This window comes from Chrysemys picta, chromosome 4 (assembly GCF_011386835.1).
Source record: "Chrysemys picta bellii isolate R12L10 chromosome 4, ASM1138683v2, whole genome shotgun sequence".
In the NCBI taxonomy this organism is placed as follows: domain Eukaryota; kingdom Metazoa; phylum Chordata; order Testudines; family Emydidae; genus Chrysemys; species Chrysemys picta.
The window spans coordinates 58,625,676-58,696,716 of NC_088794.1; the positions used below are offsets into that span (position 1 = coordinate 58,625,676).

The 71,041-nt window shown below is 46.3% G+C and overlaps 3 protein-coding genes across 7 annotated transcripts in view; 2 read left to right on the plus strand and 1 right to left on the minus strand.

The window, feature by feature from the left end:
• Positions 1 to 19,587: 19,587 nt before the first annotated feature.
• LOC101943135 (basic proline-rich protein-like) lies at positions 19,588 to 48,503 on the plus strand. 5 transcript variants are annotated; one of them, XM_065592374.1, is made up of 5 exons: positions 19,588 to 24,799; positions 28,124 to 28,438; positions 44,676 to 44,822; positions 46,081 to 46,231; positions 46,955 to 48,503. In XM_065592374.1, exon 1 carries the CDS (start codon positions 20,821 to 20,823, stop codon positions 21,838 to 21,840), a length of 1,020 nt encoding a protein of 339 aa, XP_065448446.1. In that variant the 5' UTR covers positions 19,588 to 20,820; the 3' UTR covers positions 21,841 to 24,799; positions 28,124 to 28,438; positions 44,676 to 44,822; positions 46,081 to 46,231; positions 46,955 to 48,503. The 5 variants fall into 5 exon arrangements, with proteins under 5 accessions (XP_065448446.1, XP_065448447.1, XP_065448448.1 ...); XM_065592375.1 differs by having other exon boundaries at positions 28,124 to 28,192; XM_065592376.1 differs by having other exon boundaries at positions 28,230 to 28,438.
• A 158-nt stretch (positions 48,504 to 48,661) lies between these two features.
• On the plus strand, positions 48,662 to 56,987 carry LOC101942851 (large ribosomal subunit protein P2-like). The gene is made up of 5 exons (XM_005280510.5): positions 48,662 to 48,813; positions 52,208 to 52,331; positions 54,548 to 54,596; positions 56,149 to 56,238; positions 56,868 to 56,987. Exons 2-5 carry the CDS (start codon positions 52,209 to 52,211, stop codon positions 56,942 to 56,944), a joined length of 339 nt encoding a protein of 112 aa, XP_005280567.1. The 5' UTR covers positions 48,662 to 48,813; position 52,208; the 3' UTR covers positions 56,945 to 56,987.
• An 11,637-nt stretch (positions 56,988 to 68,624) lies between these two features.
• LOC101931995 (omega-hydroxyceramide transacylase-like) overlaps positions 68,625 to 71,041 on the minus strand; it is an 11,484-nt gene continuing 9,067 nt past the window's right edge. The window contains exons 7-8 of the mRNA XM_024114785.3: positions 70,390 to 70,516; positions 68,625 to 68,710 (exon numbers count right to left, since the gene is read on the minus strand). Coding sequence (XP_023970553.2) covers positions 68,707 to 68,710; positions 70,390 to 70,516 — 131 coding nt within the window. The 3' untranslated portion in view covers positions 68,625 to 68,706. The remainder of the gene's footprint in view (positions 68,711 to 70,389; positions 70,517 to 71,041) is intronic.

Here is a 71,041-nt window from a genome sequence, read left to right on the forward strand (position 1 = left end):
ATTCACCACCCAGATACACACTACATGTGGAAATGTCCCAGCTTGGAATTGAAACTAAATCTGCATAATAGTAAGAAGGGTTCTTTCCAGATGTAAATAAATCCAACTATCTATTGAGCAAGTGAAAAAAAGACACGGCCGCTCGCCTACAGTCTTTTCTTGGTGTGTCTCAGGCTGTTGTCTCTGCAGCTCATGCCTGCCATATGGAGATGAGCTCATAGCCTAACCAGCCTAATTTACTATGCTTAGGAATTGCTACGGGAACTTGCGCCCCATGCAAAGTGACTTTAATGAGCATTGGGCTTTGGTGCCGCAGCGCAGCAGGACACAGATTAATGTGGAGCCAAGATGAACGGTTTCCATTTGACAAACTGGAATGAAACATTTTGATTCCGGAATGTCCAAATGTTTTAACGTTTCAAACTCAAAAAGTACTTCACCACCACAACACTGGGTGTTTTGAATGTCCTCCCAATGTGACATGAAACCACATTTCAAAATATCAGAATTTCCCGCCCACAACCAGGTCTGCTTTGCACAGCTGGTGTGAAAGGATAGGACTATGGCACTTGGGTGGGAGGAACAGCTCAGTGGTTTGAGCATTGGCCTGCTAAACCCAGGGTTGTGAGTTCAATCCTTGAGGGAGCCACTTAGGGATCTGGTGCAAAATCAGTACTTAGTCCTGCTAGTGAAGGTGGGGGGCTGGACTCAACTCAATAACTTTTCAAGGTCCCTTCCAGTTCTAGGAGATAGGATATCTCCATAAACTTAATTATTGGCTCAGATGGACACTTGGTGCTCCTGTGTTTTAGGACCACGCTGTGTACCTGGTGCACAGAGTTACTATAGCATCCCTCATGGTAGAGGAGGTACAGTTCTCAGCTGTAATGGAAGTCTTTAGGGAAGCTGCTGGACACAGAGAGATACTGTGGTTCTATCTGGTTCTTTGGCTCCCAAACTGGGGCATGTCTCCACTTACCGTGGCTCTCCCGTTGACTCCGGTACTCCACCGGAACGAGAAGCATAAGGTAAGTCAATGGGAGAGTTTCTCCCGTCGACCCAGCATGGTGTAGACACCGCAATAAGACAACGTAAGGTCCGTCGACTCCAGCTACATTATTCACGTAGCTGGAGTGGCGTAACTTAGGTCGACTTAACCCCGGAGTGTAGACCATAGTGTAAACCCAACCTAGAGTCTTCCTAAACCCTGTGCTGGCCTAAGCAGTCGCATATTGGACTGCGGACTATTTTACATTCTCGTCCACAAGGACCTGAGAATCTAAAATCATATATGTTGTACGCAGGATCTAGGACAACAGTTCAGATAGACAGCATCCCTTAGGAGAGCAGCAGTAAAAGGTGAGTACAGACAGGTTATTGTCAAGTGATCCATTCCCTGTCACCCAATCCCAGCTTCCGGCAAACAGTGAGACAGTTGAGGCAGTGTGGCTCTGTGGACAGGGCACTGTTCTGTGCGTCAGGAGACCTGGGAGCTAATCCTGGCTCTGCTACTGACCTGCGGGCAAACTGCTTTTCTTGTGCCTCAGTTTTCCCATCTGTTAAAATGGGGATAATGATACCTACCCAAAGTGCTTTGAGATTGTTGTGTGGAAGATGCCGTCTAGGAGTGAAGTAATAACACTGTCATAAGGACTAATGGTGACGATCTTCCTAGAAGAACTCAATAGAACCGGATGGGATGAAATATATTCAGTACCTGGAAGTCTTCAACTCATCCTGTGTATGAGTCACAGCCAAAGAATAGCAACATCATATCTGAGTATTGGATTTCATGGCCCCCACTGAGAGGATTGACATTTCTTGTCGTCTTGTCAATCTTGCTTTGGATGTCAAGGAGACAGGAGCAGCTGTAGCCACTGCCCCCCAGGTGTCTGATGTGATTTCTGTTCATTCCCTCTGGGGCACCTGCCATTGGCCACTGTCAGAGGATAGGATACTGGGCTAGATGGACCTTTGGTCTGACCCAGTATGGCCATTCTTATGTCCCTGACCACAGAAACTTACAGGCTAAGGGCACAATATGCAACAATGGCAAGGCTCCCATTGGTTCCAATGGGTGTAGCTCAGGCCCTTAGACAGCAAACATGAGTCAGCTTCCTGACCCGACAGGGGAGGCGTGGGAGGAGAAATAGAGGGGCCAGGGAGGGAGAATTAGGGAAGAACATTCTTTCCCCTTTTCATTAGGAGCTGCTTTCATTTGAATCCTCGATCCAGCGCGGGATTGGCACTGAGGAGTGTCCATGAGGAGATCAGTGGTGTAAATGGAGCCAAAAGAAAGGCAGCTGGTGGGTGATTTAAAGCACCTGGCATATTGGAGGAGGGAGGCTGGTCCACGCAGGACCAAATTAAGGCAATATGGGGCCCCGAGCACAGCCTGCATGTGGCCCCACTTCTATACCATAACCCTGCGGCCAGGCCATTGCAGCATCTCTCCCTACTAATGCCTCCCTTGCCCTTTCTTGAGTGTCTCAAAAACCGCACCCAGACTTTTGTGCAAGTAAAACAACACTCCTTCTTGGGGTCTGGGTTATTAAAACAGCACAGTTCAAGTGTCAGCTTAAACCAGAACAAATACGGCCCTGATTAGTTTCTTCAGCCCTTTGCTAAACTCAAAAATTCATTCCGAAACTCAGGTCTTGCAGCCTGGCATTTCCCTCTTGAGGCTGTTTCTGTTCTTGAGGGTTCTGATCCTGCATCCTGATGGAGTAGCGCCAGGCAGGCCTTTTCATCCGGCATGGACAGCCCCTTCCCCAGACCCCTTTTCTCACCCTGGGTCCCCTCTAGAACCTACCCCTGCAGGTCTCCCCCACTTGTGTAAGGGCTTCAGGCCTAGGGTTACCACCTGGCATTTGGCCAGCCTGGCCATTTATTTTTATTTTTTTTATGGATTTGCCAGTTGCCAGAAAAATCATAGAATCATAGAATATCAGGATTGGAAGGGACCTCGGGAGGTCATCTAGTCCAACCCCCTGCTCAAAGCAGGACCAATCCCCAAAATAATTTAATCTGCCTGTTTTTTTTTTTAATGTGGATCTAAAGATTTGCATGATTATCACAATGCACTGGGATATCTAATGTTAAAAGTTTCTGTGTCCAGCTAAAGGCAGTGTTGCAGTGTTCCCACTTCCGCAGTTTAAGCGAGAACAGGTCAAAACTGTCGAAAATACTGCAGCCGTCAAGCGTTTGTGAGAGAGGTTTTGAGTCAAGCAAGAGTGAGAAGACATGCGATGTTATCAATCTTATCTATATGTGTTATCTCTCTAGATACCATAATTGGCTGTTGAAGGGGAGGTTGCAGGGGTCGGGGTGGGGGTTGCAGTGGACTTGCCTTGGGGGGGGGGGGCCAGTTTTTTTTACATTTCAAAGGTGGCAACCCCATTCAGGCCCCAGCTGTCCCTCAGCTCCCAGCCAGAGCCCTCTGATCAGGGGAGCATTACCAGGCCCACTCCAGGCTTGTCAAGAGAGATCTCCCCTAGGTCTCTCCTGGTCCCCGCTCTTCCTCTCTCTGATGGAGCAGGCTCCCTCCTATAGGAGCCTTGCCCTTGAACATGATGTCTGGTCACCACCCTAAACCCAAACCCTTCACCTAGAACCAGGTGACAAGGCACAGGTGGGGCTGACCCCAAATCCCTTAAAGAGCCAATCCACCCTGTGATATGCCCTGGGCACACGCCAAGAGTGCCTAGGCCTTAATCCAGGCCTGGATTAAAGGTGAGGAGAAAAGCACTGAGTGGCGGGGGAGAGATTACGGGGCATTATGTCACAGCCAGCAGGAGGGGGTGCTGAGATGGCACTCTGCCCCTGCCAGAGCAGCACACTGCTTCAGGTAGCCCAGTGCCGCCCGGAGCCCCAGGGGAAACTAATCCATACACCCATCCGTTCCTTCTACACAGCTCCACTGGCTATTGCAGGAAGCATGGCCCTGCCCAGCCCCGCTATGGAGGCTAGCACCAGCAGCGGCATTAAAGGAGAGCAGCCAGAGGAGCACAAGGACGGCCATTTTGTAGGCTCCTGCGTGGGTGTGGGAAGTCCCTGGTAGTCTCTCCCCTTTCTTTTGTACCCACAACTAGGACCAAGGTAGCCTGTCCAAGGCTGCACAGCGAGATAGGAGCAATACCCTGTGATAACTTCTCAAGAGAGCTAGCCTTAACCAGAGCCCCTTGAGTGAATGGGATGAGTCCCATTGACTTCAGTGGGCTTTGGATCAGACCCCTCATGTCCAGCTTCAAGTGTGAGTCTGAAGGATTAGAGCTCATCTGAGTATAAATGAGCTCAGCTGAGCACAACCTGTGTCCTGATGCCATCTGAAGTCACAAGAGTTAGTTCCCCACAAGTAAAGTCAGGCTGTTCTCAGAGAACCTGGGACGACATCTGGATAGCATGAGGTGCTGTCTAGACTTAAGATGTGTATATCATCTATCTAGCTATCTATCTACACACATAGATCAGTTTCTTCTTTCTTTCCAAGTGCCATTGACTGTGTGTGTGTGTGTGAGAGAGAGAGAGAGAGAGAGGTCTGGAGATGATTTGTATGCCCAACATGCTCCAGACTGCAGCAAGCATATTAAACGTAGCAAATTTCTGTGATTATTTCTCCAGAAACGGCCAGCTCCAAATGTGAAAGAAACCATTGCAGAGCTGCATGCATTCAATTCAGGTGAAGCTCTCCCTGCCGCAGAAATAGTGGACTGATAAAAGCTCTCATTCCTTCCCAAGTGAAATGTAGGTTTGAAAACAGCTCTTTTTTAAGAGAGATGGTTATTTAACCTCCTTGCTAATGTTCAGGTGGCTAGAGCAACTGTGTCCATCTGCAGCAGCTGATAATAGGGCATTCAAAGGAGCTGATAAGATATTTCATTTTTCATCAATAACCCCGTGGTTACCCTAGCTGTCAGACAGCTTATTTTCCATTGTGCTAGATACCAGCTGCATCCTTCTGGGTCCTAATAACCTACTTTTAAAAAACAGATCCACTCCGGGGCTGACATTTATATCAAGATGGTTTGCCAGGAGGTACGGGATAAATATTTGGCATCTTGGCCTTTTCATTCAACAACCAGGGGCAAGGAGAGAGAGAGAGCATTCTTTTACCACTGTTTAAAATATTATTGTAAAATGACAATCATTTGCTCCTCTTCTTAGCTGCTCAGATAATAAGAGTATTCGAATTCAGGTGCTGGAGATCTTTGAGACAGCTGGCTATTAACAAGGTTGATTACTAACTCCATTAATGATTAGAGATGAGACTCAGTTGACCTGTCTCATCCCCCTCCCCCCTCCTGCCAGCACTGAACACCCCTGAAACTCTGAGAAAATTCTGATCCCAATCCAGATGCTGTGACTAGCCCTGCTATCAATAATGTGTCAACGTAAAATCCCAGATCTGCACATCCCTGAAACTCTGAGGAAACTTTATGATTAGCCTCCTGTGGCTATGATAGATCAAATAAACCGCTCTAGATCTGGGCATCTCTAAGCTTTGAGAGAGTTTACATTGAAAATATTTTTGTATTCAGTGAATGAATCCTCTCTTTCTCCTCACAGATTATCCTCAGGTTTATTTATTGCCTCCTTCCTGCCCCTCCGGGAGATGTCTTGTGGCCCAAGGAGTATGTACAGGGGGAAATCTGTATGCCTCTTGGATCATAGGGGCTGCTACGTAGTAGAAATGCAGTAGATCCAATCTACCTGGATTTCAGTAACGCATTTGATACAGTTCCACATGGGAAATTATCAGTTAAACTGGAGAAGGCAGGGATTAATATGAGCATCCAAAGGTGGGTAAGGAACTGGTTAAAGGGGAGACTATGCTGGGTCATGTTGAAAGGTGAACTGTCAGGCTGGAGGGAGGTTACTAGTGGAGTTCCTCAAGGATAAGTCTTCAATATTTTTATTAATGACTCTGGCACAAAAAGTGGGAGTGCGCTAATAAAATTTGCAGCTAACACGAAGGTGGGAGGTATTGCCAACAGGGAGGAGGACCAGAATATCATTTGAGAAGATTTGAACAACCTTGAAAACTGGAGTAATGGAAATGGGATGAAATTTAATAGTGCAAAGTCATGCACTTAAGAACTAACAACAAGAATTTTTACTATAAACTAGGGATGTATCAGTAGGAAGTGACAGAAGTGGAGAAAGACCTGGGTTGATCACAGGATAATTATGAACCATCAATGTGATGCAGCTGTGAAAAAGGCTAATGCAGTCCTAGGATGCATCAGGCGAGGTATTTCCAGTAGAGATAGGAAAGTGTTAGTGCCATTATACAAGGCACTGGTGAGACCTCATCTGGAATACTGTGTGCAATTCTGGTCTCCTATGTTTAGGAAAGATGAATTCAAACTGGAACAGGTGCAGAGAAGGGCTACTAGGATGATCAGAAGAATGGAGGACCTACTTTACAAGAGGACATTTAAGGAGCTTGGCTTGTTTAGCCTAACAAAATGAAGGATGAGGGGAGATATGATTGTTCTTTATAAATACATCAGAGGGATACTCACCAGGAATGGAGAGAAGTTATTTAAGTTAAGGGCCTATGTTGGCACAAGAACAAATGGATATAATTAGCCATCAAGAAGTTTAGTCTTGAAATTAGATGAAGGTTTCTAACCATGAGAGGAGTGAAGTTCTGGAACAGCCTTCCAAGAAGAATAGCGGGGGCAAAAAAACTAACTTGTTTTAAGACTGAGTTTGATAAGTTTATGGAGGGGATAGTCTGATGAGATTCCTTACAATGGCATATGGCTGATCCGCAACTGCTATTAGCAAATAACTCCAATGGCTGGTGATGGGACATTAAATGGGGAGGGCTCTGAGTTACTCCAGAGAATTCTTTCCCAGGTGTCTGGCTGGTGGGTCTCACGCACATGCTCAGGATCTAACTGATCATCATAGTTGGGATTGGGAAGGAATTTTCCCCTCGGTCAGAATGGCAGAGACCCTGGAGTGTTTTGCCTTCCCTTGCAGCATGGGGCACGGGTCACTTGCTGGTTTGAACTAGAGTCAGTGGTGGATTCTCTGTAACTTGAAGTCTTTAAATCAAGATTTGAGGACATCAGTAATGCAGCCAGAGGTTATGGGCCTATTACAGGAGTGGGTGGGTGAGGTTCTGTGGCCTGCAGTGCACAGGACAGACTAGATTATCACAATTGTTCTTTCTGGCCATAGAGTCTATGAGTCTATGAGCTGTGCCCATCTGCACCACCAGGTGAGTGGGGGTCTTTGTACCCTTGCACACACAAAGAAGAGCCATGAGCAATCTGCTATACTATTTGTCACCGCGAAGCTAAGGCTGTGATGAGGGGAATGAAATCTCATACTCCTGAGTGTAAAATGCTTACCCATGACTAGAAAGGAATTTTCCCCACTCATCCAACATACAGCTGAGCAGGATGGATTACGTGGGAAAAGGGAGGTTGCCATCCTCTAAGGGTAAGTCAATGCTGCAATCAGAAGATTGCAGCACATGTAGACATACCGAGCTTGCTGTGATCTAGCTTGCTAGATCAGGAGGCTGCACAAGCTAGCCACGCCTGTCCGGGACCCTAGGTACAGACTTGAACAGCGGGAGCCCATGCTGCTGGGGCTAGGGTGACCACATAGCAAGTGTTAAAAATTGGGACAGGGGTGGCTGGTGGTAAGAGGTTGCCTATATAAACCAAAGCCCCTAATACTGGGACATCTAGTCACATTAGCTGGGGCTTCCCTGCTACTATAGTTACTAAAGCGAGTCATGATCTAGATCACAGCTGGGTTGGGACTGTCTACCCGGCTGCAGTCATACCTCTGATTGCGGTGCAGACACACCCTGAGGCTAGGTTTTGACTACAGCCAGTGGGCGGGACACTGGGTTTGATGAATGAAGGCCACAATTCTCAGAAGAGATCAGCACCGCGCATGCATGTTGGGTGCTGTGCTCTTTGGGAAATCCTGCCATCAGGATCAAACTGGGAGGGAGCAGCAGGGTGCTGAGTTGCTTTTAAAAATCTGGTTGCTGTTTGGATGCCTCAATGGGAGCTGAGCCCTGTTGAAAATCTGGTCCCGGCTGTGAGTGAGGGACACTTGGCAGATCTGACCCTTAGCGCCTCTAAAAATGGACATTGGGAGCTGCTAGCTGTTAAGTTCTTGTGGAAAATGTTTAGATGCTGAAAGGAGCTTTTTTTTTAAAAAATGAGCCCTGCTAGACCCATTTGAATGACAACTCCTAAAGCAAAGGGCCACACTGTGTTCTAAAAGCACATCCCAGCTGTGGTTGAAAATTCTGATCACTTCCCCGAGCCTGCCTGTCTCTTCTGCAGCCTTATCTGAAATAGAACTGTATTCTCGCATCACCTGGAGTGAAAAATAGCCTAATCGTTGCACGCGTATAAATTCCCTCGTTGTTAGATCTCCTGTTGTAAAGTATCCAATTTTGCATCCAGCTCCCCTTTCAGCAGAGATAAATGAGGCCATTTTGGTCTTGCAAAGGATGCTTCCCAGGGAATGACTGGCAGAGAAATCTTCGATGACATTTGTGTTTTTTTTTCTCAAAAATATTAATTTAAATAAATGTGAATACGGTGCCAGCTGTACTTCTTCTCAGGATGAGCCCTTCTGAAGTAATTATTTAATTGTTGTGAAAAATCAGATGAAGGGCCCTCATGGCCAGAGTCTTCTATCATCAGGACAAGTGCAGAATAGGCCCTGGCATTCCAGCTTCCAACACTTTCCCCCGGGACAATGCCTCACCCTAGAATTTAAAGGCCGACGACTAGAGATAGTGGTAACATAACAAGGCCTGCATTAATCTTCTGAAACAAATAGTAGTTGTGCTGATATTACTGCTCCTACAGTCACAGACAGAAAGATGCCTTCCTCTCAGTAAGTCCTGGATGATGGCTGCTATCTTGGACAATATGTGGAGGGATTGAACCAGCAACCTCCAGAGCTAAGAGAAGAAGTTGCTTGAGGTGAAGAACCAAGCCTGGGCATGTCTACACAGCAAACAGTAGCCCATGCTAGCAAGTCTCAGAGCCCAGGATGACAGATTCAGCCTCCTGGGGTTCCTGCCATTGCACTGAAAATACCTGTCTAGATGTTCAGACTTGGGCTGGAGTTCAGGCTTTGAAGCCTGGGGAGAGGGGTGGGCTTCGGAGCCCGAAGGTCTACACAGCTATTTTTAGCACCATAGTGTGAACCCTGTAAGCCCTTGTCTGCCGACCCATGCTCTGAGACTTGCTGCTGTGGGCTGTGTAGATGTACCCTAACAGACTCTTGGGATCAGGCCCAGAGGGGGGCCCTATGACACACACTCACCAATGGGTTACACTCCCCAGATCCCTAGCCCCATTTCAGACCAAATTGATTCCAGAGAAGTATCTGAACCTTTGGGAGGAAGTGGGTTAATGGTTAGACTGGTGGGCATGGGTTCTGGGTTCTGCCCTCAGCTCTGGGAGGACTTTGGGGGTCTATGGAGAGAGAGACAAGGGGAAAGTGATTCAGGACTTCTGGTTTCTATTCCAGGTTCTGCCACTGACTCATGTGACTTCAGGCAAATGAAAATCAGACATTTTACAGAGAGTGAAACTGAGGTACAGAAAAGTTAAGTCCCAAGCTTTACATAGCAGCTTCTGATTTTGAGTGCCTTGGTTTGGTTACTACTCTGCTACTGAACCTCCAAATATTTCAAGATTCAACAAGTACTACATGAAAGACATATTAGCACAAAACCAGTTGCACCCACAACCCCTGTGGGCTTTAATGCTCAGCCTCCCTCCAGGGCAAGATATTTCTAAAATTTATGTTTCAATCCAGCTTCTGGGAGAAATTTCATGGCCTGGTATGAGGGGGGCAGTGAGGGGAAATGGGCTGGATGGTTGTGGTGAACCTTATGGCCTTGTGTAATGGGTATATTGTCCCTTTAAGGCCAATGGGGGAAGTCTGGCAGGCCAAGCTACCCTGTTCCAGGAATTCTGGAGCAGACAAGATCATAGGAAATGGCAGAGGCAGTTTCTTGGAGAGAGGGAGTGGTCCCGGGGTGATCATTAGTGCCAGGGAAAACATAGCTTACTGTTCCTTTAAGGATCTGGGGTCAGGAGCCTTGTAGTATAAGGGGGGGTAAGACTCCCCTCTCTCCCAGCCAATCAGGATAAGGGCTGGGAAAGAGGCCAGTATATAACCTGCCCGTATAAGATAAGAGAGAGTTGGAGGCTAAGGAGTGGTGTCTGTTTTTATTTCTTAGCCTAGTGGTAGGAGCACTAGGGTGGTGTGACCTTCCCTCCAAGAGACAGAGTGTCTGGAAGAGTGCACCCCAGTAGAGATGTGTGGGAGGAAAGGATTTTTGTGATGAAGGTTTGTTTTTGTATTCTGTCCCTTTTTGAAAGGCTTTGCTAGCCTGGGTGAAGTTGTATGAGTGAAGTTTAAAGGGGTTGGCTGGGAGAAGCTGCCTGAAGCAGCTGGCTACATCTGTGAATCCCTGAATCCCCTTTTTCACCCCCCAACCTCCTTCCTTCCTGGGCCTTGGGGAGAATAGGATTGCCCTTGGTGTGCTTGTTTAACTTGTAGCTTTCTGTTAAAACAATGACTAACTAAACTTCCTGCTTCATCTGGTTGCCTGCTGGGGTGAAAGGAAGGAAATTTTCCCAGATGCATAATTGGCTAGATGTATTTTGGGTCATTTGCCTTTCTTTGAAACATCTGATTCTCCCCACCTGGAGATGGGACACTGGATAGGGTGTAACGGTGCTCTGAGGTGGTGCAGTGAAGCCTGTCTCTCTAGGTGCTTGCTCAGTGTCTTGCTCATGTGTACAGGGTCTTACTGAGTGTCAGATTTGGAGATGGGAAGGAATTTTCCCTCAGGTCAGTTTGGTGGAGACCTTGGTGGTTTTACCTTCCTATGGAGCGTGTCTTGCTTTGGGGATTATCTGTGTGTGTCTCACCTAATCAGTTCTCTGTGTTGCAGGGTTCTCAGGCGTGGAGTGTGCCTGGGTCTCTGCCTGTGGCACACAGTTTAGTCTCCTAAGGACTGAAATGCTTCAATCTGCCTGAAGTCACTTGGCTTACTAGAGCCATGTGGATAAAATGTAATGGTCTGTGACATACAGGAGGTCAGACTAGATGATCTAATAGTCCCTTTTGGCTTTAAACTCAATGAAACTCTATAAAAGGATCAGGGCTTATGTTACTATAAGATCACAATCAACTCAGTTGTACCTGCTGTTTAAAGACAACCTGTAAATGAAACTCTTCACCCTAGGGAGCTTGTCTCACCACAGATCAATGCCTTGGCGTGGTTAGAACTATAACCCTTAGGAGGACTGGAGCGTCAGTTGCTCATTCAGAACAAAATTCAAATCCCTCCATGCCAATCAGCTGCTCTATTATTCAGAGGTTTGTTCCCCTGCTTTCAGTGCTTGAATTCAAGTGAGAATGATTGGGCTCATCGTCCTCTTAAACCTTACAGGGGGCTGGAGCTTGTGCCTGGTATGTGATATTTTAGAAGGGCATGCTATTTTTCTGCCTCTTGAAAGCACCAGCTGGCAGGTGTTACCAGAACACTTTCCTGGGGCACAGTAGCCAGACTGACTTATAAAGGCACTGTCCCATCCTGTCTGCTTTAGGAGCTTCTATAGCACCTATCACTACAAATCCAAGCACTTCCCAGGTAGGTTACATCTGCATAGGGAGATCCCTGTGGACTCAAAGGCTTTCTACTCTTCTTTCCTTGAATAAGGTGCCATTATTGGTTGGCAGACTGACTTGTAGGGCTCTCGGGGGCTGGGGAGTGAGGTCTCAGGTGGTCTCAACCCCGTGCAAATCTACTTTTCCCTCTGCGTACTTCAATCACATACAAACCAACAACTATTGATTATTTGTATTGCAATAGCACCTAGGAGCCCCATCATAGACAAGGACCCAACTGTGGTAGGTGCTGTACAAACACAGAATGAAGACAGGCCCTACCCTAAGGATCACACTGTCTAGAAGACAAAAGACTGGGTGACTATAGACAGACAAGGGGAACAAGAGAACAGTGACCATACTGAACAACATGAGAGGCAGTGGCATCAGCATACAAGCTGCCATTGTCCACTCTTTTTCATCACTGTCGAGCTTTTTTGTAGACATCATGGCAAAGGAGGGTTTTAAATTAGCCTTTTGCACTCCAGTTACCTAATGTCCATGCACAACCGGGGTGCTGTTATGTGCAGATCTATTATGAGTCTCTGCCTTTGGGAAGTGAGGGGGGATTTGATAGCAGCCTTCAACTACCTGAAGGGGGGTTCCAAAGAGGATGGAGCTTGGCTGTTCTCAGTGGTGGCAGTTGACAGAACAAGGAGCAATGGTCTCAAGTTGCAGTGGGGGAGGTCTAGGTTGGATATTAGGAAACACTGTTTCACTAGGAGGGGGGTGAAGCACTGGAATGGGTTACCTAGGGAGGTGGTGGAATCTCTATCCTTGGAGGTTTTTAAGGCCTGGCTTGACAAAGCCTTGGCTGGGATGATTTAGTTGGTGTTGGTCCTGCTTTGAGCAGGGGATTGGAGTAGATGACCTCCTGAGGTCTCTTCCAACCCTAATATGCTATGAAATTTGGCCTGTTGAGTCAGTTCTTGTCACAATCCTGCATAAATCTGTTAGCTCTTAACTTGTTTCTCTGAGCTGCATGAAATTTCATATAAGAACATGACTGATAAGTTTATGGAGGGGATGGTATGATGGGATAGCCTTATTTTGGCAATTAATTCATCTTTGACTACTAGCGGTAAATATGCCCAGTGGCCTGTGATGGGATGTTAAATGGGGGGGGATCTGAGTTACTACAGATAATTCTTTCCTGGGTGCTGGCTGGTGCCATATTTGGGGTTGGGAATTTTCCTCCAGGGAAGATTGGCAGAGGCCCTGCGGGGGTTTCGCCTTCCTCTGCAGCGTGGGGTATGGGTCACTGCTGGAAGATTCTCTGTGCCTTGAAGTCTTTAAACCATGATTTGAGGACTTCAATGGCTCAGACACAGATTTGATACAGGAGTGGGTGGGTGAGATTCTGTGGCTTGCATTGTGCAGGAGGTCAGACTAGATCATAATTGTCCCTTCTGACCTTAAAATGGGAGTCTGACTGTGGGTGAAGGGAGCAAAAAGCCTTCCTTGGCCTTGCAACACAACCCCACACACCCAAGAGCCTGATGCTTTTGAAGCCCCTAGACCTGATTCCACTCTCCTGATCCTCACTGGTGTGAGTGAGGGACTCTAGTGACTCCAACAGACTTGCATCAGTGTAAAACCAGCATGACACAAGAACTGTATGAGCACAGAAGCCACAACAAAGAGAAGCCATTACACTGACCCACTCCCTCTGCACCGTTCTGCTAGAGAGAGGTGGGCTCCAATCTGGCCAATAGGACAGCAGCTCCATAGGCATCCCTTTACTCATTGATGTGGCAGGAGTGGAGCAGTTTTAGGGTATGCCTACACTGCAGTCAGGGGTATGGCTGCAGTTTGTGTAGACAAACGACACCGCTCGCTAGATTTATACATGAGCTGCAGCTACACCTTGTGACTGCAGTGTAGACATACCCTTAGTCACTTCCAGACTTGTTAAAAGCCAGAGCTCTTATTATAGATACAAGGTGGGGGAGGTAATCTTTTATTGGACCAATTTCTGGTGGTGAGAGAGACAAGCTTGTACGGAGTTCTTATTGCTTATTCTCCACTGTTGCTGGTGGTGGCTGGATAACTTTATACAAAGGTTAAATAGACTGAATTCTTCTTAGGAGCTAAGGACTGGTTAGAATAAGAGGGCTGCTCAAAATGTGTCTGAGTTACTGCTGGCAACTCAAGTGACTCCCTTCTTATCTTTATTGACTAGATTAATATCAGGCTGTTTGTCTGAAACAGAGCCTCCATTCAAGCCCGTTTATCCTCTTCCATATTAGCAAAATGTTTTGTGACCTGTTTATCGAGGGCTGACAGTTTGGTCTTGTCAAAGGCAGTGCCCTCCATCACAGCTGCTCAGGCAATCAGATGTTTGCCAACAGATTGTCGATTCAGCCCAGCAGGAACACTTGGATTTTTTTTATTACTGGAAATGCTACCTTGTATCCCTTCCAAGTACCCTATTAAAACTGTGCAGCCAAATTGTCAGAGGAGGCTGCTGATTTGGGGGGGTCAATTTCTGAGGCCCCAGTGAAGGTCTGATTTTTTTTTTTGAGAGGCTGAGCACCCACAATTACGGCTGATTTCAATTGGAGCTGCAGGTGCTCAGAACCTCTGGACATCAGGGGACCAGGGTCTTCATGATGACTCATTTAGATTCTGTAGACTTCAACAGAGTAACACTTACCTAAGCCAGCTGAGAATCTGGCACTAGGTCTCAAACTAAGCAATCAAAAACTGAAGCACTCAAAATCAGTGGCCCCTTTTAGCTGCAGTGGGAGAGATGGGAAGAGGACCCAGGAGACTGCGCTCCCCCATGTCCTGCCCACTTAAATCATTAAAGTTCCCATGGAACTCTTCACAATAATATAGACACTGGCCCTGCTGTCCTAACCAATCTCCCTACCTAAAATCCCCCTTGTAGTTTCAAATGGAGAAGCTAGTCTTCGCTGTACTTTCCTAAAAAAGAATTGTATAGTGGTGGTAAAAGGCAATCTGGTAACTATCCATATAGCATTTAAATGGAGAGACAGACCATAGGAACCGCTTAAGTCTTTAAAGGCCCTGGCTCCTTCGGGAGTAAAAGCACTACATGAATGCAATGTATCACTGATTTTTAACAAGACTTGTGAAATACAAAGTGTTTGAGGAGCCTCCCCTTCCTTGGTGGATTTCTCACTTCTATCAACAGCTGAGTCACTCTGACTGTCAGACATTTATTAGTCCCAAGTACAAAGTCACAACCTCTCAATCCACCAGCTGATGCTCTGGGCTAAATCTAGCCCTAGTCTAAGTGAATACTGTTCTTGCAGTAACACCTGGAGTTCCTAACTGAGATCAGGGCTCCATTGTGTATGTACGGCACTTGGCACCTATTAAGAGACAGTGTCTGCTCCAAAGAGATTCTAATCTAAATAGACCAGATAATGTATCCACCCTGTTTATAGATAAGGATCTGAGGCACAGAGCTTTGCCCCAGGCCACACAGCCTGTATCAGTCAAGGATCAAACCCAGTTTTCTTGATTCCAATATCAGTCTCTTTACCACAAAACTATCCTGACACTAATAATGCCAACCCCTAAAATGCTCTGAATTACAGCAGCAAGAGGCGCTAAACTCCATCCCTAGCTGAAATCAGTGGCAGCCACTGCCTCGTGTCTCTTCTGCACAAGCAAGGCCAAGTTCTTCCCCAGCTGTCTGACTTTCTCTAGACAATGAGTTTGAGAGGCTCAGAACACGAGAGATGGCCTTGAGGCATCTATCCAGCTCTCCCGTCATTACTTTCCATCCAGTATATACACATTGTTCATTCCTATCAGCGTTCACGTGAAAGGCCCTGTGTTACCCATCACTCGGGGTAGCTCTTTCTAGGGGGAAGGACAGCTCTGAAGGGATCAAACGTTCGCTCGTGTATCATACTCTGATGCATGAGTTTACTTGTGTACGTGTGTCTGTCTGTGCTGGTGAAAGGTGCCAGGCTGGCAACCATGGAAACTAACATTCTTCCTCTTATCCCCAAAAGGCCAGCACTAAAAATATAAACCTCTCCACTTTATACCAGCCCTCACCTGAACAGGTCCACTCAGCTAGTACAAGGATTCAGAGCTAGCTTCATCCTGCACTGGTGACTGCCAGCTCAGGGTCAGAAATGACATCCCTTATTCTGTGGCTACAGGGGCCACTGTACGCCCTGTCACAGGTTAGGGCAGTCATAAAGGCTGCCCCAGTTCATGTCCTTACGGGGCTTTGCTAGGATGCAGAATCACAGGGATATGAGTCCAACCACCTCCCTTGCCAACCCTGGCCCACCTCCTTCCTCTTCAAACCAACCCCAAGCACTGAGTTGGCTCTGAGTCTACACATAGGAGCCCTCTGCACTGGGGCTATTCCCCAGGGGACCTTTACACCTGTTCTATGCCCTGTCTTGTCCCAGCCCTCTGTCCCTTAGATACCATGTTCAGCACTATGGTGTCTGAGTTTGAGACTACCAGTTTGGTGTTTGCTCTCTGACATATCTGTCCATTTGGAATTCATCTGTGAACACCAGCTCACTTAACATGCCTTCTGCTGGGTGTTTGGTGCTGTCACAACTTTTAGCCACTCTTACCCCGGCATGGCTGTGGATATACTAGCCACCTTGATGCAAGTTGCAGGGGAGGGATAGCTCAGTGGTTTGAGCATTGGCCTGCTAAACCCAGGGTTGTGAGCTCAATCCTTGAGGGGGTCATTTAGGGTTCTGGGGCAAAAATCTGTCGGGAACAGTATTTAGTTAGGGATTGGTCCTGCTCTGAGCAGGGGGTTGGACTAGATGACCTCCTGAGGTCTCTTCCAACCCTGATATTCTAAGTTCATTACCAGCCATGTGAGCCCAGGAAGGAGATTTACTTTTGTGTTCTTGAAGATGTCAAAGTAAAAGCACAGAGTCTTAAAGGCCTGATTCACCATTGCCCTGCAGCTTGTGTGGTTGATTACACCCCTGCAGTGTAGGTATTAAAATGTACCAATATACAACGGCAACACTTTATTCTCTGCACTGGTACAAAGGTGTAGGAAAAATAGTTAATTAGACCCTGTATCACTTATACCAGTGCAAGATGTGAGCATTTCATACATGGTGTGCAGTCTTCCTGAGCTGGCATTGCCTTACCCCTGCTTTGCAGCAGTTACAAGGTGAAGAAAAATAGGACCTGAATATTTTCTGTGCAACACTCTCCCTTTCAGATTGCTTGCAATTTGAGTGCTTTTTGGTTCAGAACCAGAGAGGGGCCATGGGGAGGGGAGGGAAAGTCTTGCTAGATACCATGGAAAAATCGCTAGAATATTACAGAAAGGGGAAATAAATGCAACTGACCAAAATGTTCCTTGGGGGAGAGGAAATGGTGTAAATGCCAGAATTGTTCACTTTGGCCAAATGTAATTCTCAAAACAAAAAGCAGATGGCTTTTCCGAGCTTTGCTTTTAAATATTCATTTGGGGAAGGTGGATTGCACAGAGATGTATAGGCTCATATGTTGGGTGCCACATGGTACAGCTACACAGCAAGCTGGATTCTGTGGCAGTGAGTCATGAGGCTTGCAATACAGCACTAAAAACAGCTGTGTGGACGCTTGGGCTCTGAAGCCCAAGGAGGGGGTGGGTTTCAGAGCCCAGACTCCAGCCCAAGCTTCAATGTCGACACTGCTATCAGGCTGAGTGTGTAGACCCAGGGCCGGCGCAACCCATTAAGTGACCTAGGCAGTCGCCTAGGGCACTACAATTTTGGGGGGAGGCGACTGTGGCGGTATTTTGGCGGCGGGATCTTCCACCGCCTAGGGTGGCAGAAAAGCTGGCGGCGCTCCTGTGTAGACCCAGGCTGTGAGATTTGCTGCTGCAAGTTTTAAAATGCAATGTAGACCCATCTGCTGGGGACTGAGCTCTTTGGAGAAAATCTGGCCCTGATTCTGGGTGCTGAGCACTTGAAAATCTGGCCCTTAATTTGTTTTGAACATTGCAGTGATAGAGAGAAAAGAGGAATGCAAAATCAGATCTCGGAAGGGAAAGCTTTAAACATGCTGGGGGAGGAGGGGTTCTCCCATGCGGTAGCAAATGTATTCCAACAGGCGTCAAGTCTGAATCCCATCAGCAGGTGAGAAGGTGCTAGGAAGAAGTGAGATCTATCCAGAATTGCATCTATTTTTAAGATGCTGCTGTTGCCCATCTGTTAGTGATGGGCACTTTTTATTTAAAAGTGTGTACATGTAATGCTGGTTACCATCTCTAGGAATGGCTGTCAACCTGGAACTGAAGTCCTCTGTTTAATCATGCACCAGCGCACCTCCACCTTCTGCTCTACTCAGTGCTGGTTAGGTCTCAGCTGGAGGACAGTGTCCATTTTTGGTCACCAATGTCTAGAAAGGATGTGGAGAAACTAAAGGATCCAGAGGAGAGTGACAAAGATGATCAGAGGGATGGAACACAAGCCATATTAGCAAAAGCTGAAGGAACTGGTTATGTTTAGTTTGGAAAAGTGGAGATTAAGGTGGGACATAACAGTCTTCAGATATTTGAAAGGCTGACATAAAAATGATGGAGAAAGTTGTTCTCTGGCCACAGAGAACAAGACAGGAGGCGATGGGTCAAACTACAGCACAGCAGATTTAGATTAAATCTCAGGAAAAACTTCCTATCTGTCATAACAGCAGGACAATGGAACAGATGCCTAGGAAGGTTGTGGAAGCTCCTTCACTAGAGGTTTCCAAAAGGAGGCTGGAACCATCTGTCTTAAGTGATTTAGACACAAGTCCTGCATCTTGGCAGGGGGTTACATTACATGATCCTTGAGGTCCCTTCTAACCCTATGGGTCTATGATTCATCTCTTATCTTGGATATGCATGAGTGGGCAGTCAGGTCTTCATGGCCCATACAGTCCTTTGGATGCTTACCAAGTGGGAAACTTGTGATGCTATTTTGTGTGAGAGATGGACTACTGCCTGCTAGGATTAGGAACATTTCATATATCCTAGGCCAGTGGACAGCCATCGGATAGCAAACATTTTCAGTCACTTCCATACTGGGCTGAATTTCTAACTGGCAACTTGGAAATGAAAGGACCTAGATCACTGAAGCACCATCGGAGGTCAGCACCCTATTGTGCAGTACAGATAACTAGGAAGCAACTGGTTCCTACATTAAAAGCTAGACAAGAGATCATTATCCCCATTTTACAGATCGGGCATTGAGGTGCAGAAAGTGGGTGACTTGCGAGAGGTCACACAAGAAATCTGTAGCAGAGCTTGGAATTGAATCTGGCTCATCTGAGTCCCATGCCTGGCCTTTCACCTCAGGACCATCCTTCCACCACAGAGTCTAGCTTACTGAACCATCTGTCCCCCCAGTACATGGCTGCTATAAAAGTTGCAGAGGTATCTAGGAGCTGAACTCAAAGCACTGCATGAGAAGAGCTAATTGAAGGGTCTGAATACATTACTGATGGGGAACCAACATGTTTCACAGACTATAAAAGCCGAGATGTGTGAAAAGAGTCTAAGTGGTCAGCTGCTGTCATGGTTATTGACTGGGGTGGGATTAAAAAGCCACTGCTTTTAAGAAGACAGGAATCCAAGCTAGCCACTTCCTTCCTTGCTATGCTGTATGCTAGGTGGTGGTTTACCCTCCCCACAGGGGAGAGGAGGTGTGTAGAATTCATCCTGGTCACAAGCAACAGAGTCCTGTGGCACCTTTATAGAGTAACAAATGTATTGGAGCATAAGCTTTTGTGGGTGAATACCCACTTCGTCAGACGCATGTAATGGAAATTTCCAGAGGCAGCTAGAAATATGCAGGCAAGAATCAGTCTAGAGATAATGAGGTTAGTTCAGTCAGGGAGGATGAGGCCCTCTTCTAGCAGTTGAGGTGTGAACACCAAGGGAGAAGAAACTGCTAGAAGAGGGCCTCATCCTCCCTGATTGAACTAACCTCATTATCTCTAGACTGATTCTTGCCTGCATATTTCTAGCTGCCTCTGGAAATTTCCATTACATGCGTCTGACGAAGTGGGTATTCACCCACAAAAGCTTATGCTCCAATACATTTGTTACTCTATAAGGTGCCACAGGACTCTTAGTCTGGATCTGTAAAAAGCAACAAACACGGCTACCCCTCTGATCCTAGTCACAGACAATCTATTTCAACCATGAGTTGGCGCCAGAGGGCTTTGTGACAGGCCATCCGTTACTTGACCTGTCAGACCATGTAGGCTTCTCTGCAGCTTGTTCTGTATCTCCCTGAAGAAAATACTTTCTTCCTCCAGTGGGAGAAGCTCGATTTGCCTCGCTGTCCCACTTTAATTTTTATTAGACCAGAGGCCTAATCCTCAGAGATGATCAACACCCTCGACCACTGCTGGGTGACAGAGTTTGGCACTCTGCCGAATTGGGCCCCTGCTTCTCTCTGAAGAGGGTGGTGGGGAATGAGCTGTTTAAAACTAGTTGCTTCAGAGACCTCTGCAGAGATTTGTCTCCAAACCCTAAGCAGCCTGCCCCTTGTAATACTTCTGGTAACCATGCACCCATCAGTATACACATTCACTGGGCCTGATTCTCTTGTCAATGAGTGTTTGTGTCTAGGGATGTATACTACTGGGTGGATTGTTACCAAAAGTGTTACAAGATGCAAATAAGGGTGATTTACAAGAGGGTGAGTGAGAGGGGAATCAGGCCTGCTCGTGAGTCACTTCTGATTTACACTGGACCTCACTTCCCCCTCCACCCCCCTTTTTCACACCAGTGTAAATCAGGAGCAACTCCATTGAACCCAACTCCCCTCTTACCCATTCCAATGGAATAAGTTGCACCTGATTTATACCACCGAGAGAAGAGAATGAGGCTAGCTTTCTACCATTCGTTCTCCAATTGAAGAGGTCATCTACAGCCCCAGGAAGTTATCTGAATGTCAGCTATATCCTCCAAATCAAGGCCATGTTACCTCATGTGAACATTTGCCTCCATTATCTAAATTTCTTTAATGTTGAAAGAATAATTCAGGTGCAGTAGAAGGAGGGGAGGGGAACCTCTATCAAACTGCCCCTCCTCCTCTGAAGCAAAACATCTCAGCTGTCAAAGCAACCAAATTGAGACTACAGCCGCCTTAAGGAAAAGAATCACTTAGCATTTCATTAGTGTGAAGTACCATGTTAATTCATGCCGTGGTAGCAGAAGTTGTAAAGCTAGGGTTACCATATTTTGTGCCTCCAAATGGAGGACACTCCACGGGGCCCCGGCCCCGGCCCCCGCCCCAACTCCGCCCCCTCCCCAAAGTCTCCGCCCCCTCCCCTGCTTCCCGCGAACATTTAATTCGCGGGAAGCCTGAAGCAGGTAAGGGGGAGTGTGGGGGGAGGAGGCGCGGCCCAGACTGGCCCCCCGGCGGCTCCAGCCTGGGTCGGCTCGGGGCCCTGGGGTGCCGGCCCCGGCCGACCACCCCCGGCCCGCCCAGCACTGCCGGCCCCTGGTGGCCCAGCGCACCCCCCGGCGGCCCGGCCCAGCGCACCCCCCCGCTACCCCGGACCGGCTCCCGGCCCCGCGGCCCGGCGCACCCCCCCGCTACCCCGGACCGGCTCCCGGCCCCGCGGCCCGGCGCACCCCCCCGCTACCCCGGACCGGCTCCCGGCCCCGCGGCCCAGCGCACCCCCCGGCGGCCCCGGACCGGCTCCCGGCCCCGCGGCCCAGCGCACCCCCCGGCGGCCCCGGACCGGCTCCCGGCCCCGCGGCCCAGCGCACCCCCCGGCGGCCCCGGACCGGCTCCCGGCCCCGCGGCCCAGCGCACCCCCCGGCGGCCCGGACCGGCTCCCGGCCCCGCGGCCCAGCGCACCCCCCGGCGGCCCGGACCGGCTCCCGGCCCCGCGGCCCAGCGCACCCCCCGGCGGCCCGGACCAGCCCCGCGGCCCAGCGCACCCCCCGGCGGCCCGGACCGGCTCGCGGCCCCGCAGCCCAGCGCACACCCCCGCTACCCCGGAACGGCCCCCCGGCTCCGCGCACCCCCCGCGACCCCGGACCGGACCGGCACCGCGCCCCCGGCTCCCCGCCCGGCACCATGCCCCCGGCTCGGCCCCGCACCGGCCCCGGCCAAAGAGGCCCCGGCCGAGCCCTCCCTCCCTCCCGATTTTCCTGGACATGCCCGGCTTTTGGGGATTTCCCCCCGGACGGGGATTTGAGCCCCCAAAAGCCGGACATGTCTGGGAAAATCCGGACGTATGGTAACCCTAGCTTTGAATCCAGATTTTGCCATCTGTCTAGGGAAATGGCTGATTCAGGGACTGGTAATGGCAGATGACTATTGTATTGCATTTGCAACCAGAGGCCCCAACCAAGATGGTGGCTGAGTGCTGTGAAAACACCTAGTGAGAGCGATTCCGTGGCTGGAAGGGTTTACAAAACACAAGGTGGGGCAGAAACAGGCACAGAAGGTGAAGTGACTTGCTCAAGATCTCAGGCTTACTTCTAAGTCAGCAGTTCAAATCTGGCCTGGGTCAGTATGTCATCACTTAAAGAATCCTCATAGATATTTGTTAACGGTGAAGGGCCAAATTCTGCTCTCGGTTGCAGGGGCCCAGTTCCCACTGAAACTGTCAGCAGTAGTACTCCATGGAACTGAAAGCAGAATTGGGTCCTGCTTGGCAAAATGCAGTTCTCCCCATCAGCTGATGCTGAAATGAGCCTACCCTCCCTGGGCACACAGTCTTGTGCTGGAGTGATAGGGATCGAGGTGCTGGAGGGAAGTGTGTCTCCAGAGCAGAGAGCATAATAGTGAGAGATGCCAAGGCTCTGGCGAATGGACAATGCATAGGCATAGTCACCATTGCCAAATCTGGATTGACCTCTGGTAAGAATCAGGATTATTCCAAGATCTTGACCTGGATCTGGAATGCCCAAGGTAGGTGGGTATTCAGCTCTTAAAGTTTTTGGTGCTTTCAAAATGTGGATGTGGAAATGGGTTGGGTTTTCTAGCATCCCCATAGTTCAAGAGTGGTTGGATCAAGTGTTTGGGTTTAGGGCAATGCGTTGTTTATCCTGTCCCTGGGGTTCTAAGTGCTGTGTTTACTTGAAGTATACTGAGATGGCTCAGAGCTTCAGAGGGGTAACCTTAGAAAACCAGGTAATGAGCCTGCAATGCCAAGGAAAACCTAAAAGTTCATAGGTAAGGCTCTTAAACTGTTAACTAGCATTAAAGGGTCAAAGAGTGAAAGTGGAGGCAGCAGCTGTGCAAAGGAGACTGAAGATGTGCTGCACACAGCATGAGCTAGGGGGTCAGTATTCAGAGTCTGCAATGCACAGTGTAAAATTCAGACCAGGAGAAAGGGATAACCATTAAGTGTGTGTGGGGGAGGGGGGGGGGTTTAAACAGCCTGGGAAAGGAATTAGTATTCAATTAGGGCTGGTCTACACGGGGGGCGGGAGAGAATTGATCCAAGATACGCAACTTCAGCTAAGCTATTCGCATAGCTGAAGTTGCTTAAGTCTAAGTATCTTGGATCGAATTACCTGGGGTCCAGAAGGCGTGGGATCGATGGCCACGGCTCCCCCGTCGACTGCACTACCGCTGCTCGCTCTGGTGGAGTTCCAGAGTCGACGGTGAGCGTGTTCGGGGATCAATATATTGCGTCTTAATGAGACGCAATATATCAATCCCAGATAAATCGATTGCTACCCGCTGATACAGCAGGTAGTGAAGACGTACCCTTAGTGTGTAATAAGACAGCAAATCAGCCAGTGTTTAATTTGTAATGAAAGACATGCTGGGGCTTAGGCAATTGTCTTATTTTCATAATTGATGTGGCAAGCCTAGAGCCCTGAAACCAGTTCCCACCTCCAGGGCAATGGAATCAGTGTGGCTCTGAACAGAAGGGAGGATATGCCCTTGCCATAAATATAAAGGGAAGGGTAACCACCTTTATCTATGCAGTAACATAAAATCCCTCCAGGCCAGAGGTACAGAATCACTTTACCTGTAAGGGGTTAAAAAGCTCAGATAACCTGGTTGGCACCTGACCAAAAGGACCAATAAGGAAAGAAGATACTTCCAAATCTGGAGGTGGGGGGGAGAGGTTTTGTTTGTGCTCTTTGTTTGTTCCCTCTCTGGATGGAGAGAGACCAAGCAGGTAAAACATCTCCTGAAAACATACCTGAAATGATACATCTAAAATTACGGAAATTGTAAGTAAAGGCAAGGAAATGCATTAGATTATCTCTTGTTTTAGCTTGAGTTTTCCCTATGCTAAGAGGGAGTCTTATTTCTGTTTTTGTAACTTTGAAGCTGAGCCTAGAGGGGAATCCTCTGTATTTAAATCTGTAAAGTTACCTTCCATCCTGACTTTTGCAGGGGTGATTCTTTTTACTTTAAAGAAAAAGTTCTTCCTTTAAGAACCTGTTTGATTTTCAGTGTCCTAGGGACAAAGGGTCTGGTTGGTACTTGCATTATTCTCAAGCCTCCCCAGGAAACAGGGTGAAAGGGCTTGGGGGAATATTTTGGGGAACAAGGAACTCCAAGTGATCCTCTTCCTGAATTTTTGTCTAAATCTCTTGGTGGTGGCAGCAATACCGTCCAAGGACAAGGAAAGGATTTGTCCCTTGGAAGTTCTAACCTAATCTGGTAAAAATAAGCTTAGGGGGTCTTTCATGCAGGTCCTCATGTCTGTACTCCAGAGTGGGGAGGGAACCCTGACAGTCCTCCCCACGCACAGCCCAATTTCACAGGGCTCCATGCCTGGCAGTGTACAGGGGCAGATGGGAACTGGGTATGGGTGGGCTGAGATCAGAACACTTGCTGTTGCAGGGATCCTCTCACCCTCCCCACCATGACCAGGGCATGCAGGGCTGCTTCAACCATGGCAAGGAAAATGCTTTGCCTTTCCCTTGTGCATCCTTTGCCACAGCAACACAGTTTTCCCTTAACTGGGCTGCCTATTTGATGGAATGTGTCTTGTATCGTGTTTTCCATCAGTAGATCTCAAAGCACTTTACAAAATTCCCCCCTGTTTTACAGATGGGGAAACCTGAGGCCCGGAGGGGCAGGAACCTGCCCATGGTCGCCCAGCAGTAGAGCTGGGATCAGAACCCAAGTCTCCTGAGTCCCAGGCTAGTGCTCTATCCCCTAGAAGACCAAACTTCCAAGTGGTAAGAGACTAGGGGGTGAATCTTTCCTTCACTTGGTCCTGTGCAAACATCATGAGTTTAACAGAGCAATATGGAGACTGGGTTATTGGGGAGCTCGTTATGTCAGGGTCCTGAGACCTGGTACAGAGGAACATAACTCAGAGCTTTATTGATCACATCTGTGCTGCACGGGCATCCACCCAGCCCAGGGAGAAGTCCCGAAACCCCATCCCAGGACGCACTGGGATCAGTGTCACTCTGGCCCTATAAGATAGGGACACGGCTCTGAATTTCCAGAATTATCCTGGGATTGATTGGGTTGGCAGCCTTGAAGCAGAGGCAATCAGGTCCCATCATGCCATAGGGCAATATGCCACATTTGGTAACTTAACTTGTTGCCCATCAGGCATTATTTTTTAGCAATCTAGGTCCTCAGTCTTGTCTGTTTATCCATCTTTTCTCTGATAATTGGGGGTTATTTTCATCACTAGCTTGTATTTAACATTCTCTCTCATAGCTGTCACTATGTTGAGATAATGACCTTGTTTCTGGGCTATGGTCAAGCTGAACTTGGCACAGCTGCAGGAAAGGGGACACAGGTGGCTGCACTCTTACTTTTATTCCTCTTGGACTCAATTCTCCATATAAACAGAGCAACCTCTGGGGCTGCTCTGATTTACACCCTGGTTGCAGCTGTCTCTAAGGGACCACCCACAATAGACAGTGCAGCATGCCCTGGGCACACCCCTGCATTGGCAGCACAGGGCCATTCTCTGTCCTACACTGTTTTGTGTACAGCATGCTGGGTAATAACATGAGAACTCCATGTTTCTAAAATTAAAGTGGCTTTTTAAGAGCACTGTTTCCACAAGGGGCTGCAACTGCAGGTAGCATTCAAGCCATGTGCAAACAGTCTTACTGGTGTTACTGCCAATCTCTTCTCTCCTGCAACCTATTCTCCTGCCTCCAACTTGCTACATACACCTCTATGGATTCCCCTTTCCCCTAGGGGAATTCTTCCAAGGGGAGATCCAGCAGGCTTCAAGCCCCTTTACACTGCTCACTGGCCTCAAAACACCAGAATGCAACTAGACCAGAGGTGGGCAAACTGTGGGCTGTATCTGGCCCATGGGACCGCCCTGCGTCCCCCCCCCCCCGCTGTTTTCCCCCCTCCCCCGCAGCCTCGGCTCACTGCACCACCAGCGCAATGCTCTAGGCAGCGGGGCAGCGAGCTCTTGCCGGGCAGCGCAGCTGGAGAGCCGTGGCCTGACACAGTGCTCTGTGCTGCATGTTAACATGGCTGGCTCCAGCCAGGCAGCACAGCTGTCTGTCCTGCTGCTCTGGGAGGCATGGCTGTAGCGCCTCCAGCCACTGGTGCTCCAGGCAGCGTGGTAAGGGGACAGGGAGCAGGGGGTTGGATAGAGGGCAGGGGAGTTCAGGGGGCAGGGGTGTGTGGACAGGGGTTGGGGTGGTCAGAGGGCAGGGAACGGGGGTTGAATGGGGGCAGGGGTCCCAGAGGGCAGTCAGGAAGGGGAGGAGTTGGATGGGGGCAGTCAGGGGCAGGGGTTCTGTGGGAAGTCAGGGGACAGGGATGGGTGGATGGAACAGGGAATGGGGGGGTTGGATGGGGCAGAAGTCCCGGGGGAGGGGAGGCAAGAAGCAGCAGGACTCAGGGGGCGGGGCCCAGTCCACGCCTGGCTGTTTGGGGAGGCCTCCATACAATTTCGGAAACCCAATATGGCCCTCAGGCCAAAAAGCTGATTTATGAACCTGAAGGGAAGCAAATGCTTTTCCTCTACCTCAAACAGTGCTGAAAAGGGACTGGCACATCATGCTTCTGGCCAAGGCCAGATTTAAACCAATGCTCCAGAAATACACATCTCCATAGACCTTTACCGTCATACCAGACCTGTTTAGATAATCCAGCCATAAATTCAGCTTGCATGTCTACCCGTCCAACCAGAAAAATATCTGAAGTTACTGGAGGAACTCCAGGGAAAAGTGTTTGCACAACTTGCTTTCGAAAGTGCATTGCAAAGAACTCCATCAACCATTTGTGAATTAAGCTATGTGTCTCTAGGCAATTGAGAATTATGAATGCAGAAACAAAGACGTGTGGCATCTATACCTGGAGCAGTAGTACATGCTGCTCCAGAAACTGCTAAAATCCTGCCAGTAGCAATCTGAACCCAGCTGCTGCTCTACCCAGTTCTGATCTCAGCAGGGCCATGGATCTGTTCGATTCTGTTTTTTTATCTAGAGTCAAAATAATCAGGGACTGAAGATAATGATCTTGAAACCCAGACATAAAAGAATCCAGGTGAAGGCATTCTCTGTTTCCCTTGTCTTTTTGGTAAAACAATCCCAAAGAACCAGAGAGTGCATTTCATGGGCAGACGTTCCTTTGGTGCCCAGCTGAATTTGAACCCAGACAGACTGAAGTCAAGGAAGTGGAAAACCTTGCACGTTGACCTGTCTCAAACTAAATACATGTATGGGATGAATTGAGCTAATCTGTTGGAAATGCAGTCTTATGCACTGTTTGCAAAACATAAAACTGGACAAAAATAACGCCTGAGATGCAGCTGTTTGCCTACAGTCATCAAGGCGACTGGAAAATGCAAGGGCCCGAGGCTGTTAAATGCTGCCAGAAATCATTACAGCTGGATTTTTTGTTTTCCGCAAGTGCTTAGCAACCCCAAATGAACCCCCCACTTTCAGAAGAGCTCAGTCCTAGGGCCTAACGTTTGGTTGGACATCGGAGAAGCTCAATGGAAAGATTTTTGGTTTTGGATTGGGCCTTTTAGCAGGCACTGAGAACCCACAGTGCCCTTCGATTTCACTTAATATCTATGAATCGCTACAAGCTTCCTGTAATTACTCTGAAATATATGTAGGATAATAACTCTTTATGGATAAATCTCCTGTAAGACAAGTTTAGTGTGGTGAGTTTGTCAGGTCTGAGGTGAGATGTCTGCAAAGAACAGAGGACCCTTTGTCGTGTGTGTGCAAATGATTATACTTCCGTCTGAAAATCTCAAGCATTTTACAGATGTAACAAGTCTTCTCCCTCTTTCTCTCCCCCCCCCCCCCCCCCGGTTTACTGCAGCTAAATAACTTGCTCAAGAAGTCAGTAGCTGAGCCAGCCACAGGACCCAGGAGTCCTGACTCCCTTGTCCTGTGCTCTAAACCAATGTCCAAGGACTGACACTAGTCCCTGAGATCCCCCCTGACACAGTTTAGGAAGGTAGTAAGCTGGTCTCTGGTATCAAAAAGGTTGAGAAACACTGCTCTGAATAATGAATCCCGTGATCAGGGAGTGGTTTTTTTTTTTTTTCCCCAAAGGATCCTGGTAATGAGTGACTTCAATGGGGGTATCTGTGAAGATCTTCTGTAGCTTTTATCATCAAGACGGTAAGTGAAAATTCTCTCTCTCTCTCTCTGCACTCAGATATACTGGTGAACTTCCAACTGAAGTCAATGGAGAATTGATGAAGCCAAGAAGTTGTCTCTTGGCTTGGCAAAGTGGATGTGAACATAGCAAGCAAACTGGGGATGGTACTGCCAGAGTCCTGGCTCCTGGTCCTCTCCCCAAACTCTAATCCTTGCTCCTTTTGCTACGTTAGGCTACAGGGACTTCCTACAAAGGGGTCCCCTCAAGTAAGTGTAGTGTACTGACCTGACCTGAGAGTCCAGTAGAGCCACAGCTAAACCTAAAGGGGGGGGGGTGACTTTGAGGGTGGCTCTAGAATGGCTAAGATCCAGAGCTTATGAACTGTTCACCTTAGGGTTTTTTGGACAAGAGACAGTGGATATTTGTTGTGATGGTGGTTTAAATGAAATTCTCCACATGACACATCAATTTTTCAAGTTCTGTTTTTTTATTAAAAGCCCCAAAAATGTCAGATTTTGGCAAACCAAAGATTAGAAATACCAGGTGGTTGAAGAGGTAATTTTTTTTTTTTAATTGGACAGATTTCTGTTGGTGAGAGACTAGCTAGTGTCTGTCTGTCTCTCTCTCTCTCACACACACACACACACACACACACACACACACACACACTTGGTCCAATAAAACATACTACCTCACCCACCTGGTCTCTCTCGTATCCTGGGACTGACACAGCTACGACAACACTGCATAAAACAAGTTCAGGTTTTTGGTCAAGGAGATGCAGGGGGGAGCATTTAATGGCCAACTGCAGTCTTGACGATTCAGATGTAACAAAGACGTGGATAGAACAAGGGTAAAAGCGTTTGAAGAGATCCACATTAGTGAGTCTGGATGGTGTATATCCTATTGTGACCACTGTTCATGCTGATCAAAGTTTCTTTGTGCTTCCCCTTGTCAGTTGAATCCCCTGTTGCCCACATATTGTAAGCTCCTCAGGGAAGGGACTGCATGTTAGTACAGTGTCTTGCACAGTGGCCATTATGATGATACCTGAGATCATCTTCATCCTCCCTGGGGAATACTTTCTGTGCCAACAGGGCAAGAGAGGCTGACCTCATGGTTAAGGCTCATGGAGACTTCAATTTCCAGTTCTGCTGCAGACGCCTGTGTGACCTTGGGTACATGACATAGGGCTAGACATGAAATGTACACAACAACCACTGCTGAGGCTAGATTCTCAAAAGATGCCAGCACCAATAGATGTGGAAGCCCTGGGTTTCCTAGCTCTGCAGTTGGTGGAAGCAGCATTTCCTGTGGAATCTGTTCTTTCGCCATCTAATTAATACCAAATTGAATTATGGGAAGGATGTTGTACAGCAGACAGCTGTGTGTAGCAGATGTTTGAAAGCATGTCAGGGGAAGAGGGTACCTCTACTCATGTTGCATCAGGAGCTGTGAAATAAGCCTGTAACAAAGCAGTTACTTGTCCCACTGAAACACACACACACTGTATAGAGTGCTACAATGTGAACCTGCCTGAGGATTTTGATGCTTGTCTGCTTAAGAACAGCATTAGTCCAAAAGCTGAAACCATTTCAAAAAGCACCTGCTATTTAGTGGCTTGCAAAAGGAAGGTGTGTGTAATATCCCCACAAATTGCACCAATTTGACTAAATTGATTGCCCTAATCTAGCTAAATTGGTTTCTCAATCTACCAGGTTGGCACTGAATTAAGATCAATCAGTGTCAGATACTTTAAAATTGATTTGAATGGTCACACAATGGGATTGCCCTGAGTTAACTAAATTGATTTAGAAACAGATTTAATTTTGTGCAACTTCTATGTATAGACCAGGCCTTACTACTCACAATGTGCTGTTCTGCTGCTAGTAGCCTCCAAGAAAATATATTGGGCAGACTGAGGAAAATCTACTGGTTTGGGAACAGGCCAAATTCACCTAGTGCAAAGTCGAAGGGATGGATTGGGCCAATTTTTCACTATCGCTTGGAAGTTCTGTTGGCTAACAGTAGTTCCTGATAGTGGTTTACTAGGAACACTTGCTTGGCACAAGTGCAGTGAGGCAGGGCTGAAGTTCAGTGTGCCTCAACCCTGACCACACCTAGGGGATGAGGAGGGAGTTGAGATTCTGTGGTCTATTCAAGTGAAATAATGGCTACCCCTGCCAGTGTCAAGATCCTGGAAAAGGAAGTTCTCAAGGTCTGTTCCTCAGAGGCCTCTTCGGAATGCATTTGCTGGGTCTCAATCCAGCGGCCAGTAGAAAGGGTGTTCACACCACACACCCACCAGTGGCGCTGACACTATTGCATACGCTTGTTGATCCTCACAGCAAAGAGGCCACAGCGAATGAGCTGGTATCTTTACCCCAGCGGCAATATCCCCAAATCCAGGGGTGAGGCCTATGAGCAGGGCCCTGTCTTGGAAACTGGCCCCTGCTGTACCTGTCCTGTGGATAAATAGGAAACCTCTCTTAAACTAAACCAGAGCTAGAGACTTGTTCGGCTTAAGGGAGGAAAGAATACATGTGGCTTTATGCCGGCTTTTTGCCTCAGGGATTCTGGGCTGCTCCTGGGGTTGACGTGGCCTCCTGAATATATTTGAGCATTGCTGGGGGGTGCTCTAATTTTATGGCAGGTTCCTGAGGGTTTCTTATGGGCTAGTCTAGAGCAGCCTAGAATCCTTGGAGTGGATTGTACTCTGGTCCTACACCCTCCCTTGACATATTCCCTGTGCTGGGGCTTGAGGGACCAGCCTAGGGCCAACACAATGCTGGCAAAGGTGGAATTGTCCCCTCTGCTCCCTGAGAACTGTTTATGCCCCCTGTATGCCGCCACCACCACAGTAGGGCATGGGGGGGCAGAATCCCTCTCCATTATTGTTTTTGGTTCGTTGTTGTTTTTTGTTTGGGGGGTGCAGGTGGTAAAAGACCATGGAAACAGAAGCAAAAAGAAGAACAGGAGTACTTGTGGCACCTTAGAGACTAACAAATTTATTAGAGCATAAGCTTTCGTGGACTACAGCCTACTTCTTCGGATGCATATCCGAAGAAGTGGGCTGTAGTCCACGAAAGCTTATGCTCTAATAAATTTGTTAGTCTCTAAGGTGCCACAAGTACTCCTGTTCTTCTTTTTGCGGATACAAACTAACACGGCTGTTACTCTGGAAACAGAAGTGCAGATGCTAATATAATCCCCAGTGGGGTGAATCTTGCATTCCTTGCACATCCAAGGTTCCCATTTAAATGGGAGTAGGGACTGCACCTGGTTCCTTGCAGGTGTGTAGTTACCTCTGCTTCCTAAAAACTAGGCCCTGGAGGCCTTCCCTAGCAACAATGCAATAAAACAACTAGCCCTACAAGCCCACTAATCTAGTTCCAAGAAACTAAAGATTGGCAGCGAATTATTTTAGATCTCATTATGCATAACAGCCTCTGGTTCATTTTTTGACTCAAATGAAGAGAGACAGAGGCGGGAGTTAGTTACCCACTTGGCAGCAGGCCAGTTGGACTTGATTAGATCACCACAACCGAGTCTAACACACTGGAAGAGCTAGGGAATTGAGCCACATGCGCATATGTGTGTGCGCTGTCAGCTCTCTCTTCCACCCCTCCTCCCCATATGTCCGAGCACCTCCCTGACATGAACAGCGCTCAGATGGAGTGCGCACAGGCGTAGCTGAATGTGATGGGGTGGCGCTGAGAGGGCCAAAATGACAGGGGGAATGAAGAGACTGACAGGTATTGCCTCAGTGGTCTGCATGCAATACGCACGTCACTGCAGAACAGTGTCTCGGACCATGTGTAGCAGGACTGTGTCACTGGAAAATTAGAAGAGGGGCTCAGGATTGATCCCCCAAAGGATATTTAGGTGGTGGTTCTGGCCCAGGGGACAGAGTCTGGTCTAATTTACATCACTGTTTATCTGGTGTAACTCTTCTGAGCTTAGAAACTGACCCCCCCCCCCTCATTTTAATGTCCGTCCATTGATTGGCCTATCGGGTCCTAGTGACCACTTTGGGAGACAGCAGGCCTGATACTGCTCACGCTGATGTAAATCAGAAGTACCCGTATTTTCCGGCGTATAAGACGACTGGGCGTATAAGACAACCCCCAACTTTTCCAGTTAAAATATAGAGTTTGGGATATACTCGCCGTATAAGACTACCCCTCTTCCAACGCACACCAAAAAAAAATTAAAAAAACATCAGATTTGATTTCAATATGGTAATTTTAATTCAAATGCTTATGACATGCAGGTACTTAGCAGGAAAACTGTCACTTATAAACGTAAGGCTGTTTGTCATCAAACATGTAAACATAAAACAGTGCAAGTGGATTAAACTTTTCCTAATTCACTCTAAAGCTGAAAGGAAGGATAAGACAATAAACCCATGGGAGCTGCCATGCTGTTTGTTTTCTAAGCTGTCAACCAAACTGGAACTGATGATGATAGGAGGAAGATAACAAACAAGAGAGAGAGAGCAAGTGCCGGGCAAGTCCCTGGCGAGTTAGCAACGCCCATCATAACTGCAAGCTACGGTATTTTTACAGGTTTTGCTGGCGTGACAGTTTCCCTTTAAAAGCCTTCAAAATCCTCCTGTTCATCATCTGATATCATAAGTACATCAATGACATCTTGTGATACATTTGTAAGGCAGTCATCGTATGGATCGAATTCCGTATCAGATGGTGTGGTCTCAGCTTCGGCTTCCTCTTCATCTTGCCACAAGTAGTCGTCCTCCATACCATCTAATGAATTTGATATGCCACACTTCTTGAAAGACTTGATTACTGTTTCTGCATCAATATCATTCCAGGCTTTTATGACAAACTTGCACAAAACATCCAACTGTGGAGCACGCATGTTTCCTCCTTTTGTGAATGACTTTTCGCCGCTAACCATCCATTCATTCCACTGTTCTTGAATGCGATCTTTAAATGGCTTGTTTAGGCACACATCCAGTGGCTGTACCAACGATGTCAATCCTGCAGGAATAACTGCCGCATCTGTGTTTAGTCTTGCAAGCATTTGCTTGGTGCTGGGAGTTAAATGAGCCCTGAATATATCCCACACCAGTAGACTACATTTTTGAATAAGTCCACCTGGTCGCCTGCTCCATACATTATCAAGGCATAGCTTTACCCCTTCTTCATCCATCCAGCCTTTTTCATTCACATGTACAAAACAACCAACAGGGAACTTGAATTTCGGCATTGTTTTTCTTTTAAAAATAATCATTGGTCTCAGTTTGGCGCCATCAGCTGTGCATCCTAGTACCACTGTAAAACTGGACTTCTCATGTCCTGTTGTTTTAATTAAAATTGTTTTTTCACCTTTTTGATGGACAGTTTTATTTCCAACCATATCAAAATTCATTGGAGTTTCATCCATATTTCCAATACTACTTAACGCATAGCCATGTTTAGTGCGCTGTTGTATTACGTATCGATGGAAACTATTTACTTTGCTATCAAGATCTGCAGGTAATTTTGGGGCAATTTTCATCTTTTGCCTCAGTACCATATTATGCCTTCCCATGAATCTAGTACACCAGGATACAGTGGCCTTAAATCTGTTGCTGTGATCTGGGTTAGATTTGGCCCACTGAAGTGCAAACAAATGTATTTTATTTCGTGTCACTACATAACCGTTTTGGCGATGCTCATTCACCATGTCTGCTACATGTTTTTCGAGTTCTGGCCAATGTGGAGTGCCTCTTCTTAATGCACACTTACCCCTTGGCATACTCTTTAATGCTTTTTCATTTGCTTTCCAGTCCCGAACCATCTTTTCTGTTACTCCATATTGTCTTGCAGCAGCGCAGTTATTATGTTCCATGGCAAAGTTTACAACTTTAAGTTTGAAACTGGCTTCATATTTCTTTCTTCTTGCTGGTGGAGCCATGATGGGGTTTTGACTGTTGGACATTTGTATACTGTACTGTATGTACTGGTGCTATACTGTATGAACAGGTACAGATACTGGTGCTGTACTGTATGTGGTACCCAGTATACAACAACCAGCCAATCACGGCAAGCGATGTACCTTACCGGCGATTGGCTGGTTGTTGTATACAAAGCCTGCTTGGATTGGTCAGCTCTCCCTGCCTGCCCAGCCCTCCCTGTCTCCAAGACTATCAGAGTGGTAGCGCAAACACGCCTCTTTCACCCGTCTGGCCCGCCCTTGTATCCTATTACCTCCTTCTCTGCCTCTCAGATCTCGCACATGCGCGCCTGCGCCGCTTCGCTGCAGTCCTCAGGAGCGAGATCTGAGAGGCAGAGAAGGAGGTACGGTAATAGGATACAAGGGCGGGCCAGACGGGTGAAAGAGAGCAGCGCTGTGCCCAGAAAAACACGCCTCTTTCACCCGTCTGGCCCGCCCTTGTATCCTATTACCGTACCTCCTTCTCTGCCTCTCAGATCTCGCTCCTGAGGACTGCAGCGAAGCGGCGCAGGCGCGCATGTGCGAGATCTGAGAGGCAGAGAAGGAGGTAATAGGATACAAGGGCGGGCCAGACGGGTGAAAGAGGGGTGTTTTTCTGGGCACAGCGCCGCTCTATCTCTTTTTTCCATACCCCGGGCATCCCGGACGCCTGCAGCTTGCTCCACCCTTCACTTACACCTTCCCGGTGAGGCGCCCCCTCACCTCGTCATCGGGCGGGGATGCGGCTGCGGCCGTTTTTGAGCTCCCCCCACCATATGCGGCGACCGCAGATTCTCCAGTCCGGCTCGGAAGTTTCAGCACCTGCCCTATAAGACGACACCCGGCGTATAAGACGACCCCCGACTTTTGAGAAGATTTTCCTGGGTTAAAAAGTAGTCTTATACGCCAGAAAATACAGTAACTCCTTTCGAGTCAAAGGGCCAGATCCTGATCTCCCTTACCCTAGTGTACACTTGAAGCATGTCCATTGCATTCATTAGAATTACTCTGGATATACAGAGGGCAAACTGAGATCAGGATTTGATCTGGGGCATTACACCCATGGATGATCAAACAGGATCAGGCCAACATTATCTGTCTCATCTAGCCAGGGCCATGGACAGAAACAAGCTGGAATGGACTGAAAGGGAGAGAATAAGACTAAATTGGAAAAATATTTGATTACGTTTTCATATCCCTAATAATTCTTGGAGACCTACTTCCTTCTAGATTAATATATATCCCTAGAACCCCCTCTAACGAACACTAGCTACATCCCAGGAGCTAAACTTAATACTTTCTGTCAGCATCATGTAAAGGAATGAGCAAAACAGCACTCTGAGCACTATGACTGCTAAACCCTGCTTCTCTTCCTGAGGACCTTGCTCTGTTAGCTAGAGTGTGTGGCACAGTCTAGAGGAATTAGAATAAAGGTCAAAGGCAGAATAGGGAGGAGAGAGAAGGATACAACGAATAGAGGAGGGGGGAATACACTTGGCTGTACAGGTTCATGCTGAAGCTATGGCACTATGTGCTGCATACGAGATGCCTGCTGTGCACCTTTTGAAATAGACAAACCCTAGCAATCCCTGTACCTAGACTCCATTGAGATTCTTATGGTGTATAAGGGAGTTAGACACCTGAATCTTAGTTCCAATAGGAGTTGGGCACCTCCTCCTTTAGTCTCTTTTGAAAATTCCAACCCTAATCCTGTCTACTTATGGCATCTCTAATGTGCCCACCACTGTACTGTCCAGATGCCAGGTACAAAATTAGGCTTATGGATGAAAATTGCCCCAGGAAAACTCTTTACCATCCCATGTTTTTGTTACTGTTTTGCCCACTGAACAAAACATGCTCTGAGGCATGTATCCCCTGGAGCAGGTGGGAGACCTTCCACTATAGGGCTGTGTGAGCTGCAATGCCTTGGCGCAGCAGAGCTGACCAGTGGGTGCTGAGACCATCAATGGTTATAGCCCTTAAGTGCACTCTCAATGGTGCATCCAACTTCCCCTCGGCATCCATGGAAGTTTGATGACTGGAAATGTCAACCTAAAATGTATTTGGACCCTTCAGTGGATGGGCACGTCCATATATGTCTGTGGTGGGGTTCTTGTGTGATGTAGGGGCACCCATCACCAGGCCTTCAAGTAAACTAAGGTCCTGCAACTTATTTCACACAGGCCACCAACTGATAATGGCTTTTGAGGGCAGAGCCTCAGCTGAGCATCTGCCCCTTGATCACAAGTGATCTGAATTGCCTGGTGGAGGTGAAAGGCTCTTCTTTCATTGCCGGATTCCTGAAACGTTCAGTCCCCTTTCCTCCTGCCTCTGAAGTTCCCATCATTTGTCAGGGACAAGGTAAACCCATTCAAAACAAAAAGTCTGGTGCATCAGCAGTTTCCCCATCATTCAGATATATAAAAATCTCCCTCCATTGTCTCAGCAGGTTATAGGAGGTGTCTGTCAACTTACGCAGCCACTCACTCCACCCCCAAAAAGAATGCCAAGGCTGCAGTTGTTAGTGTCTTAGCAGCTGCTGACGTGTGCGTAACTACAGCCAAGAGGCATCAGGAGAACAAATGTCAGCCAGTGACAAGCCTTTCTGAGATTAACCTTGAATCTTTCTAACCAAAGAACAAGGGGAAACAGGGATTGTATTGAATTAATCAGGGCTGAGAGTTATGTAGGATGGCAGTGTGGCCAAACAAACATCAACTAGTTTTAGAGTCAGACTATTCTCTTTTTTTTTTTTACTCCATGGTTCATTTCTTATTTTTAAGGTTATAGTCATACAATTCTGAAAGGAAACCCACTACAGGCACCACCTGCTTAGATTCATTGTTAAGTGTTTTGATTTAAGGACAGCGGTACTATTAGGTCTCTGTGAAGAAGTCTCAAAAGCAAAAATAATCAGGTGGGAGGGGGTAGCAGAATTAGTCTTTGCAAACAGGACCACAAAAGTGAAATCAGACCCATTCTTCTTATATAGACTCTTATTGATCTGTGAGAGGCAGTGTGGTAGAATGGGGAAGACATTTGGCCTGGGAATTAGGAAATCTGTGTCCTCTTCCCACTTGATCCCTGAATGGCTTGTAACATTGAGCAAGTCACATTGCTGCTCCCTACCTCAGTTTTCCCACCCACACTCTTTTTGATGTAGGCGCTGTCTCTCACTACGCATGTACAAAGCGCCTAGAGAAATGTGACTCTGATCTCAGCTGGAGCCATTAGATGCTACTACTATACTCCTTATAATACAAGATTTTAAGCCCAGAAAACACTCCCGTTGTCAACCTGCTTGATCTGATGTAAAGCCCTGGCCATAGACCTTCACCCAGTGATTCCTGCATTGAGCCCAATATCTTGTAGCTGAACAAGAGCATATCCTTTAGAAGGAGATCCAGTCCAATCACAGCTGGGAACAAGCAAGGGTCAGTGGTTGAGTGAAGGGGCTGGGGGGGCGCTTTATTCCTTGGGTAGCAGCTCAAAGCCACCCAGGGTGGCAGCCTGACAGTTGCTGCTATCACGTGCATCCATCACACAAACTCAAGTCTCTTACCGTACTGGATGTCTGAATAATTATCTCAGACCTAGGTAAGGACAAGATACGTTGGGAGGGCACGTTGGCTGCTGGATAGTACAGAGAAGCAGTTGCACATTTATGGACAATAGGGCCTGATCTAAATCCCATTAAAGTCAATGCAAAGGTTCCCATTGACTTAAATGGGATCTGGATGGGGCTCATACTGTAGAGAGGACTTCACTCCCTGTTTTTTTAAATCTGGTACCTTTCAGCATCACTAAAACCCCCACTTCACTGGTGCATTTAGCTATAGGGTGCTGTGTACTGTGCCTTTAAATCTCTAAAAGGACTCTTGTTAGCAGATGAGACTGGCAGCTATTTGGTGTTCAGTGCAGACTGTTAAACAGACACATGCTGTACAGAGAAACATATGTACATCAAGATCAAAGGAGTGAGGAGGCAAGAAAAGATACTTTACTTAAAGGGGAAAAAAGAGGCCTGTCTTGGGTGATAATTATCCAGTTTCGTTTTCTCTTGCCACATGCTTATTTTAGTCAGAATGAAATTCACACCGTGCAGAGACCCAGCAGTTAAATCCCACTTGAGCCCTCAAAATAAGGTTTAAGTGGGACTAAAGCAGCCTGTAGCCCTAAGTATTATTATTGGTATTGCTGTAATATTTAAGCATCGTATGGACCAGGACATCGATGTGCTAGGAGCTGTACAAATACAGAACAAAAAGATGGTTCCTGTCCCAAAGAGCTTCCCCTAGGCCCTGTGCTGGCTCTGTGCACAGGAGGTCCCTGTCCTAGGAGAATGGTCAGCACCTCTGTAGCTGATTTATAAAGAGATGTGTTTTGCACAGCAGTGCTATTTCTAGTCCTGCATTAACATATGACTCACATATTTATTTTCACTGGTATGTTTGTGGCTATTTTAAGTAGTGTCTAAAGAATCCCAGTAACTATATAATAACTGGAATGAAAGATGCCAGTCTTTTTATTTTGTTTTACATCAAAGCTAAAAGATTCATTTTTAATTCCTTAAAAAAAAATCTACCTAAATAAATAAATGGAGATATCCTATCTCCTAGAACTGGAAGGGACCTTGAAAGATCATCAAGTCCAGTTCCCTGCCTTCACTAGCAGGACCAAGTACTGATTTTGCCCCAGATCCCTAAGTGGCCCCCTCAAGGATTGAACTCATAACTCTGGGTTTAGCAGGCCAATGCTCAAACCACTGAGCTATTGCTCCCCCCAGTATGCCCCCTCCTCCCCACACACACCCAAAAAAAACCCCTGCAAATTATTTTAAACATTTTGGCCCCAATCCTATAAACTGATCCACTTGGGCAAACCCCTACCTCAGCTGGGCCAGATATATGTCTTGTGTAAATTCTTGGCTCAATTTACACTAACCATGGATCTAGCCCATTAACTTCAGTGAGGTTCGGCACGGGTGTTGGAGCCTGCCATGAAGATCATGTTGCAGCATAGGGCCCGTGTCAGCACCAACACAATTCTAACATATCTGCATCTACTATTAAAGCTACATGAACAGTCAGCACAAACCTGAGCCAGGATTTTACAAACATATATTGGGAAAGAAAGAACAAAAAAGAAATTATTTGTAGATTTCAAAACCTGCTTTTATCTTTTCAGTGGATCAATAATCATAAAAAGACCCAGCATCCCCCAAGGGTGTGTAAGGGTTGGGTGAACGTGAGCCTAACAGTTTGTCAGTGGCTTTGCTGGAGGGGCTGACAATGTAATATGTATACTGTCTATGGAACTACCGATGTGCATTCCAAGAGAGTCAATTCTATTCTCCTTCTCTCCAAGTGAGAGCCAGGGCCTGTGGTTCCTCCTCAAGCTTTACTCAGACAAAACTCCAAGTGGATTTTCTACTTTGGCCATTTGAAACAATAGTTTTATGCAGCCTGAGTGAAATTGACCCTGTGCAGAGGGCCAGCACAAGGCAGAGGTATAAGCAATTCACAGCTGATATCTGAGTCTGCAACAGCTTCCTGTTCCTAGGTGCATCCTTTAGTTCAAGTGGTAGGTGCTCATGGGTCTTGTTGAGGGTTCCGAGTTTGGAACCAACTAATCGTCCGAGTAGCATTGGCTGCATATGTAGCACTTAACCCTTAAAACAAGCCTTAAATTAAACGTGCTTTATACTAATCCTCTGCACAGCAGTAAATTTTCCTCTCTGAGAGGGTTTTGGTATGTGTATGTGCACCTCTGTCCTCTACTGGAGAGAATAGATCAAACCCACTCATATATGTTAATTTTTTATCCATTTCACCTACTTTGTCTGTGTGCAACAAGCAGGTAGAGTGGACTCGGTGCATCCTGCAGCCCATTGAAATCAAGGGAAAGACTCCCACTGCCTTTGATGGGCTTCAGATCAGGTTGGGAGGGTGCTCGGCACTTTGCAGGATCAGACCCATACAAGGCAGTTTTTCCTACCTTTGTGAGTGTTAGGCTAGTGTGTTTACCTTGGGGCAATGCCAGTGCTGGTTATGGAAGGGTTAAAAATACATTTGCTCTCAAGCCCTATTTATCCTTTTAAAAACAAAACACAGAAGCTTGAATTGTTTCAAGGAGACAGATTACTGTGGACCCCTGCTATTTCAGCTTGACCATCTGCACTGATCCAGGGATGACTGGCACAGTCTCTCATCTGCCCTGTTGCAGCTGTTTGCTTTGTGCTGTTGTCCGTGGACCCGACTGACGCTCCCTGAGCAGGGCTTATTCCCTTGCTTCGTTTAAGAAGTTTAAGATTAATACGCAGAGCTTCGGGATTCCTCTTTGCCTAGCTCCCAGTCGCGCCAGCTTGCGAGAATTCTTTAGCTCACGGTCTGCCCTTTGCTGCCATACGGGGTTAAGATGTAAGCTTGTTTCAGTCGGCCATCTGCTCCTGTGGAATGTAGAAGGGTGTGGTGTGTAGTGGTCAGAGCGGGGTGGGAATGACTGAGATTAGGACTCCTGGGTTCTATTCCTAGATCTGGGGGAAAATATTGTCTAGTGGTTGGTGGAGAGGGGTGAGAGTCAGAACTCCCCTAGCTCTTAAGAATGGGGTTGCGGGGGAGAGAGCTAGGATCCCTGCATTCTGTTCCCAGTTTTGGGAGAGAGTGTTGACTAGTGGTTAGAGTGGCAGTTGAGGAATGGAGGCAGGGAGACTGAGAGTCAGGACTCCTGGGTTCTACCTGTAGCTCTAATGCTGCACTCATTGCATAGCCTTGGGCAAGTCACCGCATCACTGTGCCTCAGTTTCCCTATGTGTAAAATGAGGATAGTACCTCCTCATTGAAGGGTCCCAAGGTTTAATAAATGCTTTGGAAGTGCTTTGAGATCCCCATAAGCAAGGAGCTACATAAATGCAATGTGTTGGTGGTGTAATGACATTTCATTATAGTACAAGTTAAGGGAATTATGTATTCCATTTATGGCTGAGTTTGTAAAAATGCACTTATAATATCCAGAATGGGAAATTCCATTTCCTTTTCCAGAGGCTTCCCAAAAGTGGATAAAATGTTAAAATCCACCCAGAAGACATTACTTTTTCAATCCTGAATTTAACCCATTGATGTGGCGTAAATACAGAAGCTGTGGCAAAGTTTCAAACATGTCTGGTTGAAACTAAAGTCGCTGCAAGATGACTGGCAACACAGTTGTATGTGCATTAGTCAGTAAGAGTCTTCAAACATGTAATTAACAAACATGTAATTAACATCCTAAACCACTAAATTTCCCCATCCCTTTCCTTCATCGGTTTGCTGCAAGGGTGGGCATTGATCCAGAGCGGAGGATGGAGAAATGTTCAGCAAGAGCTCTTCCCTGCTCTTCACCAGTTAAGCAGAAAGTAAAAGCACGCTAGCTCAAGACATTCCTTTGCAGGGCTAGCAGAAAGTCCCTAAACACAGGATCCTTCGTCTTCCCTAATGATTCAGATCTAGAAGATTTGTTAAGCTCATATTTCATACAAGACACTGTTCGGATCATCTCTCACTTCATAGCTGCTTGCTTTCTGCATGCCTCTATCTAGAATAAGTCACGTGCTGCAGATAGAAATGTGTCCAGTTATTCAGTCCTGCCCTGGTCTTGGAAAGAGGGGAGAAGGAGGGATGTTACCATGTATCGTAGTGGATAGACTAAACACATGACTGTTCCTGTATAAGTGTGTGTTTTTGATCATATACCAGCATGGATCAATTTTTTTTAATCCTTGTTGGTATTCTATACAGTGTGTGTATGCCAGTTCTCTTGGTAACTCCTGAACTACATTTCTGTGCGACAGAGAACCAAAATGTCCTTGAGAATTTTCCATCTGAAAGCTGCGTCAGGGTCAGAAAGCTGCACGTTGTGTTTCCACAGCTGTTTTCTGCCCTCTTGTGAAGCTCTACAACAATCCACATCTCTGGGTACATCAGCATTCGTGCCAGCAATAAAAAGCCTTTCTATTGTGCTCTTCATGTTTTAAGCTAGGAGCAATTCTGTAGCAGAGCCTTTCATAGACTCAGTTAGGAAGGAATTGGATGAAAAATGTCTCCTAAAACATTCCAATGTGTTTATACAGGCCAAAAATTTCAAACTTGGGTCCTGACCCATCAGTCAGATCCGCTAGCATGTGCCCCTATGGATTCGCAGTGAAACAAGTGGAGTGCCCCATGCAGACAAGACTCCATGCTAACAGATCCACAGGCTCAGTACCAAGGTGCCTACAGCCAGTCACCTGCATCCACTTTTGGCACTTAAAGACAAGTGGATCACTCCAGCTGCCCTGTTCTGTGCACTCCCCTGAAGCTCTGATATTGGCCACTGTCAGACAGGATGCTAGGTTAGATGGACCATTCTCTGACCCAGTGTGGCCGTTCTTATGAAATAAATAGCTTAATTTTCAGATGTTGAGCACCTGCAGCTCTCAATTCCAGGAACCCAACCAGATGACACGTAATGTTTTCAATCTTAATCATTCTTATCTCACATTAAGGGCCTGATCCAAAGCCCACTGAAATCAATGGCAGTCTGAGAGCAATTTTCATCCAAAGGTTCCCAAGGCTCTTTCTTAATTATGATGCAGATTTTCAAAAGCACAAAAAGGCAATGAGGTACCCAACTCCTGTGGAAAGGTGCCTGCCGACCTGTCACCTGGAAAATCTCCCCCTATGTTTTATACATCAAAGTCACAAATAAATAAAGTGCTATTCCAATTAACAGGTGCCCACCCTGCACCTGGGTGACAATGAGATGGATATTATCCAACTGTAACAAATGACAGAGCACTCATGCCATCAGAGGCACCTTGGACCCACACCCTGCAGTCTGATCTATATAAGTTTCATAGACTCTTAGGTTTTAAAGTCTAGAAGGGACCATTATGATCATCTAGTAAGACCTGCAAAACACAAGCCAGAGAATTAGGGTGACCAGATGTCCCGATTTTATAGGGACAGTCCCAATTTTGGGGTCTTTTTCTTATATAGGCTCCTATTACCAGCACAGAAGTGCACATAGAGGTGGTTGCAGGAGTGGAAAGCAATTGGAGACTCTCTTCTACCAGCAGACAATTACTCCATGGGTCAGTGAAAATCTGCTGAACCATCCACTAGCCCTATCCCATGGTGTTTCAAATGATTACATTTTAATTGTATAGCACCCCAGTGTCTGCAGGCCCAGAGGGTGGAGGGAAGTTGCGGGAATAGGTTTGGGCCACTTCACCATAATGTTTCATACCATTTTTCTAATAACCTGGGCTGTGAAACACCTGCAGTATCTTGTTTAATGAGGGCCTGATTCTGTACCATTGACATCAGTGGAGCTTTATTCTTTTTATTTATTACTTACGGTAGCACCTAAGGGCCCCAGCCAAGATCAAAGCCCAGTTGTGCTAGGTGCTGTACATTCACATAGGGAAAGATGGTCTCTGCCCTGAAGAGCTTGTAATCTAAATAGATAAGATATAGACAAAGGGTAGGACACATGAAAGATTATTGTACCCATTTTAAACTGAGACCCAGAGATGAAGTTACCCACCCACGGTTTCACAAGAAATCTGTGGCAGAGTTTGGAAGTGAACCCAGATTTCTTGAAGCCCAGCCCAGTGCTTTAACTACTTAATCATCCTTTGCTTCCTAGGGAAGGAGCTTTGCCACTGACTTTAATGGGACCTGGATCAGGCCTCAAACGCACACCAGGTTGCACCCTCTTCACTATCACCAGCACTGTTTTATTCCTGGGAAATCTATTTTTAGAAGCACTGGGCTGCATGACTTTCTCACAGATGCTTCTTGACATTTGTCTGCAATAAACACAAATCGTTCTTGCACCGCTGGGCTCCCAGCCTGAGCCTGCAGCTCCCCAGAGCTCTAGCAGCAAGAAAAACACCCTTAAAAACTAGTAACGAGCACATCTCCTAAACTAGCATATCTCTCTGGGCTCTTGCATGCAAAATTGCTAGGCTCTTCAGTACAGAAGAGCCAGTGCATTGCTTGGGCTCTTTTCCCCTTCTTTCATTTTTCACTGTGTTTGGTGCCACTGTTTTTAATGCAGCTGCTGATGTGAGAGAGGGATTCCAAGATCTGAGCCTGATCTACATTTAGGAATAGTCCAGACTGAGCCAACGGGGGTCCACAATCCATGCAGTTGGATTAACAAATATAGATAAGGAAGGCTAGGGCTTGTAGCAAAAAGGTGGCAACTGTCTACTACTCTGTACCGTGCCTAGCACAATGGGGCCCTGATCCTGGCTGGTCCCTAGGCACTACTGTAATAAAAATGATTAATAATAATAATTGAGGTTTACTCCTTCAATGTTTGTATTACAGAAGCACCTGAAGGCTCCAATTGCGATTAGCATCCCATTGTGCTAGGCTCTGTATGTACATGGTAAGAGACAGCCCCTGCTCCAAAGATCTTACAGTCTAAATATACAAGACAGAAAGGTTGGAAGGGAAATGACTCACCCAAGATAAAATACACAGGCAGGAAGAGAACTGCGTCTCCTGATTCCTAATGCATTGTGTTACCCACTAGGAAACACTGTCTCTCAGATATACTCGTGACTACATTAACCTGTCAATACTGGAGCAGCTGTGCCAATTGCAGGATCGGGGCTGTTCCTGAGTGGAGACAAGGCCTTGGGCTGCTGGCTCCTCAAGGCAGAGAAAGGGCCGTGCATTGGTAAGCTCTCCTGTATACAGGGCCATCCCTAGCGGGGTGCAGGGCCCGGGACAAATCAGCCTCCCCGCTAGTCTCCTTGCCGTTTGTCTGGCATGGCCGCGCGCCCGGCCGCCACCCACGTCCTCACACGCACCCATCCTCTCGCCGCTCTCCTTCTTGTCATCCGCCCGCCTGCCCACCACTCACCTGCCCACTAGTATCCTTGCCGTCTGTATGGTGCTCCTGCCGTCCGCCGCTCTCCTCCTCACCCCCCACCCACCTGCCATTCGCCTCCCCATTCGTCTCTTCACCCCGCTCGCCCACCTGCCCTCCTGTCTCACCTCCCCGCTTGCCTCCTCACCTGAATATCAGGACAAGTGGTGTCCCAATCGTACGTCGGTCGGGACACGGGACAAAGGGTTAAATATCAGGACAGTCCCAATTTTATCGAAGCACGGGGCCCCCCAAAGCACGGGGCCCAGGGTGGTCACCCCGATTCACCCTACCCAAGGGATAGCTCTGCCTGTACATTGACAGTGCTATGATATATCAACAGTTTCAATTATTGTTATTTATTAGCATCTCAGGGGGGAAAATAGTTGGATGCATCTCTGCTCTTGATATGTTTTGGAATTAATAGCCATCTATCTAGGCACTTCTCTGGCCCCCTATCACCGCAGTATCTGAGAATCTCCTGTCATTAATGCATTTACCCTCACAAAGTATTAGTATCCCCATTTTACATAAGGGGAAAATGAGGCATGGGAGATGGCATGTTGCAAAGCCTTGTGCAGATGTTAACCCATTAATCCACACAAATCCAATGTGTCGCATATATTATCTCCATTTTACCGATGGGGAAACTGAGGCACGGACCGGGGCTGGGTCGTGCCCCAGGTCATCCAGCGAAACACTGGCAGAGTCAGAGATGAGACCTTCCAGACCCAAGCACAATCCCGGTTGCCTCTCTAAGAATAATGCTTCTGTGCTGAAAACATACTGCAGTCACACAATGCACAGTAATTACATTATCTTCCTACTTCATGTTCATTTTGTGATGGGTCTTGAAGCCTTTACTATGGTATCTAGTCTGCCTCAGGCATATTTCATGTTTTTTATAGACAGTTACTGGCCGCATCAATTATTCAGCAAATCCTACAAGTGCTACATTAAGGCAACTTTTGCATTGCTATGTTGATGCAATAGTAAGTGTTTGGTAAGTTAGCCTCATCTGTGGTATGCTCCAAAGCGCACTGGGTGATATACCTTTCACCAACAGAGATCACAGCCATTAGGGATGCAAAAGGCCTATAAGGTCCCATCTGGTCCATCCCTCACAGCCTGAGAAGTGAAGTCCTGAAACGGCCTTCCAAGGGGACCAGTGGGGGCAAAGAACCTAACTGGCTTCAAGACTGAGCTGTATTGTGCAGGTAACAGAGCTTGATAAGTTTATGGAGGGGATGGTATGATAGGACTATGGACAATGGCATGTGGCCCATCAGCGACTGCCAGTAGCAAAAATCCCCAACTGCTGGAGATGGGACACTAGATGGGGAGGGCTCTGAGTTACTACAGAGAATTCTTTCCCAGTATCTGCCTGGTGGGTTTTGCCCACATGCTCAGGATCTAACTGATCGCCATAGTTGTGGTTGGGAAGGAATTTTTCCTCAGATCAGATTGACTGAGACCCTGGGGGGGGGGCAGAGTACGCCTGCCTCTGCAGCATGGGGCCCCAGTCACTTGCAGGTTTAAACTAGTGTAAACAGTGAATTCTCTGTAACTTGAAGTCTTTAAACCATGATTTGAGGACTTCAGTAACTCAGCCAGAGGTTATAGGTCTATTACAGGAGTGGGTGGGTGAGCTTCTGTGGCCTGCAATGTGCAGGAGGTCAGAGGAGATGAACACGATGCTCCCTGCTGACCTTAAAGTCTATGAGTCTGAGTTCCTTAAAATGTATTCAGTGCTTTATCCTCCCTAGGTTTAAGTGACCCTCACAAAGAGACTTTGCACTGTTTACATACTATGTAATTCAGAGTTATCTCTCCTCCCCCCTCTCACATAAATTAAGGAGGGCAAAGACCATCATATCATCAATAGATACAATAGCACTGGAGTATTTTTCATAGTACTCTCTCTTTCCTTCTTCACACAGCTTTCCATCTCCCCTCTTTAACTGCTGCTGCCCTTCCATGGAGCTGCTACTGATACCTAGAGCCTCTTCCAAAGAGATTACAATTACTGTAATTCATCACTTCAGAACCAAAGCTATTCGCCAGATGGCACCATTCAGCTACCCACCAGCACTGCTCAGTTATCAGACAACCAGCTCTGCTATTTGTTGCCTGATGGAATCTGTGTTTATTTGGCAAATAATACAGGAGGGATGTCCAAGTGTCCTCTCCCTGGGAAGATCTTCACTCATTTGATGGTGAGGCATTTAAAGGTTGGATGGCAGATCTTGCACTCTGCGATTACAATAGAATTAGACATGAGGTAAATGTACAGTGTTATTGAGGCTATGTTTGCATCAGGCTGGGTTAATACTGGAAGGGAGGCTTTTGATGAACACATGCAGGAAATGGTGGAGTGATTCAATTAAGGCAGTTTTCCCTCTGAGTCAGTACCAAACTGCCTAAGCATTGTGCTAGGAAGTGCTGTGGTCATGGCTGGTCCTGATTACTTGTGATCATTAATGATATACCTATCTCATAGAGCTGGAAGGGACCCTAAAAGGTCATCAAGTCCAGCCCCCTGCTTTCACTAGCAGGACAAAGTACTGATTTTGCCCCAGATCCCTAAGTAGCTCCTTAAGGCTTGAACTCACAACTCTGGGCTTAGCAGGCCAATGCTCAAACCACTGAGCTATCCCTCCCCTCACAAGAGTATTCCTCCTGGAGTCCTGTTCAAATTCTGTCTTGGATGATTACATTCTGAAATCCCCCAACAGCGACAGCTTCCTCTGAAAACTACTGAGCATGTCACTGTAGCATTGTTAAGCTATTATTGTGTTTCACCCCACCAGCAGCTGTACTTCAGTAAGGACTAAAGTGAGCCGTGCATTTAGAGGCTCACAAAGTGTTTTGAGTTACTTTGGAAGGTAAGAAGCTGTCTACTTGAGCTTAGGGTAATTGCTCCTAGGAAGAAAACATCTCTCCCTCTCTCCAAGCCTGATCCTGCAGGGTGTTTGGGGGTGTTTAGTGTCAGGATTGTCTTGTTGTAAGGTGCTCATCTCTTGCAAGACTAGATCCTCTCTCAAGATAAAGCAAGAATGTTACCTGGTTTGGTCTCAGTCACTTTTCAAGACTAGGTTTTCAAAGTGTTTATCTGCAACACCGGATAACTCCCTGTTGTAGAGTCTGGATAGAGATGTAATGGCCTGTGGGCATATTATGATGGAGATTCAATTAGCCCTCAGTGGGCCTGCGCCATTCAATGGTCCCTATCTACATGTCAGCCTCTAGGCAGAATGCCATGGTGCTGGGCCAGGGCTGTTATATGGTCCATATGTTGGTATAATGACCAATAGGCAGAATAGGGTGGAGCTTAGACGTGTCCTTGCCAAGCATGGGCTGCTCCAGGGTCCATAGCCAGGTATATCAGGCAGAATACTAGCCTCGCTGGCCCCGCCCATGTGCTAGAGAAAGAGGGCGGGGTTTCTGCTCTCTTTCCCCCTTTCGAACATGGCGGACCCGGCGCCCATTGTCCGGTGCTCTGTACGCGTGCGCAGACCTTGAGCCGTTGGGCGGGCGGGACTAATGAAATATGAATTATGTATCTTGTTTTCACGTTTATTTAAATGATAGTGTGTTGGGTACGGTAGCGGCGTGTGGCGCGCAGACAAAGAAATCGCCGAGGGAGCGAAAAGAGAGACGATGTGACCTTTGACCCCGCGCCCTTTGACCCGCCCCGCCCGTGCGCAGAGGCCGTGCAGCCCCGTAGGCCAATCGTCATCTCCTTCTCGGAGCGCGGGGCAGAGCGTGCACATCGTTTCGGGTCTGTTACGGACTTAAAGTGAGTGCGGGCAGCGCCGAGCCCCCCCCCCCCTCTGTCCCCCACTGAGAGCCCCGACCCCCCGCCAGTGATTGCCCCCCCCCCTCGAGAGCCCTGGGCCCCCTCCCTCCACTGAGAGCCCCGGACCCCCCCCGCCAATGACTGCCCGCCCCCGAGACCCCCTGGGCCCCCTCCCCCCACTGAGAGCCCGGACCCCCCCGCCAGTGACTGCCCCCCCCGAGATCCCTGTCCCCCCAGTGACTGGTCCCTTCCCACCACTGAGAGCCCCGGACTTCCCTGCCAGTGACTGCCCCCCCCCCCCCCGAGAGCCCTGGGACCCCTCCCCCACACTGAGAGCCCTGCCCCCCCACTGAGATTCCTGGGACCCCCCCCCTCCCAGTGACTGGGGCCATCCCCCCACAGAGCCCCTGCCCCCGCCCCCCCGGACTAAGAGCTCCGGGACATCCCTTGTGACTGGACCCCTCCCCCCACTGAGAACTCTGGGGATCTCCTGCCCCTCAAATGACTGGGGCTTGACCCCCACTGAGCGCCCTCAGTGGTGGTTCTCTCAATGCTCTTTCACTGACCTAAGTTTGCACATGGTTCTATAATACAGGGGGTCTGGCGGGAGTAGGGGTAGCCTTTAACTTTTACTTCCTGCTTCACCATTATGCCTATGCAGTTTTCTCTGGGTGGGCCTGGAGTGGGACTTGAATCATTGGGTTCTACTGGCACCTTTTGGAAATCATCATGTTTTATAGTAAAGGTGAAAATACTGTTCTTCTCAATATTTGTATTGAGAGTTGTTATCACGGTGTAGGAATTAAGTGAGCAGCTAGATGTTCAGCTTAATAGAAAAATACACTTTTCTGTCACAGTGCAGCATGCACACTTTCCCGTCACGCTAACTTTATTGCAATTAGTTCAGGCACATAGGTTTGAATTAGTGCGCCACTGCAGGCTTTTAGTGCAGAAAAGTTTACAACTCCATAAGAAAACAGGTTGATTTTCAAACTGCACCAGTGCTTTAAATGCAGTTCTAGCCAATTGAGTTGTAATGTTCCCGACTCTTCAGGGAGCAGCTGCAAAATGTCTGTTTCAGAATTAGAATTATGGCTCCTAGTCAAAACTGCAGTGGGAGGCAGACATGAAAACAAAATGTGGTAGGCGGTCTATTGAGAGAAAATGATTAAGCACCAACAATTGTGTTTGGTGCTGTATAAGACACAAGTGTACATTCTTGAATGCTGTTTCTCAATGACTGGTCCCTCAGATCTCCCTGACACAGTTTAGGAAGGCAGCAAGCCACTCCCTGGTATCAAAAAGGTTGAGAAACATTGGTCTAGAAAACTAAATATAGTGATTTGTTTACCCATTATGGAAGATGTGGAAAGGACTAATTTCCAGAAACACCTATTAGATGCCAGGTAATGATTTACCCTTCTTATATTTAAGGTGTCAGTGATCTTCTGTTTTCCAGGGGGAGCAATTGAAGTATTGCTTTCCAGCCACTAAAATGGCTTGTTTGGCATCAGCTTTAGGCCTTAGTTCAAGGCATGTTTACCCAATTCTGTATGACACTGAACTCCTCCCTGTCCGTCCCCCCCGCCCCAAACTAATATATGCTGAAAAGTTGACCTTCCCGAGCATCACTTGATAGGATGTAGGAGAAGTCCCATATTCTTCTGAATTATGTAGATCCCAGGCCTTATTTTGATCATGAGAAGTAATTTCAACCTAACCATTTCTGTGATTTTGACCTTTTCTAAAAAAGGTTTGCTCTCCATCATCAATTTAGATGTCCCTAACCCAATACCTACACTGGTGATGTAATTGAAGCTCTGTTGGTTTGGAGCTGAGAGAGAAATTGCTTCCATGCTAAAGCCTTGTCTTCACTTAACCTGGCAGAGCTATGTCAGTTAGGGGCGTTATTTTTTTTTTTTTTTTTTAACTAACATAGCTATGTCAACAAGGCCCTGTAGTGTACATGCAGTTTTGCCAGTATAGCAACATCTGCACTACAGACTGATGCTGGCACAGCTATGTCAGTCGGGGGGGTGATCCTTGACTGACATAGTTCTGCCGGCAGAAGTCTAATGCAGGTGGAACTATATTTACAAAACTGAGCTTTTACCATAGCAGTTCAAAGTGCAGCTTTGCCAAGATGTCCAAGGAGCGCTTGGCCAGTACAGTATACGAGTATTGCATACCTGTAAAGCACCCCAGTGTAGACGTAGCCTAAGTCTGCTTATACTGGTACAGTGTATGCTGCTTCCCTGAACCAGCATACGGCCTGGTGTACACTAGATAATTAGTTCAGATTAACTATGTCGGTTGGGGTCTGAAAAATCCATTGAGCGGCAGTTCATCCCCCCTAAATCTCTCTGTACATAGTGTCAACCTAGTTACCACCTCTCAGGGAGGCGGATTACCTACACAGATGGGAGAATTCCCTCCCGTTCATGTAGGTAGTGTCTATGCTGAAGTGCTACAGTGGCGCATTATAAGCTGTGCCACTATAGCATTTTAAATTAGACAAGCCCTAAATTATACGTGCTGCGGACCTGCAGGATTGGTCGACGCTACACACGGCTCATGCAGCGCCTCATGGTCTCAGACACCATCCAATGGTCCAGGGACATCTACATCAAGCACATCACCAGCCACAGACAAGTACCAGGAGGCGTGAGCCAGAGTGACATCGTTCTTCAACTGCGAGAAAGGGACCAAGAGACTTTCTCCGTTGGATCATATGAACTGGAGCCATAAACTCCCTGAACATTAAATCCCACCAAATGAGGGTCAATCCATCCTCATCATCATATCCACTCATTATACTCCACAACCGAACATAGCCACTTTATGAACCTCATATCTCAATGCCTGTACTTTGACCCATCAACCTTTTACCCCCAATCGGGGATATTGCAGATTATGTATTCCTTATGCCACCTGATCTTAAACCAAACTTTGCATCCTCGATAATCTGTATGTTATTCCCTGATAACCAGAAACTTCTATGCTTAAACTCTGTACCGTTCACTTTTTTTTTTAACAACATCATCTTAATAAAAATGTATAAATCTAAAAGTGCTTACACAACTGCATCCGCACTAGAAGGTTTTGCTGGTGTAACTATGCTGGGAAAACCCTCCTAGTATAAAGACAGCATAAAACCTTGCCTGCTAAAGTTTGTGAGCACCAAGGAGGTGTCTGTAGCTGATGCCCTTTCCTCCAGCAGTTTCTTCCCTCTGGATTTGTAGTTCAGTAATAGTCATTAAATGCTTAGAAGAGATTGTTTATAATCTGTTCTATGTACCATAGAGTCTTGTATCCTGACATGGGAGCTCTTTAAGGCAACACTTCTGTATCCAAGACAATAACTTGAATTCTTTCCTGTGGGCATCTGTTTCAGAATGCGTTACGTGGCCGCTTACCTGCTTGCTGTCCTGGGTGGCAACAACAACCCTACAGCCAAGAACATCAAGAAGATCCTCGACAGTGTTGGTATCGATGCGGATGACGAACGTGTCAACAAGGTTGGTTTCTTTGCATTAGTCTCTCTCTTGCCTTTTGAAGTTGTTACAGGAACACACTTCTGAGAGAATATTTGAAGCAGTCATCTTACACTTCAGTACCATACAGAATATAATGCCCTCGTAGTTTAATAAACGGGCTTGTTAAACTTCTTTCTTGGTCTGTATAGCTTTGGAAAAGCCTAAGAGTTCTTACAACTTGCCAGTTGGAAGTTCACTGGTGTTTAGTGCCTGAAAAAGACCTCCTGAGTCATTGAGTCCAGACCCTCACAGCTCCCGCTTGCAGCGATGGAGGCGGTGGGTTCAAATCTCAGAGGAATCTTGGCCAGGGGAATAAAAATTGTGGCACTTGAGTGCAAAGTGCTGCAGTGGAAGGGAGCAAAGTTCAGGCCCTTACCTTCCCAGACTGCTGGAGACGGAGAGTCCTGTGAAGATGGTGTCCGTGACTTCTGAATGCTTGTAGGCATTTGGATTTAGTCAAGGCAAGGATACTCATTGTATCCAGATATCAGCAGGAGACTATGCACTATGAAATTTTTGAGACTTGTGGGCTGGGAGGAAATCCAGAAGAATCTTGGACAACTGGTTTTTTTCTTCCCAATGTACTTTTGTCACTAGATATAATCTCTGCAAATGTTCTCTCCTATGAGTTTCACCTTTTGCCTGCTCTAAAAGCTTTAATATTGATTGTCAACTACTGATGCATAGTATGAACTGTAGTATTAATTACTGCTGGGAAAACACTGTACTGAAATACTATTCCTGATTTTCTTCAGTAATTGACTGTCCTATTGATGCCTACCCCTGAAGGGCAGAGGAGTGGGGAGGGCGTATGGGTAAAGAGAGAAACACACACACTTTATATATAAACGTCTGTTTATAGATAAAGATGTGTATGAGATGTAACCTTTCTTTGCTGTACTATGTGGGTATTGCAACTGGAAAACAGCCCGCATCAGAGCAAGGTGGCAGCAGATTTGTCATGTGGCCCTTAACCACGTTGAAGCAAGGCACATTAACATCTTATGTGAAAAATGTGAACGACTCAAAGCAAGTATATAGCAGTCTGCAATCATCCGGGACAATCTTGTCTGTCCCACGTGTAACCGTGTTTGCAGTTCTCGCATTGATCTGACCTCGCATCTACATGTTCACCTGTAGTATTTGCTGAGTCCTTATACATCGACATCAGCATGAGACTCCATCCATGTATATGGGTGATATGGGCTGTTCAGTTAATTTATTATTTATGGTGCCTAGAGGCTCCAGCTAAAATTGAGTCCTCATTGTAATAGGTGCTATACCAGGTAGGTGCTGTTTTGAGAAAGGTGGAGTAGGTGGACAAAAAATAGGAGGGAAACAGAATGAGGGAACAACCTTGTTCAAGGTTACAGAATAGTTCAGCGGCAGAGCCGGGATAGAACCCAGGTCTCATAACTCATAGTCCAGTGTCCTACCTCCCCAAACTGTTGTGTTCCCAAATAGCAATTGCATGCTATGAGAAATTTTAAACAAAGGAATAATTTAACTTTAAGACTTCGGATCAGCTTTTTTAGTGTTAAAATGTTAAAAGCCTTGACAAGTTCAGTGATGCCTGATATTGCACCATAAGATGAAAGCACGTTGGGCAAATGAGTATGCAGTGACTCGTTACTAAACTTAGTTATTACGCCTAAAGTTTTCGAACATGTAGTTTATAGTTTCTATTAAAAGAAAGTGTTATACTAGAAGTCTGGTTTTGGCGGGGGGGGTTAAACCACCTCCTTACCTGCATGTGTCTACAATTTCAAATCTGGTTTGTTCTTTGCTGTTTATGCTATGTAATTACTTTTAGCACTGGTCAATGTCGGTGTCACTTACCTCCTTCCCTTTCTCATGTACTAACCTCATTCGATACTGCAATGTTTGGGTTGCAGATACTGCAGGGTAATGGTTTTTATCCTGACAAGTGGTCTGTTCAGAACTTACTTAAATTTTATGCTAATATTGCTGTTAGTAGTTGATCTTGTAAACGTTCTCCAAAAACCTACTTTTAGTCTTTAAGCTACTCTTTGTCCCTTTAACTCCTTAATGCTCTGTTTAATTGTTCTGTTATGCATCCCTTTGTGGTAATGCGTACATTGGAGAATTGCCAGTGTCGAGAGACTACTAAACATGTCGAACACCCAAAATTCCAGGATTGATCTTTAACCTCTTTCTTTTTCTCTCTCATAATAAAGGTCATCAGTGAACTGAGTGGCAAAGATGTTGATGATGTTGTCAATTCAGGTAAAAACTTATCAGATTTTAAGAACTCAGTTGTTGCAAGACAGAATAGACCGATCAATCCATTTGCATTTCTGTGGATTTATCTAAAAGAGAAATGCTGGGTTTCATATTTGCTTGACTGAAGCAAACACCAGCTAAAATATTGATTTGCAGAGAAGTGTCTCCAGGCAGGTTGTCTGTTACAAGCTTATTAAAATACAGTAGGTGTTTGTCCCGACAGCTGAGTCGGTGTTAACGTGTGTTTTATTGTATAAGGGTGTATAGATTCTTGCACTAAATCAGAAGATGAGCCTGCTATGCAAAGGCTTAAAATCAACTCTGACGTCCCTTTATTTGAAGTGGAAATTGGATATTTCTTTATTTTATCCCTTCAAATGGAAAAACACTTCTCTTGTGACTATGGGAAACCACAAGAATGTAACTAGAGCATGTTTGATTAGTATTATGAAGCAATCAATTCAATTCAGTTTTGAAGTCATTCAAAATTAGAATCACTGTTCACTTCTGTTAAATTACAGATCCACAAGGGCGTATCAAATTTATATGTATACCCCAACAAAATACAGTAGCAGTCTTTCAGTTAATTTTTCCTGCTATTATGAAAACGCTTGCTTGCTTGTAAGCATTAAAATTAAAATAAAGTTGCCGTCAAGATTCTGTACTAAATTGAGTACAGGTTGAGATTTAGGAAATCCTGTGATACTGCTTCTTAATCTTTCTGAATGTGTTATCCCCATCTCAGAGAGTGGGGAAGCGATAGGAGGCTTAATTAATCAGTGTTTGTAAAGTTTGAAGACAAGTTTTAAGTGCTGAGTGTTAAGTTCATTATATTCCTTTCAGATTTGGTTCTGTGCTGCATTATAAAGACCATTGATTTTACTGTCAAGTGATGACTTTCAGAAAGATTAAAATTCAGGTCTTCACTGCCTACGGATATTTTATTCCTGTGCAGTTTAACTTGTATAATTCAGAGCCACATTCTAAATTCAGAAACTGTGGCTTGAGCATTGGAATAAATTAATCGCAAAGTTGAAGACCCAGTTTCATTTTGGTGAACTAGTTTTCAGCCCAATTCTCATTCTGCACACCAAATAATTTCCCAGCACAAATCAGACACTTCCGAGATTAGTGTTCACTTTTAAGTAACTTTCATCCCATGTGAGCAAAAGTGATTTGAAATAACTGAACTTCAAAATGGCCATTTTGTACCATGCTGATTTGTTTATTGCATAATACATCTAGTGCAGCTGCTTGTGAATTTCTGTTTGGGCAGCGTTTATCTGTGTATACATTTCAGAGTAGTTGCCTTCATATGTCTACTAAACACGTGAGACAAAGGTTAAAAATCATTTCATTCGTCTCAAGTGCTTTCCCATACAGTGCTATCTTGCTTCAGGTGTGCACTTGTGCCCTGTATGTGAAATATTGTCCTTGTATGGGATATCATATGACGAAAGAGGTTACCTAGGTACAACACATTCTGCTTAACTTCGAGGGCTTTTAGAATGAGGCCGTGTGTGCATGTTTTATTTACAAGTCTCTCGTGTCATAGGCCTCTCCAAGTTAGCCTGTGTTCCAGCAGGCAGTGCTCTTGCTCCAGCCGCTGCTGCATCTCCGGCTGCTGGTGAAGGCGCACCTGCAGGTAGGTCTTGTTTTTGAAGGAGGGGAATTCCTGGGTTCTGTGTGAGACTGAGAATGCTTCTCTCTTAAAAGAGGCTCTCTTATTATCCATAAACAGAAAATCCATGACGAATCTGACCTGAAGCACGAGCCTTCATAGCAATCCTAATTGTAGGAGCTGCTATTGTTGGTTTAAATGTAGATTTAAAAAAAATAATTAATGTACACAGTTCAAACTTTTAAATCAAGATTAGATTGGGAAACATTTTACAGGAGTGACTGTTCATTTTAGCATAACATTTTGGTGACTGAGGATTGCATTTTCAAAAGCTACATGGGTGAGAGGCTCAGATGTCCCATTAAATATCAATTCGATTTTTGCACCTATGTCATTTGGCACTTTTGAAAGTCTCTCCCAGTTTGCACAAAATAAGCCTTAAAAACGAGGGCCTGCCCGCCCAAAATTTCTTTTCCTGGGGCATAATTTTTATTGCCTTAAAGCATAAGTTTTATTGCCTGCAAGTGGCGGGGAGGGAAAGGATTGTTTAAATTCATACATACTACATTTGTCTCAGTGTACATGCACACAGTATTCATTAGTCAAACACTAAAATTAACATACTATTAATTTACACTTTCTTTGACTTGCAGAAGAGAAAAAAGAGGAAGAGAAGAAGGAAGAATCTGAAGAGTCTGACGAGGACATGGGATTTGGGCTCTTTGATTAATCACTTTGTTCTGGAAAAACAATAAAAATAGCAAAACCCAAAACTATTTTACGCACAGACTTGATTTACCACTAAAGATAGACATCTTAGAAGGCACTCCCTTAGGCTCCTCTGAAAATTCCAGCATGTCTTCTTTATGGAAAGTCGAGGAGCCCAGCCCCCTGGGATCTAATCCAAGCTTTCATACTGATTTATCAACCTCCGTGAAATCTACTAATGAGGTTTTCAGAAACATGTTTATTGCATTGCAATATTTAGTTACCAAGAGCATATAGTAGTATGGGAAAGAAATGGTTTCAGATCCTTGCATGTACATGCTCTCTAGAACTAAATAGAGCTGTGCAGGCCTATTGGACAGCTGAAAACCAAATAAGCTCTGTTTTCTTGCTTCTTTGACTGCTGTGGGACCTTGGTTGTGAAACGTAACTGCTCTCTCTACCTCACTTTCCCCATTTGTAAAATGGGAATAGTACTTCCCAGGTGTGGTAGGGATAATATTTATAAAGCACTTTAATATCTTTGGATGAAAGGCACTATAGAAATGCAAACTGTTGCATTCAGAACCTGGACAGGCGCCAACTCTCCGCGCCAGACAAGGGTTTGGAATGCTAGAAGTAACAGATGGGACTTAGTACCTGCAACTTACACAACTGGGTGCCAGTATGCTTTGCTTTACTCAATACAGTTCAAACATGCATGTAATTCCATACTGGAGCACTACTAAGCACTGTATATACTTAATAAATATCCGCATATTGCTTCCTGGCTTTATAAAACAGACTGGTTTGATTACGGAAACCTAGCCAATATATATATATATATAACTATATGCTATATAACCATCCAGTTTCCCATGTTCTACAGCTTTCCTATCCTGTTGGATCACAAAACTCCTTTTATTGCACTTAAAAAATGCAGTCAACTTTGTAAAACAAGTTGATTCATGGAAGAACTAAAAATCTAACTCTTCTGTTTTGCTTTTCATCTGCTTCTCAAAGCATATAAATCACCATTTTACAGCTGAGGAAACTGAGGTATATGGAAGTGAAATGACATGCCCATGGTCACACAGCAGGTCAATGGCAGATCTGGAAATGGAACTCTGGTCTCTAATTAGTCCACTGTTCTATCCACTAGGCCACGCTGCCTCCCCAGTAACAGCAGCAGTGGTAGAACAGGGGAAAGTACAACTGATTGCTCAGCAGAGGGTAGGATTCTGTTCCTTAAAATGTATCACGTTTTCTATCACCTCCAATTTGAAATTCAACGTTTCTGGTGTCAATATGTTATTCATTGTCCTGATGTCTGTATAGGTAACAGTGAAAACCCTTCCTAATGTAGAGGATCAATGAAGGTCAGAGCAGTGTACCTACCCTAAACTCTGTTTAGAAAGCTAGTCTCCATCTCCCTTCGCTTTTGCTCATGTTAACCTATGCCCTTGTACTTTAAAATAGGGTTAAGGCATGAGCCTTGTGTTGACTGGTAATGCAGTGATTAGTCTAAAGTGCCTTTCTTGTAACAGGATTTTAAGCTGTAATGTGTATTATAGTGTTGAACATCATGTAAACATTTGTAATTCCCTCTCCGGGACAACTCAACTCAAAGCCCTGACTCCTGCACCCCCTCACACGCCCCCAGCCCTCTGCCCTGACCCTTGCACCCCAGCTTCCTGCATCCCCCCAGGACCCCATCCCTGACTCCTGCACCCTCCACACATACCCAGTCCCCACACACCCCGCTGCCCTGACTCCTGCACCCCCCACGCCCCGCTGCCCTGACTCCTGCACTCCCCACACCCCCTGCCCTGACTCCTGCACCCTCCACACATACCCAGCCCCCCCCATGCCCCGCTGCCCTGACTCTTGCACCCCCCACCCTGAGCACCAGGTTGGCAGGGGGCTGAGCAGGGCTGGCAGCTGGGACCCCAGCTAGCAAAGGGCCAGCAGCCAGAACCCCAGACCGGCAGTGGGCTGAGCGGGGCCAGCAGCCAGAACCTTGGCTGGCAGGAGCCAGCGGACGGAACCCCAGACCGGCAGCAGGCAGAGGCGCTCAGCCCACCACCGGCCTGGGGTGCTGGCCCTGCTCCGCCCGCCGCAGGTCTGGGGTCCTGGCCCTCAGCCTGCTGCCGGTCTGGGGTTCTGGCTGCCAGCCCCTTGCCAGCTGGGGTCCCAGCTGCCTGACCCGCTCAGCCTGCTGCCAACCTGGGATTCTGGCTGCCGGCCCCTTGCCAGCTGGGGTCCCAGCCGCCTGACCCACTCAGCCCGCTGCCAACCTGGGGTTCTGGCTGCTGGCCCCTTGCCAGCCGGGGTTCCAGCCGCAGGCCCCGCTCAGCCTGCTGCCGGCCTAGCGGAACGGAACCCCAGGCTGGCAGCGGGCTGAGCAGGCTGGCAGCTTAAGATCAGCATTTTAATTTAATTTTAAATGAAGCTTCTTAAACATTTTGAAAACCTTGTTTACTTTACATACAAGAGTAGTTTATTTATATTATATATAGACTTATAGAGAGAGACCTTCTAAAAAACATTAAAATGTATTACCGGCACGCGAAACCTTAAATTAGAGTGAATAAATGAAGACTCGGCACACCACTTCTTGAGTGTAGGGGAGTGGACTAGATCGGTGGTTCTCAGCCTGTGATCTGCGGACCATGTCTAAGATTTCCAGAGGGGTTCGCACCTCCACTTCACATTTTTTACGGGTCCGTAAATGAACAAAGGTTGAGAACCACTGGACTAGATGACCTATTGAGGTCCCTTCCAGTCCTATGATCCTATGACGGGTGATTCTGGGGCATCTTTTAAAATGGAGGCTTTTGTTGAATGAGAGTGCAATTAATGCCAAGTGCTGCATGTTGGGTGCATGGGGTTATGGAATAAACACGTTAGCAGATTTCAGAGTGGTAGCCATGTTAGTCTGTATCAGCAAAAACAACGAGGAGTCCTAGTGTCACCTTAGGGACAAATTTATTTGGGCATAAGCTTTCATGGGCTAGAACCCACTTCATCAGATGAATGGAGTGGAAAATACAGCAGGTATAAATACACAGCACATGAAAAGATGGGAGTTGCCTTACCAATTGGGAGGGGTCAGTGCTAATGAGCCAATTCAATTAAGGTGGAAGTGGGCTATTCTCAACAGTTGACAAGGGATGAATACTAATGAGGCCAATGTAATCAAGGTGGCTGGATTCAAACAGTTGAGGAAGGTGTGAGTATCAGCAGGGGAAAATTAGTTTTTGTAGTGACACATCCACTCCCAATCTTTATTCAGGCCTAATTTGATGGTGTACAGTTTGCAAATTAGTTCCAGTTCTGCAGTTTCTCATTGGAATCTGTTTTTTAAGTTTTTTTTGTTGAAGAATTGCCACTTTTAAGTCTGTTATTGAGTGTCCAGGGAGACTGAAGTGTTCTACTGGTTTTTGAATGTTCTAATTCTTGATGTCTGATTTGTGTCCATTCTTTTGCGTAGAGACTGTCCGGTTTGGCCAATTTACATGGCAGAGGGGCATTGCTGGAACATATCACATTGGTAGATGTGCAGGTGAACGAGCCCCTGACGGTGTGGCTGATGTGATTAGGTCCTATGATGGTGTCTCTTGAATAGATATGCGGACAGAGTTGGCACAGGGGTTTGTTGCAGGGATTGGTTCCTGGGTTAGTGTTTTTGTTGTCTGGTGTGTAGTTGCTGGTGAGTATTTGCTTCAGGTTGAGGGGCTGTCTGTAAGCGAGGACTGGCCTGTCTCCCAAGATCTGAGAGAGGGAGGGATCGTTCTTCAGGATAGGTTGTAGATCCTTGATGATGCGTTGGAGAGGTTTTAATGCGCTGGAGAGGGGGCTATGGGTGATGGCTAGTGGCGTTTTTAAAAAAAATAAATAAAACCAGTGAAATAATTAATGTTGGTATGTGTAGTTGTTAACTTTAGCGTTGTCATGAATTGAACAGGTTAATTTGAAACAGCATTTTATTTTTTTCCAGTTTGCAGACTCAGGAAGACAATTCAGCTTGGGCTTGCAGTCAATTAATATTTTTAAGGTCGTGTTCTCAACCATGACAATTGGCAACAACTTTTTCTTTTCAAACAAAAATTCTGTGCTGTGGTTCTGTGGCCAGTGACTTTAATATACCAGGATCCAAGCAGCTATTGAATCTGGCAGTAACAAGACAAGCCATTATTAAATAACCCAATTCCTATCACCTTTGTTACATCCCTTTCCTTGTGTATGCTTTGTCTAATGTTAGTGACATCTTTAGGCAGAGACCTTATTTCTCTCTGATTTCATTTGCTATACCGTAACACTGGAGTAACTCCTTTGAACTCAATGCATTCTAGTGTAATTGAGAGCAGAAAGTGGTCCCTAATCTTTTCCAGACCTGTGGGGATTGTTTGGTACATTGTTGTTACTACACCAATAATGAAGGATATCAATAAGCCAAGTTGCATGGTAAATTTTGGAACAATGTCCTACTCACAAATCTTTATAGTCAGGGAGCAAATAATTAAATGCAAGAATTAGCACTTAAATCCCTCTAATCCACAAAGCGATCCCTCTCTGCATATAAAGGCTATGCAAAAAAAGAGAAAAAAATTGCATGTGTGTCATTTTGTTCTGCTTTTTCGTTTCCCTCTAAATAGCAACTCCTGTCTGCAAGACTTTGTGTGGATTATAAATATGAAATATGAAAGGGGGGGGGGAATTCACCTCAATGGCAGATTTTCTTTGTCATGCAGACCCAATAATATAAATTACATGGTATTTAATGCTAACGTTCAAAAGGATACATCTGCTTGGGACGTCTCTCCAAGTGGCTCGGTAAGAAGATAGGTTCCTGGAGGATTATAGTAGCTAAAAATGGACAAAGTCCTATTCAATCATCAAGTTAATTACCCTAAGCAAAGGCAGGATCTAGTCAAAGGAATCTTTAAAATAACCATTTCTTCCAAGTGTAGTCAAGATATTTGAGGTCGGGTCTGAAGCTGCAACTTCTGTGCCACTATCACTTCTCAGAAGTTTCACACTTGATGTCATGGCTTTATTTTTGATTGATCACTGTTCTGGTGTAACTGGATTTCAGTGGCTGTAAACCACACACACCCCAGTGAGATTTCAAACCTGGGTACCTGAAGTGCCACATCTAAATAGAGTGACCTGATTTTCAGAGGTGCTGAGTGTTGTCAGTCCAGGCTCTACTTCTCTGTGCCTTAGTTTCCCTATCTGTAGAATGGGATTAACAACATTTAGAGTGAAATCCTGGTACTATTAAAGTAAATGGCAGAACTCCCATTGATTTCCATAGGGCTAGGATTTCATCTTCAGTGTGTCTACCCTCCTAGGTACGTCGTAGAGTTAAGTCCATTCAGGTTTGTGAGGCATTCAGGTGCTATGGAAGTTCATTAATGTTTGTGATAAGTACCAGGGTGAATTAAATACTTTTTTTTTAAAAAGGGGGAGGGAGGGAGGGATTTCTGTGCGGCGCAAGTCTGATTACTAAGGACCCAATTGAAAGCCCATTGAAATCAGTGGGAGTCTTTCCATTGACTGATGCTTTTTGTATTGGGACTCTAGAGACTTGCCACAGCCAAAATAAATAAATAAATAAAAACCCACTTTCACCCGCTGTCTTCAGCTGTGATGATGGGACCCTTAAGCATACGGCATGCAAGTATCGCAACTGTTTGGTTATAACCTCAAGGAACACATTGGAAACAATGCAATTCAGAGTGCTAAAAATAATGCTACTTCTAACTCACATCTATCACTTCATAGGCAGCCTGCCAGGTAAGCAAAACATAACAACAGTAGCTCAAACCTACGATCAGTTGCTCCGGTGCCTTCTGAACAACATTCAAATGCCTGCACAGCCCTCCTGAAAAGGGCAGTGCAGTAACCCAACAACCCGATTAAAAGAGCCTGGGCTGCCATTGAGGGGTTGGCATAAGATAAGGACGCAGCTGCTGGGAATTGTGCAACTGGAAAAGCCCCTGACCCCATCAAACATTTGACCCGGCCTTATCAATGAAAAGCCCAAAAGTGATGCCAGGATCATTCAAGCTGCCTTGCTACATTCCCTGACATGGAAAAGGAGAAGCTCACAACTTCTGCCCAGCTTTGTCGCTGGTATAACTCCATTAGTATCAGCCGGGGTGAATATAGCTCAACATCTGTCATTTCTTGGATTTTCAGGCTGGAGGTGGGTTTGTTAAAAATTGACATAAAATGGCTTTTCTGTCATCCTACTTTGCCATCAGAATTTGCTTCCTTGCGGTAGATCCTGGAAATTCTGGCTCCATCGAAGCTGTAGAAGCAATGCATTTGGGGCTGCCAGTTATGAAATGTTTGTTCCTTGACTTGGTTAATGCTCGGTTTCTTACCGTAATGTAGCCAGGACCCAACTGTGTTTTAATCGTGTACCTGAACAAAAGTTACCATTTTGGACACAACAGGGCTATAATAGGGTCATAGTTAAAACACACTTCAGCCCGGATCCTCAAAGGAATTTAGGCACCTTAATTTCAATGGCAGTTAGGTGCCCCTAAATTCCTTTCAAGATCTGGGTCTTAGATCCTCTCTAAAATGGAGCAGGATTTTTACCGCAATAGCCAGATTGTCCAGGACAGATGAGCACCTTCATGTAGGAATTCAGGTGCCTGATCCATGCCTAGGGTTATTTTAAAACTAAATTGGGCAAAGCAGTAGCAAATCACCCAGTAGTGAACAATTCTGCGCTGCCTTCTCAGGGGGACTGGGTGATGTTCCTATAAGAGGGGGAGGCTAGGGCAGGGGCATGAGTCTGCAATGATGCAGGTGCACTGGTCATAAAGCTTCCTGTTGCTGGGACTCGGAGAACATGTCCCTGTCCCGCCCTACTGCAGGGTCTGGAAGAGGAGTTCTGTGTCCCGCCACAAAAAGCCCTCTGCCTTGGGCTTAGTGGAGGGAAAGGGAGCAATAATTAGCCTTGTTGTGGGCTGGAAACCGAAGCCAATCTATAGGAGGTACTTTTGTGGTCCCCGTTACCATGGTATCTAAGTGTCTCAGTCTTTAATGTATTTCTTCTTGCAGCACCCTCGTGTGGCAGGGCAGTGCTATTCTCCCCATTTTACAGATGGGGAATGGATGTCCAGAGATACTAAGGGTCTGCTTTTTAACAGTATATCGGAGCCTAAAGACACGGGTCAGCATCCAGGTACCTAACTCCAATGTGAGTTAGGGCCAGATTATTAAAGGTATTTAGAAGTCCTTCAGGAACCTAAGTGACTCACCCAAGATCACACCGGGAGTTTGTAGCAGAGTAGGGAACTGAACCTGGGTTTCTTAAATCCAGCTACTGCCCTACCCACTGGACCATCCTGCCTCTCAAAGTCAACAGGGAGTCTTCCCCTCAACTTCAGTGGGCTTTGGATCAGGTCTTTAAGTATGTGTTTATTGCAGAGGAGAAGAGACTGTTTTCTGCTGAAATGTCCTAGATGTCTCTCTTGGGGTGGGGGGGGAGGTAACTGCTGACTGACTTGTACAAGAGCGAGAGGGAAGCTACCTCTGTAGCAAAGACAACAGGTGCTGAGGGAGGTTCGTTCCCAAGGGTATCAGGATGCCGACATTGTCTTAGAAAGGCACAGTAAGTGCTGTGCTCATGGAGACCTTCTGCTTAATCCCAGCACCGTCCTGCCTCCCAAGGGCTTGTGAAGATAGGAATGTAACAGATTGTGAGGCGCTCCAATGTGTGATGGTAATGAGGAGCATACAAATACCATTAGGTAGATCTAAGCCAGAATTATGTCTCTGCCAGCGGTCGGCTTCAGAGGAAGGTGCAAGAAACCCAACCGTAGGCAGATTTGGGATAATCTGCCCCCTAATCCATAGTAGCTAGAGATTGGTCTAAACCCTGTAGCATGAGGTCCTTTCCCTTGCTTTTTTCGTAATATTTACTATGATAACTCTGGCTAGTCTTAACTTTTAAATGTCCAGTCCTTCTTTGAACGTTGCTAAATTCCCAGCCTCGGTGACATAATGTGGCAAGGAGTTCCCCAGTCTAAATATATCTTGTGTGGGAGGAAAAAAAATATTTTCTTTGAATGGTTTTTAATGTGTGGCCCTTTGTCACCATTTCCAGCAGGTGAGAACAGGACCCTAAATGGAATAGACAAGAAGAGCAACAGCTGCTACTGCACTATGGCAAAGGTAAAGGCTTTCCTTTGGTGCCTTTGGTTTTCACTAGCCCTGTTTCATCTACTCTGAGATCTCTGTGGGAAATGCAGGGGAGGCTTGCAACCGTTGCGAGGAGAATGTCAGGACAGGAAGAATGTGTCACAGATTGTTGGGTAGCCTCAAAGCCTGGTAACTATGCCTTGCCTTGGATCTGTGACCAAAACTAACCAAAACTGGGATCTCAAGACTTGAGCTGCTCTATCAGTTCAGCTGCATAATGGAAATTCTAACTACTGGAGGAGAGGGCGGCTGTGCTATTTGGGGGCAGGCGTGTTTGGGCCGAGCCTGATATCCAGACACCTATCGATTTTAGGGGTTCCTTTAGCTGAATTTGCTCTACACACCATTAGTCATTTTTTTAAGGCTTGTGTTTGTTCATTCATGTTTGTTTCACATCCATCAGCTTTTGGTTGAAGTTTCAGTTGCCCAGAAGGGGCCTGGATTGCTGGGCTCAGCTGCTGAGATCACCTCCTCTGTCAGACAAGCTGCCTGAGAACACTGTGTTTTCTCTCAGTTAGAGGTAAGAGCAACTTGAAGGAGAGTTTCAGCTGGTGTTTATAGCCTTTTCACACCTCCTGTGGTCATTAGAGGAGGAGGCAGTGTGTCATAGTAGTTACAGCAAGGGACAGCGGGTTAGTAACATCAAAAATCCAGGGCTCTGTTCCTGATTCTGCCACCGAATGATCTTGGGACAGTCCTTTAACTGCTCTGTGCCTCAGTTTCCCTACATATCATACTATAATAATAAGACTGTCCCTAAGTAGATACCTCTATGGGTCCTGTCACTGTAGCATCTGAATTATACTTGTCCACCTTTGTGCTTTGATGTTCTGGGTTGGAAGATGCCATGGAAGTGTGTAGAGTTATTAGTGTCCTATTACCTTAAACATCCCACAATAGGTGTGGTCAGAGCAGGGGTGTTAACCCCAGTGTCCTGGCTAAATTCTTAAATTAGGTAATTTTATTCTGCCTACAGGTATTAAACACTCCTTATAGCTTGAACTGGATGCAATATTCTTCCTCTCTTATGGTGCTGTGTAACATTGTGTTCAGTTTAAAAACTGCTGCATTTCACTTCAGAGGTGGCTGCATCTCAGTGGCGCACGTGTTTGAAGCAATATTTTTTAAAGAGCAGTTCTACTCTGATTGTGTAAGAATGGCACATTCTCATCAGCTGTCCCCTCTGTACATTTCGGATTCTTACTTGCTCACTTTAGTACCCAGCGTTTGGCCCATACAATTTTTGTTACTGATGATTTTGCACAAGCCAGAAAAGAAACAGCTTGACTTTCAAATCTCAGGATGCGTGTGCATCTTTGGCCGTGAGGGGAAAAAAGCAGCCAACATTTGACTGGTATACTGAGCAAATCCACACCAAAAATCACTAAGGCTCAATAAACATGGAACACTAAGGTGTCACTTTCCAGAGCGGAACCAAACTTGGAATCTGAAGGCTAGCGAGAGGAACAACTGCATTGAAGATAAGAGCTGAAGGAAACACAAGTCACAGTCAGAGATTATAAACTCTTTGGTGCACAGACCGTCTTTTTGTTTTAAAGTTGAGCACGTGCTTTGCTCAACTGGAGCCTAGTATTGGACTTTACAAACAGATGGTTTTGCAGCTCCCATTGATTTGGTCTCCCACAGGGTCTTACCCATTAACTGAGCAGTGGTTCATCAACAAAGGACCTTAAGACCAAGGGAAAGTCCTTCATTCTTGCTAGGCAAAACTCCCCAGCGACTTCCGTGGGAGTTTTGCTTAAGTAAAGACCATAGGATTTGACTCAGATTATCAGACACATTTGTTTCACACTCACTCATCTCTTAAGATTTGTGGCTTTTCCTCTTCCCCTGATGGAGCTGGGTTAGTCAAGGTGCAGAAGGGCTATTTGTTTAAGCTTTGCAGTAAATTTCATTGTGTAACTCTTACGCCTTTGCCTTCTGTATAATACCCCTTTATAAGGGCTCTCTGGTGTGCAGAGATCAGCAGCTGCAGAGCATGCAGTTCAGTGCAGATTGTTTCAGAAGACACACACTGTGCCCACTCTTGGAGACTTTACTTTTGTTCTTTCTTGCTTAGTTGTTCCCTTAAATCTGAAATAAAAGCTCTTCCTGGCTGAAAGTACCTGTTTACACATTGTGTATGGGAAACGCAACAGATGTAATCAGCTCTGATATATCGGAGGAAAGAGGAATCTTTATTATTACAGGCGAGTCTCACCTTATGCGGGGGTTCCATTCCGCGGTTAGCGCATAAAGCGAAAACCGCGTATAGTCAAAATTACATTGAGTTGAACGGCAGGCGGACTCACCCGCACTACAGGTACAGTATTAAAATTGTTATATTTCTCTTTTTTTTCCGTTTTCTTGGTTTTTGCCGACCGCGTAAAGCTGAAATTGCGCATGTTAAATGCACGTAAGATGCGACAGACCTGTATTTTATAATACAGCACCATAGCTATGCATAGAACAAACAAAAAACATAGCCTCTACCCCAGGTCCTTACAATCAGAGAGGAGTAGGGCACCTGACCTCATTCCAAAGGCCACCCCAGGGGTCCTTTGCTGGACTCTGAACCCCATCCCAGGGGTTGCACAGATAGTTGGATAAAACGCAGTGTGATACAGTGAGAAGGGAGGGCAGGCAAGGTTGGGTAGGAATGGGAGGGAGATGTGCACAGGCTATTAGAACAGGAGTACTTGTGGCACCTTAGAGACTAACAAATTTATTTGAGCATAAGCTTTCGTGGGCTACAGCCCACTTCATCGGATGCATGTAGTGGAAAATACAGTAGGAAGATATATATATATATACAGAGAGAGAGAGAGAGAGAGAGAGAGAGAGATACACAGAGAACATGAAACAATGGGTGTTACCATACACACTATAAGGAGAGTGATCAGTTAAGGTGAGCTATTATCAGCAGGAGAGAAAAAGAACTGTTTGTAGTGGTAATGAAAATGGCCCATTTCCCACAATTGACAAGGAGATATGAGGAACTGTGGGGGAGGGGAGGGAATAAACATGGGGAAATAGTTTTATCTTGTGTAATGGCCCATCCACTCCCAGTCTTTATTCAAGCCTAATTTAATCGTGTCCAATTTGCAAATTAATTCCAATTCAACAGTCTCTCGTTGGAGTCTGTTTTTAAAGTTTTTTTGTTGTAATATTGCAACTTTTAGGTCTGTAATCAAGTGGCCAGGGAGGATGAAGTGTTCTCCAACTGGTTTTTGAATGTTATAATTCTTGACGTCTTATTTGTGTCCATTTATTCTTTTACGTGGAGTCTGTCCGGTTTGGCCAATGTACATGGCAGAGGGGCATTAGGCTATTAGGTTACCTGGTGTCACAATTCACGCTGTGTTAATCCCATTTCTTTACCTATATATTATTTATACATGTAAAGCCTGATTTCCAGAGCACCCATGATCTCAGCTGAAGTCAATGGCAGCTGTGGGTTCTGCGCAAGGAAACAGCATCTTCACTTGGTCCATCACTTTTGAAGGCTTTTAATAAGAAGTCACCCTGGTTTAGATTTTCCAGAACAGCCCTCGTCAGTAGTTACCTAGAGAAAGTAAAGAGAGACGATCCCTTCCCAGCAGTGATAATATTTTGGACCACCATATGGTCGAGAAAATGGCAAACGCCACTTTGATTCCTCCATGTTGCCTCTACCACTACTCTGTAAATCCCGCTATTTATCCACCTGCATGTTTCATTTCTGACTCGTCTTTCCCGATTCTGCTACAAATTTAGAAAGGAAGTTTAGGAACCACATTTCATTCTTCACCTACACACTTGGGGTAGCTGGGTGGTGTTAGTGGCCTGTGAGATACAGGAGGTCAGGCCCTTCTGGCCTTGAACTCTGTGACTTCATATGTACTTCAGAGTGGGCCCAGTGGCCAACTGGACAGCACAATAGACTACCCTGGTCCTCATTCCGGGCCTGATCCAGAGCCCATTAAGTCAATGGAAAGACTCCCATTGACTTCAGTGGGCTTTGATCAGGTCCTTGCAAAGCGTAGTTATGCAGCTGCTGTCGGAATGGCCTCCTTGGAAGTTGGATTATTGGTTGTCTTCCTGTACCGAGCAAACATTTCTCCCCTGGCATAGATCCCTGTGGCTCTAATAAACGAAGGCCATCTCTCCAGTTACAGCGGCACATTGTCCCGATATAGCTGTGCTGCTGTAAAAGCGCTTGTGTAGCTGCATTATGCAGACAGGAGAGAGCTCTCCTGTCGACATGGAAAATCAGCTCAAGAGTGGCGGTAGCTATGTCAGCGGGAGAGCGGCTCCTGCTGACATAGCACTGTGCACATGAGCGCTTATGCAAGCAAAACATATGTTGCTCACGGGGTGTGTTTTCCCCCTCCCCCCCCCCCCCCCCCGAGTGACAAAAGTTTTGCCAACATAAGTACTAGTGTAGACATGGCCTACATTGAATTGTTTTTCTTTCTCATTTGGATTGTTTTGGAGGGGTGTTTACAAAGTGACAATAAAAGGTTAGAAGAAGTTTATAGGAAGACTTTGAATTATTTAACATCTCTATTGTAGGGCGTTATAATTCAAGGACCCCTTGTCCGAATCAATTCAAATTTTGCAAAACAAAAAGTTGTACTTTGGCACTAGATCGAACCAATCAATAAGGCAGCTGATATGACTTTTCTTGTGGAATATATTTGGAAAGGACAAAATAGGACGTAAAAGAGAAACCCAGTTTCAATTTTAACCCTGGATTAGCAACTCCCACTGATTGATTTAGCTTATTAGAACTTATTCTTATACACCCATGCAAGCTAAGTGACTTATCCATGGTCACACAGCGAATCAGTGGCTGAACTGGGAGCAGAATCCAGGTGTCCTAGCTACTTGTCAACTAAGGGACACTGGAGTCAGATTCTCAGCTGGGGTAAATCAGAATAACTCTAACTGGAGTCATTGGCACTATGCTGATTTACACCAGATGAGAATCGGTTCCACTCTCTCCTCCCTTAGGCTGTGTCTTCCTTAGGGGAAAAAAGTGTGTTCTTCCATCAAATTAGCTGAACATCCCTGAGGAAGACAAGGCAGTGCGTAGTTTTCACACAAGTGAACTGGTCGCGTTAAAGACTATGGGGGGAGCCTTGTCTTCACTCTACTGCTAACTCGAATGAAGAGCACCCCCTTCTTTTCTGATGAAGACAGGGCCTTCATGGCTAATGCTGTTGTGAAAAGAGCTAAAATCCCCATACAGGTCGTTCTCACCTGTCACTGAGAGGAAGTGACGTGTCCATGTGAAGTTTGCATGGCACAAGATGCTGTGATGTGATCTCAGCAGCCGAGCCCAAGGATCCAGGCGTCTCCTGGCTCTTCGGGGCAGGCAAAGCTACCGCTAAAAGCCAACGGAGGTGAAACAAACAAATACAATCCTTAAATAACAAGTGGTCAATAAAGGCAAATTCAATTAAGATGAAACTCAAATATCTGCTCCCCCTTATTGTTATGGGGTCAGTGCCAGGGGCAGAGGGATAAAGCTGCAGACCAGCCACTGACCATAGAATCATCCTCAACTCCCTCCCCTCCCCCCCCCAGCTACCCATCCAATATCCAGATTGGAGTGCATGCTCCTCTCGCAAAGACCCCTCTGTGGCTGCTGCTGGGCATGGCTCCGAATGCACATCTATGATGCTACATAAGTAATGAATAATCACCATATAAGATGATGGGGGTGGGGAGGGATAGCTCAGTGGTTTGAGCATTGGCCTGCTAAACCCAGGGTTGTGAGTTCAATCTTTGAGGGGACCATTTAGGGAACTGGGGTAAAAAATCTGTCTGGGTATTGGTCCTGCTTTGAGCAGAGGGTTGGACTAGATGACCTCCTGAGGTCCCTTCCAACCCTGATAATCTATGATTCTAT

Excerpts from the sequence above, each read along its gene's own strand:
- LOC101943135 (XM_065592372.1), top strand. The coding sequence starts at position 20,821 with ATGTTAATTCATGCCGTGGTAGCAGAAGTTGTAAAGCTAGGGTTACCA.
- LOC101942851 (XM_005280510.5), top strand. The coding sequence starts at position 52,209 with ATGCGTTACGTGGCCGCTTACCTGCTTGCTGTCCTGGGTGGCAACAAC. Across the intron at positions 54,597-56,148 it reads TGATGATGTTGTCAATTCAG|GCCTCTCCAAGTTAGCCTGT; the intron begins GTAAAAACTTAT and ends CTCGTGTCATAG. Across the intron at positions 56,239-56,867 it reads TGGTGAAGGCGCACCTGCAG|AAGAGAAAAAAGAGGAAGAG; the intron begins GTAGGTCTTGTT and ends TTTGACTTGCAG.